This window comes from Heterodontus francisci, unplaced genomic scaffold, assembly GCF_036365525.1.
Source record: "Heterodontus francisci isolate sHetFra1 unplaced genomic scaffold, sHetFra1.hap1 HAP1_SCAFFOLD_410, whole genome shotgun sequence".
NCBI lineage: Eukaryota > Metazoa > Chordata > Chondrichthyes > Heterodontiformes > Heterodontidae > Heterodontus > Heterodontus francisci.
The window spans coordinates 1,256,442-1,328,192 of NW_027140485.1; the positions used below are offsets into that span (position 1 = coordinate 1,256,442).

The window sequence follows — 71,751 nt, forward strand, 5'->3', positions numbered from 1 at the left end:
GACCCCGAACTCGACAGAACCTCATCCGACCCCGAATCCGACAGAACCACATCCGACCCCGAACTCGACAGAACCACATCCGACCCCGAGTCCGACAGAACCACATCCGACCCCGAGTCCCGACAGAAACACATCCGACCCAGAGTCCGACAGAACCACATCCGACCCCGAGTCCGACAGAATCACATCCGACCCCGGGTCCGACAGAACCACATCCGACCCCGAGTCCGACAGAACCACATCCGACCCCGAGTCCGACAGAACCACATCCGACCCCGAGTCCCGACAGAACCACATCCGACCCCGAGTCCGACAGAACCACATCCGACCCCGAGTCCGACAGAACCACATCCGACCCCGAGTCCGACAGAACCACATCCGACCCCGGGTCCGACAGAACCACATCCGACCCCGAACTCGACAGAACCTCATCCGACCCCGAGTCCGACAGAATCACATCCGACCCCGAGTCCGACAGAACCACATCCGACCCCGGGTCCGACAGAACCACATCCGACCCCGAACTCGACAGAACCACATCCGACCCCGAGTCCGACAGAACCACATCCGACTCCGAGTCCGACAGAAACACATCCGACCCCGAGTCCGACAGAACCACATCCGACTCCGAGTCCGACAGAAACACATCCGACCCCGAGTCCGACCGAACAACATCCGACCCCGAGTTCGACAGAATCACATCCGACCCCGAACTCGACAGAACCACATCCGACCCCGGGTCCGACAGAACCACATCCGACCCCGAGTCCGACAGAACCACATCCGACCCCGGGTCCGACAGAACCACATCCGACCCCGAACTCGACAGAACCACAACCGACTGGCTATCCCCTGGATCCCTCCCCTGGATCCTCTCTCCTGGATCCTCTCACCTGCATCCTCTCCCCTGGAACATCTCCCCTGGATCCTCTCTCCTGGATCCCTCCTCTGGATCCACTCACCTGCATCCACTCCCCTGGATCCTCTCCCCTGGATCCTATCACCTGGACCCACTCCACTGGATCCTCTCATCTGGATTCCTCCCCTGGATCCTCTCCCCTGGATCCCTCCACTGGATCCTCTCATCTGGATTCCTCCCCTGGATCCTCTCCCCTGGATCCCTCCACTGGATCCTCTCATCTGGATTCCTCCCCTGGATCCTCTCCCCTAGTTCGTCTCACCTGGATCCACTCCCCTGGAACCTCTCTCCTGGATCCTCTCCCCTGCATCCTATCATCTGGATCCTTTTGCCTGGATCCTCTCTCCTGGTGCGTCTCCCCTGGCTTCTCTCCCCTGGATCCTCTCCCATGGATCCTCTCCCCTGGATCCTTTCCCCTGGATCCTCTCCCCTGGATACTTTCCCCTGGATCCTCTCCCCTGGATACTTTCACCTGGATTCTCTCCCCTGGATCCTCTCAGCTGAACGCTCACACTGGATACCTCCCCTGCATCCTCTCCCCTGGATCCTTTCCCCTGGATCCTCTCCCCTGGATTCTCTCACCTGGATCCACACCACTGGATCCTCTCACCTGGATTCTTTCCCCTGGATCCTCTCCCCTGGATACCTCCCCTGCATCCTCTCCCCTGGATCCTTTCCCCTGGATCCTCTCCCCTGGATCATCTCCCCTGGATCATCTCCCCTGGATCCTCTCCCCTGGATCCTCTCAGCTGGATCCTCTCACCTGCATCCTCTCCGCTGGATCCCTCCCCTGGATCCTCTCACCATGATCCTTTCCCCTGCATCCTCTCCCCTGGATACTCTCACCTGGATCCTCTCCCCTGGATCCCTCCCCTGGATCCTCTCACCATGATCCTTTCCCCTGCATCCTCTCCCCTGGATACTCTCACCTGCCTCCTCTCCCCTGGATCCTCTCCCCTGGATCCTTTCCCCTGGATCGTCTCACCTGGATACTTTCCCTTGCATCCTCTCCCCTGGATCCTCTCCCCTGGATCCCTCCCCTGGATCATCTCACCTGGTTCCCTCCCCTGGATCCTCTCCCCTGCATCCGCTCCCCTGTATCCTCTCCCCTGGATCGTCTCACCTGGATCCTCTCACCTGGATCCCTCCCCTGGATCCTCTCCCCTGCATCCTCTCCCCTGGATCCTCTCGCCTGGATCCTCTCACCTGGATCCCTCCCATGCATCCTCTCCCCTGGATCCTCTCCCCTGGATCCTTTCCCCTGGATCGTCTCACCTGGATACTTTCCCTTGCATCCTCTCCCCTGGATCCCTCCCCTGGATCATCTCACCTGGTTCCCTCCCCTGGATCCTCTTCCCTGCATCTGCTCCCCTGTATCCTCTCCCCTGGATCGTCTCACCTGGATCCTCTCACCTGGATCCCTCCCATGGATCCTCTCCCCTGCATCCTCTACCCTGGATCTTCTCCCCTGATGCTCTCACCTGGATCCTTTCCCCTGGATCCTCTCCCCTGGATCCCCTCCCCTGGATTCTCTCCCCTGCCTCATCTCCCCTGGATCCTCTCACCTTCAGCCCTCCCCTGGATCCTCTCCCCTGGATCCCCTCCCCTGCATCCTCTTCCCTGCATCCTCTCCCCTAAATCCTCTCCCCTGGATCCCTCCCCTGGATCCTCTCCCCTGGATCCCTCCCCTAGATCCTCTCCCCTGCATCCCCTCCCCTGGATCCTCTCCCCTGGATCCTCTTCCCTGGATCCCCTCACCTGGATCCTCTCACCTGGATCCGCTCCCCTGGATCCCCTCCTCTGGATCCTCTCCCCTGGATTCCTCCCCTGGATCCTCTCACCTGGATCCCTCCCCTGGATCCCCTCCCCTGCATCCTCTTCCCTGCATCCTCTCCCCTAAATCCTCTCCCCTGGATTCCTCCCCTGGATCCTCTCACCTGGATCCCTCCCCTGGATCCTCTCCCCTGGATCCCCTCCCCTGCATCCTCTTCCCTGCATCCTCTCCCCTAAATCCTCTCCTTTGGATCCTCTCCCCTAAATCCTCTCCCCTGGATCCTCTCCCCTGGATCCTCTCCTTTGGATCCTCTCCCCTATATCCTCTCCCTTGGATCCTCTCCCCTAAATCCCCTCCCCTGGATCCTCTCCCCTGGATCCTCTCCCCTGGATTCCTCCCCTGTATCCTCTCACCTTGAGCCCTCCCCTGGATCCTCTCCCCTGCATCCTCTCCCCTAAATCCTCTCCCCTGGATCCCTCCCCTGGATCCTCTCCCCTGGATCCCTCCCCTAGATCCTCTCCCCTGGATCCTCTCCCCTGGATCCCCTCCCCTGGATCCTCTCACCTGGATCCTCTCCCCTGGATCCCCTCCCCTGGATCCTCTCCCCTGGATTCCTCCCCTGGATCCTTTCACCTGGATCCCTCCCCTGGATCCTCTCCCCTGGATCCCCTCCCCTGCATCCTCTTCCCTGCATCCTCTCCCCTAAATCCTCTCCCCTGGATCCTCTCCCCTAAATCCTCTCCCCTGGATCCCTCCCCTGGATCCCCTCCCCTGCATCCTCTTCCCTGCATCCTCTCCCCTAAATCCTCTCCCCTGGATTCCTCCCCTGGATCCTCTCACCTGGATCCCTCCCCTGGATCCTCTCCCCTGGATCCCCTCCCCTGCATCCTCTTCCCTGCATCCTCTCCCCTAAATCCTCTCCCCTGGATCCTCTCCCCTAAATCCTCTCCCCTGGATCCCCTCACCTGGATCCCCTCCCCTGCATCCTCTTCCCTGCATCCTCTCCCCTAAATCCTCTCCTTTGGATCCTCTCCCCTAAATCCTCTCCCCTGGATCCTCTCCCCTAAATCCTCTCCTTTGGATCCTCTCCCCTAAATCCTCTCCCCTGGATCCCTCCCCTGGATCCTCTCCCCTGGATCCCTCCCCTAGATCCTCTCCCCTGGATCCTCTCCCCTGGATCCCCTCCCCTGGATCCTCTCCCCTGGATCCCCTCCCCTGCATCCTCTTCCCTGCATCCTCTCCCCTAAATCCTCTCCCCTGGATTCCTCCCCTGGATCCTCTCACCTGGATCCCTCCCCTGGATCCTCTCCCCTGGATCCCCTCCCCTGCATCCTCTTCCCTGCATCCTCTCCCCTAAATCCTCTCCCCTGGATCCTCTCCCCTAAATCCTCTCCCCTGGATCCCCTCACCTGGATCCCCTCCCCTGCATCCTCTTCCCTGCATCCTCTCCCCTAAATCCTCTCCTTTGGATCCTCTCCCCTAAATCCTCTCCCTGGATCCTCTCCCCTAAATCCTCTCCTTTGGATCCTCTCCCCTAAATCCTCTCCCCTGGATCCTCTCCCCTAAATCCCCTCCCCTGGATCCTCTCCCCTGTATCCTCTCACCTTGAGCCCTCCCCTGGATCCTCTCCCCTGCATCCTCTCCCCTAAATCCTCTCCCCTGGATCCCTCCCCTGGATCCTCTCCCCTGGATCCCTCCCCTAGATCCTCTCCCCTGGATCCTCTCCCCTGGATCCCCTCCCCTGGATCCTCTCACCTGGATCCTCTCCCCTGATCCCCTCCCCTGGATCCTCTCCCCTGGATTCCTCCCCTGGATCCTCTCACCTGGATCCCTCCCCTGGATCCTCTCCCCTGGATCCCCTCCCCTGCATCCTCTTCCCTGCATCCTCTCCCCTAAATCCTCTCCCCTGGATTCCTCCCCTGGATCCTCTCACCTGGATCCCTCCCCTGGATCCTCTCCCCTGGATCCCCTCCCCTGCATCCTCTTCCCTGCATCCTCTCCCCTAAATCCTCTCCCCTGGATCCTCTCCCCTAAATCCTCTCCCCTGGATCCCCTCACCTGGATCCCTGCATCCTCTTCCCTGCATCCTCTCCCCTAAATCCTCTCCCCTGGATTCCTCCCCTGGATCCTCTCACCTGGATCCCTCCCTGGATCCTCTCCCCTGGATCCCCTCCCCTGCATCCTCTTCCCTGCATCCTCTCCCCTAAATCCTCTCCTTTGGATCCTCTCCCCTAAATCTCCCCTGGATCCTCTCCCCTAAATCCCCTCCCCTGGATCCTCTCCCCTGGATCCTCCACCCTGGATTCCTCCCCTGTATCCTCTCACCTTGAGCCCTCCCCTGGATCCTCTCCCCTGCATCCTCTCCCCTAAATCCTCTCCCCTGGATCCCTCCCCTGGATCCTCTCCCCTGGATCCCTCCCTAGATCCTCTCCCCTGGATCCCCTCCCCTGGATCCTCTCACCTGGATCCTCTCCCCTAATTCCTCTCCTTTGGATCCTCTCCCCTAAATCCTCTCCCCTGGATTCCTCCCCTGGATCCCCTCACCTGGATCCCTCCCCTGGATCCCCTCCCCTGCATCCTCTTCCCTGCATCCTCTCCCCTGGATCCTCACCTGGATCCCTCCCCTGGATCCCTCCCCTGGATCCCTCCCCTGGATCCTCTCCCCTGGATCCCCTCCCCCTGCATCCTCTTCCCTGCATCCTCTCCCCTAAATCCTCTCCTTTGGATCCTCTCCCCTAAATCTCCCCTGGATCCTCTCCCCTAAATCCCCTCCCCTGGATCCTCTCCCCTGGATCCTCCACCCTGGATTCCTCCCTGTATCCTCTCACCTTGAGCCCTCCCCTGGATCCTCTCCCCTGCATCCTCTCCCCTAAATCCTCTCCCCTGGATCCCTCCCCTGGATCCTCTCCCCTGGATCCCTCCCCTAGATCCTCTCCCCTGGATCCCCTCCCCTGGATCCTCTCACCTGGATCCTCTCCCCTAATTCCTCTCCTTTGGATCCTCTCCCCTAAATCCTCTCCCCTGGATTCCTCCCCTGGATCCCTCACCTGGATCCCTCCCCTGGATCCCCTCCCCTGCATCCTCTTCCCTGCATCCTCTCCCCTGGATCCTCACCTGGATCCCTCCCCTGGATCCCTCCCCTGGATCCCTCCCCTGGATCCCCTCCCCTGCATCCTCTTCCCTGCATCCTCTCCCCTGGATCCTCTCACCTGGTTTTCAGTACTCATTCCAGACTGAATTTAAATCCCAGTTTAGCCCCCACCCGCTCTTCAAGAGTCCGACCAATCACCATAGACATCTGCTAACACTCGATTGGTTCCGTCGATTAACCCGGAAGCAATGGTCCAATTAAATCGGCGCTAACAGTGTCAGTGGAGACAGGGAGAGCTACCATTGGATGTCGGTGGGTTTCTGCTGCGGAGCGGGGCGTGTCCTGCCACTTGTTTGCGAAAAACCAATCGCGGATCCTGGAGCGGCCCGAGGCCCGAAGCCGGCAACAGGAGAACGGGCTCAGCACGGTAAGAGAGGGGAGCGTGGAGCGGGCACCGGGGAGGGAAGGACGTGATGGAGCGGAGCCGCTTCTGTCCATCAGGACCCAGAACAACATTGTAACAAAACCAGTTGTAGCGAGTGTAACAAAGCGCAATATTGTAACACCGGACAGTGCAGTAACAGAGCGGCTGGAATCGGCACTGGATACACCGGACAGTGCAGTAACAGAGCGGATGGAATCGGCACTGGATACACCGGACAGTGCTGTAACAGAGCGGATGGAATCGGCACTGGATACACCGGACAGTGCTGTAACAGAGCGGATGGAATCGGCACTGGATACACCGGACAGTGCAGTAACAGAGCGGATGGAATCGGCACTGGATACACCGGACAGTGCTGTAACAGAGCGGATGGAATCGGCACTGGATACACCGGACAGTGCAGTAACAGAGCGGATGGAATCGGCACTGGATACACCGGACAGTGCAGTAAGAGCGGATGGAATCGGCACTGGATACACCGGACAGTGCTGTAACAGAGCGGATGGAATCGGCACTGGATACACCGGACAGTGCTGTAACAGAGCGGATGGAATCGGCACTGGATACACCGGACAGTGCTGTAACAGAGCGGATGGAATCGGCACTGGATACACCGGACAGTGCAGTAACAGAGCGGCTGGAATCGGCACTGGATACACCGGACAGTGCAGTAACAGAGCGGATGGAATCGGCACTGGATACACCGGACAGTGCTGTAACAGAGCGGATGGAATCGGCACTGGATACACCGGACAGTGCTGTAACAGAGCGGATGGAATCGGCACTGGATACACCGGACAGTGCAGTAACAGAGCGGATGGAATCGGCACTGGATACACCGGACAGTGCAGTAACAGAGCGGATGGAATCGGCACTGGATACACCGGACAGTGCAGTAACAGAGCGGATGGAATCGGCACTGGATACACCGGACAGTGCAGTAAGAGCGGATGGAATCGGCACTGGATACACCGGACAGTGCTGTAACAGAGCGGATGGAATCGGCACTGGATACACCGGACAGTGCTGTAACAGAGCGGATGGAATCGGCACTGGATACACCGGACAGTGCAGTAACAGAGCGGCTGGAATCGGCACTGGATACACCGGACAGTGCAGTAACAGAGCGGATGGAATCGGCACTGGATACACCGGACAGTGCTGTAACAGAGCGGATGGAATCGGCACTGGATACACCGGACAGTGCTGTAACAGAGCGGATGGAATCGGCACTGGATACACCGGACAGTGCAGTAACAGAGCGGATGGAATCGGCACTGGATACACCGGACAGTGCAGTAACAGAGCGGCTGGAATCGGCACTGGATACACCGGACAGTGCAGTAACAGAGCAGCTGGAATCGGCACTGGATACACCGGACAGTGCAGTAACAGAGCGGCTGGAATCGGCACTGGATACACCGGACAGTGCTGTAAAAGAACGGCTGGAATCGGCACTGGATACACCGGACAGTGCAGTAACAGAGCGGCTGGAATTGGCACTGGATACACCGGACAGTGCTGTAACAGAGCGGCTGGAATTGGCACTGGATACACCGGACAGTGCTGTAAAAGAGCGGCTGGAATCGGCACTGGATACACCGGACAGTGCTGTAACAGAGCGGCTGGAATCGGCACTGGATACACCGGACAGTGCAGTAACAGAGCGGCTGGAATCGGCACTGGATACACCGGACAGTGCTGTAACAGAGCGGCTGGAATCGGCACTGGATACACCGGACAGTGCTGTAACAGAGCGGATGGAATTGGCACTGGATACACCGGACAGTGCTGTAACAGAGCGGCTGGAATTGGCACTGGATACACCGGACAGTGCTGTAACAGAGCGGCTGGAATCGGCACTGGATACACCGGACAGTGCTGTAACAGAGCGGCTGGAATTGGCACTGGGACACCGGACAGTGCTGTAACAGAGCGGATGGAATTGGCACTGGATACACCGGACAGTGCTGAAACAGAGCGGATGGAATCGGCACTGGATACACCGGACAGTGCAGTAACAGAGCGGCTGGAATCGGCACTGGATACACCGGACAGTGCAGTAACAGAGCGGCTGGAATTGGCACTGGATACACCGGACAGTGCAGTAACAGAGCGGCTGGAATTGGCACTGGATACACCGGACAGTGCTGTAACATAGCGGCTGGAATTGGCACTGGATACACCGGACAGTGCTGTAAAATAGCGGCTGGAATCGGCACTGGATACACCGGACAGTGCTGTAACAGAGCGGCTGGAATCGGCACTGGATACACCGGACAGTGCAGTAACAGAGCGGCTGGAATCGGCACTGGATACACCGGACAGTGCTGTAACAGAGCGGCTGGAATCGGCACTGGATACACCGGACAGTGCTGTAACAGAGCGGATGGAATTGGCACTGGATACACCGGACAGTGCTGTAACAGAGCGGCTGGAATTGGCACTGGATACACCGGACAGTGCTGTAACAGAGCGGCTGGAATCGGCACTGGATACACCGGACAGTGCTGTAACAGAGCGGCTGGAATTGGCACTGGGACACCGGACAGTGCTGTAACAGAGCGGATGGAATTGGCACTGGATACACCGGACAGTGCTGTGACAGAGCGGATGGACTCGGCACTGGATACAACAGACAGTGCAGTAACAGAGCGGCTGGAATTGGCACTGGATACACCGGACAGTGCAGTAACAGAGCGGCTGGAATTGGCACTGGATACACCGGACAGTGCAGTAACAGAGCGGCTGGAATTGGCACTGGATACACCGGACAGTGCAGTAACAGAGCGGCTGGAATTGGCACTGGATACACCGGACAGTGCTGTAACAGAGCGGCTGGAATCGGCACTGGATACACCGGACAGTGCTGTAACAGAGCGGCTGGAATCGGCACTGGATACACCGGACAGTGCTGTAACAGAGCGGCTGGAATCGGCACTGGATACACCGGACAGTGCTGAAACAGAGCGGCTGGAATTGGCACTGGATACACCGGACAGTGCTGTAACAGAGCGGCTGGAATCGGCACTGGATACACCGGACAGTGCAGTAACAGAGCGGCTGGAATCGGCACTGGATACACCGGACAGTGCTGTAACAGAGCGGCTGGAATCGGCACTGGATACACCGGACAGTGCAGTAACAGAGCGGCTGGAAAATGCACTGGGACACCGGACAGTGCTGTAACAGAGCGGCTGGAATCGGCACTGGGACACCGGACAGCGCTGTAACAGAGCGGCTGGAATCGGCACTGGGACACCGGACAGTGCTGTAACAGAGCGGCTGGAATCGGCACTGGATACACCGGACAGTGCAGTAACAGAGCGGCTGGAATCGGCACTGGGACACCGGACAGTGCTGTAACAGAGCGGCTGGAATCGGCACTGGGACACCGGACAGTGCAGTAACAGAGCGGCTGGAATCGGCACTGGATACACCGGACAGTGCAGTAACAGAGCGGCTGGAATCGGCACTGGGACACCGGGCAGTGCAGTAACAGAGCGGCTGGTTTCGGCACTGGATACACCGGGCAGTGCAGTAACAGAGCGGCTGGAATTGGCACTGGATACACCGGGCAGTGCAGTAACAGAGCGGCTGGAATCGGCAGTGGATACACCGGGCAGTGCAGTAACAGAGCGGCTGGAATCGGCACTGGATACACCGGGCAGTGCAGTAACAGAGCGGCTGGAATCGGCACTGGGACACCGGACAGTGCAGTAACAGAGCGGCTGGAATCGGCACTGGGACACCGGACAGTGCAGTAACAGAGCGGCTGGAATCGGCACTGGGACACCGGACAGTGCAGTAACAGAGCGGCTGGAATCGGCACTGGGACACCGGACAGTGCAGTAACAGAGCGGCTGGAATCGGCACTGGGACACCGGACAGTGCAGTAACAGAGCGGCTGGAATCGGCATTGGGACACCGGACAGTGCAGTAACAGAGCGGCTGGAATCGGCATTGGGACACCGGACAGTGCAGTAACAGAGCGGCTGGAATCGGCACTGGGATAAGAATGTTAGGAAGGCATATGGGATACTTGCCTTTATTAGCCGAGGCATAGAATATAAGAGCAGGGAGGTTATGATGGAGCTGTATAAAACGCTAGTTAGGCCACAGCTGGAGTACTGTGTACAGTTCTGGGCACCAGACTATAGGAAGGATGTGATTGCACTGGAGAGGGTGCAGAGGAGATTCGCCAGGATGTTGCCTGGGCTGGAGCATTTCAGCTATGAAGAGAGACTAGATAGACTGGGGTTGTTTTCCTTAGGGCAGAAAAGGCTGAGGGGGGACCTGATTGAGGTATACAAAATTATGAGGGGCATTGATAGGATAGATAGGAAGAAACTTTTTCTCTTAGTGGAGGGGTCAAGAACCAGGCGCATAGATTTAAGGTAGGGGTAGGAGGTTTAGAGGGGATTTGAGGAAATATCTTTTTCACTCAGAGGGTGGTTGGAATCTGGAACACACTGCTTGAAGGGGTGGTAGAGGCAGGAACCCTCACAACATTTAAGAAGTATTTAGATGAGCACTTGAAATGCCATAACATACAAGGCTACGGGCCAAGTGCTGGAAAATGGGATCAGAATAGTTGGTTGCTGGATGGCCGGCACAGACATGATGGGCCGAAGGGCCTGTTACTGTGCTGTATAACTCTATGACTATGACGCTGGACAGTGCTGTAACTGGCTGGCTGGAATCGGCACTGGAGCACCGACTCTCATACTGGCACTGTAACTGACAGTTCACCATGATGTTACCATACTCCATAAGTTCCTTAGTGTTATTCTTAGAAAACAGTTATATTATTGGACCAGTAATCCAGAGGCCTGGACTATTGATCCAGAGGCATGAGTTCAAATCCCATCAGAGCAGCTGGAGAATTTAAATTCGGTTGGATTCAGTTAAATCGAAATTAAAAAGCTAGTCTCAGAAGTGGGGATGTTTGCTGATGATTGCACAATGTTCAGCACCATTCGTGACTCCTCAGATATGGAAGCAGTCTGTGTAGAAATGCAACAAGACCTGGACAATATCCAGGCTTGGGCTGATAAGTGGCAAGTAACATTCGTGCCACACAAGTGCCAGGCAATGACCATCTCCAACAAGAGACAATCTAACCATCTCTCCTTGACATTCAATGGCATTACCATCGCTGAATCCCCCACGATCAATATCCTGGGGCTTACCATTGACCAGAAACTGAACTGGAGTAGCCATATAAATACTGTGGCTACAAGAGCTGGTCTGAGGCTAGGAATCCTGCAGCAAGTAACTCACCTCCTGACTCCCCAAAGTCTGTCCACCATCTACAAGGCACAAGTCAGGAGTGTGATGGAATACTCTCCACTTGCCTGGATGGGTGCAGCTCCAACAACACTCAAGAAGCTCGACACCATCCAGGACAAAGCAGCCCGCTTGATTGGCACCCCATCTGCAAACATTCACTCCCTCCACCACCGACACACAGTGGCAGCAGTGTGTACCATCTACAAGATGCACTGCAGCAACGCACCAAGGTTCCTTCGACAGCACCTTTCAAACCTGTGACCTCTACCAACTAGAAGGACAAAGTCAGCTGATGCATGGGAACACCACCACCTGCAAGATCCCCTCCAAGTCACACACCATCCTGACTTGGAACTATATCACTGTTCCTTCACTGTCGCTGGGTCAAAATCCTGGAACTCCCTTCCTAACAGCACTGTGGGTGTACCTACCGCACATGGACTGCAGCGGTTCAAGAAGGCAGCTCACCACCACCTTCTCAAGGGCAATAAGGGTTGGGCAATAAATGCTGGCATAGCCAGTGACGCCCACATCCCATGAATGAATAAAAAAAATGATGACCATGAAACTACTGATTGTTGTAAAAACCCATCTGTTCACTATAGGGAAGGAAGTCTTCTATCCTTACACAATCTGCCCTAAGAAAGGACTCCAGACCCACAGCAATGTGATTGATACTTAAATACCCTCTGAAATGCCAAGCAAGCCACTCAGTTACATTCAAGAAGTCGGCTCACCACCACCTTCTCAAGGACAATTAGGCTGTTGCCAACGACACTGATATCCCATGAATGAAGAAATAACTCCAATGATAAGACTGATTAAGTTGCTTGCATTTACTGTTTTCAGATCCTATTTGTGTGATTTTAACACTTTGTAAGTTTCATGTGGGAAATGAGTTTACTGCTCTGTCTGATGAGGGAGATTCCCAGTTCATTGAGAGCTTGCTGCAGTCAGAGGGAATCTGATACCAGTGTGCCCCCATCCAGGAGTTGCTGCTTGTGAGATCTTACTGTGCACAAAGTGGTTTTTGTATTTCCTACAGTCGAAAGTATTTGTATGAGGTGCCTCTCAATGTGAGCAGGTGGTATGTAAATACAAGTGATATAATTTTTTATTTTATTTTTTTTTATTTAGAGATACAGCACTGAAACAGGCCCTTCGGCCCACCGAGTCTGTGCCGACCAACAACCACCCATTTATACTAATCCTACATTAATCCCATATTCCCTACCACATCCCCACCATTCTCCTACCACCTACCTACACTAGGGGCGATTTACAATGGCCAATTTACCTATCAACCTGCAAGTCTTTGGCTGTGGGAGGAAACCCACGCAGTCACAGGGAGAACTTGCAAACTCCGCACAGTGAGCAGGTGGTATGTAAATACAAGTGATATAATTGTGTAACATTTCACTCTCTTTCCCCAGAGGAATAACAGAGCTCACTATGGCAAGCAAAGATGAGAACCTTTTGGCAAGCATTAACAGTGCTTTCTTGAAACACACCAAGGTTGAGGAAGTGAGGAGGGACAACATGCTCATGATGCAACCCTATGCCAACTGGGAGGAGTTTCTGATGCCAGCCCCCATGTCTATTGCGATCCTAGGTGAACTGATCATCATCTCTTCTACCGGTGACTTCCCCGTAAACAAGCACACCCCAGAAAGACAATACAAACACATCAAATATCCCGAATCCTTTCGGGCCTGCCTGATGCAGGTCAGTAACTATGGCTGGAAAACGTTTAATTTGGCCCATAAGAACATGGACCAGATTCGGCTTCACTCCCAGAGTGTCCCCACACACCTGAAGAATACAGTGAAGACTTTGATGCAAGGTGACCAGCAGATTCTGGAGAAGATCCTCCCTCTTCAGCTGGGCAGCATCAAGGCTGTTGCTGATGATTGTCTGGGACTAGCCCAGGAGGTGGAGAAGGACTTCTCTGCTCTCACTGACTTAATCCATGAGCTGCTGGAGGCCTGCAGCAGTGCCAAGGGTGCGTATCAGGATGAGTCCAAGAAGGTCCATCAAGCCCTGGAGGAGGCCAAATGTCGAAAGGCCACCGCAGAGAAGGCAAAGAGGCAGGTGGACGAATATTTTACCAGGATGAACAAAGAAATGGAGGAGGCCCACAATGCCTATAAGAACACGTTGGAGTCTGCACCAAGTGAGTGGGGGGTCATGGGCATGTTTGCAGTGGAGAACTCAATCAATCTGGTCAGCAACCTTGTGACGGGCTTCATGTCAATGGTCACAGCTGACCCAGTGAGTCTCTCCACCACTGTGGTGGAGACCCTGGCCAATGTTGGCAATGTTATCGCAGAAAAGGTGAAGAAAAAGGACCAAGCTGACGCTTCACCACAGCAATTTGAGCTGGACCCAGTGGCTGCTAACAATGTCCTATCAAAGTCCAGTGACCTACTGATAGCCACAGTGAAGCTTCAGGACCTGCTATCTGAGGATGCCAAGCTAAATCTGAATAAACTCCTGGACCATGTGACTGGCAGTGTGAACTCTGACATCTCCAGGCACATGTTCCAGAGGATTAAAACCGAGATCAATCTGGAGGAGGACTGTAGCCCGAAGCAAGCAGCCCTGACTCTGTGCAAAAGGGGGATCGCTATCTGTGAGAAGCTGGAGGACATTGGCCGGTATGAAGAGCCCAGTGAGGAGCAGATGGAGATTGTGGCCGTGAAGATTGGCGAGCTGTATGGGAAAGTCCTGAAGTTCAGTGCAGGGTGCATAGCTTCCAACAGCTCATCAGTGCTCCCCCAGACCGCCCCAAACCTCTCCAGGGCGGCTGGGGTCCAGGATCCTGAGGACAAGAGCATGGTACAAACCGTGGTTGCACAGGCCAGGTTCAAGATCGAGAACGCCAAAGCGCATCTGGATAGCACCCGGGCAGAATATGAGAAGAGTTTCCAAAACATGAAGCAGAGTAACAAGGAGTTGGATGACATATTGATCATGATGAGGAAATGCCAGGTGGTGAAGATTGACTTTGATACCACACTGAAGATGTTGGCACAGGGCCTGGACGCATTGGGTAGGGTGAGAGAGCAGTGGACCAAGATGATCCACTTCTTTCAGATGGTTTCCAACTTGATCCACATTTGCCTCACCAAGTCCCTGAAAAAGTTCACTGCTCACAGTGAGGAAATCCGTGGAATTGAGGGCTACAACCAGCAAAAACTCATCAGAGACTTAATTTACACCCAAGCTTTTCAGGCAACCAACATCTCCTACCTGATCCACATGATCTCAAAAACCTATGTGGAAATTTCCAGCAAGTACCTGATGGACCGAGTGACTAGCCTGGGCCGACTCCTCACCCTAGACCCAGAGGATGCAGACTTTCACACCGAGCGCCAACTGCTGCAACGAGGCTGCGACGATGCCCGCAAGATGATCATGGAACGTGTGTTGAGCAGCAAGGAGGAGTTTGAGAGTCGGGTACAGCAGCGGATCGAGGCCATTGACTCTGGTTTGAAGGCCGCGCTGCCTCCTCCTTCTGAATGTGAAGTACGGGCAATGGAGTGCTCGCTGAAACAGCAGCCACAATCCATCTTCCAGGAAATTTCAGAGGGCGAGGAGGATCAATGGGCCTGAGAGACAGAGTAAAACTCCAGTCACTGTGGTGAGTGGGCAAGAGAAACTGACCATTGAGAAATCGAGCCAAGTCTGTTCTCTCTTTTGTTTCTTCAGTTAGGTGGAGCTGAGGGACGTTGGGAGAGGGGTGGGATTGGGGAGAGGGTGAGACTGGGCACGTGGACAGAGGGTGGGATTGGGGAGAGGATGGGATTGGGCACGTGGGGAGAGGGTGGGATTGGGGAGAGGGTGAGATTGGGCACATGGACAGAGGGTGGGATTGGGCACGTGGACAGAGGATGGGATTGGGCACGTGGGGAGAGGGTGGGATTGAGGAGAGGGTGGGATTCGGCACGTGGACAGTGGATGGGATTGGGGATCGGGTGGAATTGGGCACGTGGGGAGAGGGTGGGATTGGGCACGTGGAGAGAGGGTGGGATTGGGGAGAGGGTGGGATTGGGTATGTGGAGAGACGGTGGGATTGGGCACGTGGAGAGAGGGTGGGATTGGGCACGTGGACAGAGGGTGGGATTGGGGATCGGGTGGAATTGGGCACGTGGGGAGAGGGTGGGATTGGGCACGTGGACAGAGGGTGGGATTGGGGATCGGGTGGGATTGGGTATGTGGAGAGACGGTGGGATTGGGCACGTGGAGAGAGGGTGGGATTGGGGATCGGGTGGGATTGGGCATGTGGGGAGAGGGTGGGATTGGGCACGTGGACAGAGGGTGGGATTGGGCACGTGGACAGAGGGTGGGATTGGGGATCGGGTGGGATTGGGCATGTGGGGAGAGGGTGGGATTGGGCACGTGGACAGAGGGTGGGATTGGGGATCGGGTGGGATTGGGTATGTGGAGAGACGGTGGGATTGGGCACGTGGAGAGACGGTGGGATTGGGCACGCAGAGAGAGGGTGGGATTGGGCACGTGGACAGAGGGTGGGACTGGCGTGAGGGTGGGATTGGGCACGTGGAGAGAATGTGGGATTGGGCACGTGGGGAGAGGGTGGGATTGGGCACGTGGGGAGAGGGTGGGATTGGGCACGTGGACAGAGGGTGGGACTGGCGTGAGGGTGGGATTGGGCACGTGGAGAGATGGTGGGATTGGGCACGCAGAGAGAGGGTGGGATTGGGCACGTGGACAGAGGGTGGGACTGGCGTGAGGGTGGGATTGGGCACGTGGAGAGAATGTGGGATTGGGCACGTGGGGAGAGGGTGGGATTGGGCACGTGGGGAGAGGGTGGGATTGGGCACGTGGGGAGAGGGTGGGATTGGGCACGTGGGGAGAGGGTGGGATTGGGCACGTGGGGAGTGGGTGGGATTGGGCACGTGGGGAGAGGGTGGGATTGGGCACGTGGGGTGAGGGTGGGATTGGGATTCTGCTTCAATTTGTGATCAGGGAATAATAAAAGTGGCTCTTTTCCTATTCTCATCAATTCTAAAATAATGTAACTGTTTTTCAGGAGATTTGGAAGAAGTTGTTTGAACCAAAGATGAAGGATTTGAATGTGGAGCAGCATCTCCTGACTGTGCTTTTACACTTGAGTTATTTATTTCTATGTTGCAATATTGGGCCCTCCCTGTGATTTGGGGCCTTATTGTTGAGCTGTAATACTCATGAGGCAGAGAGCAGGTTGCAACTTGATGGAACGCCCCTCCACTTGTCTCCCCCAACAGAGGAGCTGCCTGAAGCCCCTGGGTCTTGCAGTAGGTGGGGTTGCCCTGTTCTCAGCTTCCTCCTCTTCCCCTCACACAGCTGCTGTGTCTTGACCATCTGGCACGGTCAGTGAGTCTAACCTGCTTAGGGGATTGCAGTGACTAGTCTGGTGTGGAGATGAAAGTTTTAAGAGGCCCGGTGGAGAGCGATCTCAGTGGGTTAGTGGAGTGGGTTATCTAGTGATTGGGGAAGAGGTCTCCATTCAACAAGGCAGGAAATGATGGTTGGAATTCTTCGAAACAGCCACAAGGAAGGCAGTTTAGATAAAACTTTCATCAAGAAAATCCCTGTTGTGTTTCGGGAAGCCAGGATTTCAGTGGGATCAGACTGCCAGAGAGCCCTGTGTCGTAGGTGACCATTGCAGATCAGCACTGTTTCCCTCTACAATCCCCCTCCCACCCTACTTAATCCCTTCTTCTCATTTATTTTTCAACTGTCTGTAATCCCACGGATTCTCTCTCAGACCCACCTGTGACATCCCCGTATCTCTGAGACTCACCTGTGACATCCCCGTATCTCTGAGACTCACCTGTGACATCCCCGTATCTCTGAGACCCACCTGTGACATCCCCGTATCTCTGAGACTCACCTGTGACATCCCCGTATCTCTGAGACTCACCTGTGACATCCCCGTATCTGAGACCCACCTGTGACATCCCCGTATCTCTGAGACCCACCTGTGACATCCCCGTATCTCTGAGACCCACCTGTGACATCCCCGTATCTCTGAGACTCACCTGTGACATCCCCGTATCTCTGAGACCCACCTGTGACATCCCCGTATCTCTGAGACTCACCTGTGACATCCCCGTATCTCTGAGACTCACCTGTGACATCCCCGTATCTCTGAGACTCACCTGTGACATCCCCGTATCTCTGAGACCCACCTGTGACATCCCCGTATCTCTGAGACTCACCTGTGACATCCCCGTATCTCTGAGACCCACCTGTGACATCCCCGTATCTCTGAGACTCACCTGTGACATCCCGTATCTCTGAGACTCACCTGTGACATCCCCGTATCTCTGAGACCCACCTGTGACATCCCCGTATCTCTGAGACTCACCTGTGACATCCCCGTATCTCTGAGACCCACCTGTGACATCCCCGTATCTCTGAGACCCACCTGTGACTTCCCCGTATCTCTGAGACTCACCTGTGACATCCCCGTATCTCTGAGACTCACCTGTGACATCCCCGTATCTCTGAGACTCACCTGTGACATCCCCGTATCTCTGAGACCCACCTGTGACATCCCCGTATCTCTGAGACTCACCTGTGACATCCCCGTATCTCTGAGACTCACCTGTGACATCCCCGTATCTCTGAGACCCACCTGTGACATCCCCGTATCTCTGAGACCCACCTGTGACATCCCCGTATCTCTGAGACTCACCTGTGACATCCCCGTATCTCTGAGACTCACCTGTGACATCCCCGTATCTCTGAGACCCACCTGTGACATCCCCGTATCTCTGAGACCCACCTGTGACATCCCCGTATCTCTGAGACTCACCTGTGACATCCCCGTATCTGAGACCCACCTGTGACATCCCCGTATCTCTGAGACTCACCTGTGACATCCCCGTATCTCTGAGACCCACCTGTGACATCCCCGTATCTCTGAGACCAACCTGTGACATCCCCGTATCTCTGAGACTCACCTGTGACATCCCCGTATCTCTGAGACCCACCTGTGACATCCCCGTATCTCTGAGACTCACCTGTGACATCCCCGTATCTCTGAGACCCACCTGTGACATCCCCGTATCTCTGAGACCCACCTGTGACATCCCCGTATCTCTGAGACTCACCTGTGACATCCCCGTATCTCTGAGACCCACCTGTGACATCCCCGTATCTCTGAGACTCACCTGTGACATCCCCGTATCTCTGAGACCCACCTGTGACATCCCCGTATCTCTGAGACCCACCTGTGACATCCCCGTATCTCTGAGACCCACCTGTGACATCCCCGTATCTCTGAGACTCACCTGTGACATCCCCGTATCTCTGAGACCCACCTGTGACATCCCCGTATCTCTGAGACCCACCTGTGACATCCCCGTATCTCTGAGACTCACCTGTGACATCCCCGTATCTCTGAGACCCACCTGTGACATCCCCGTATCTCTGAGACTCACCTGTGACATCCCCGTATCTCTGAGACTCACCTGTGACATCCCCGTATCTCTGAGACCCACCTGTGACATCCCCGTATCTCTGAGACTCACCTGTGACATCCCCGTATCTCTGAGACCCACCTGTGACATCCCCGTATCTCTGAGACCCACCTGTGACATCCCCGTATCTCTGAGACTCACCTGTGACATCCCCGTATCTCTGAGACCCACCTGTGACATCCCCATATCTTTGAGCTCTGCTTCATCCTGTCATGTCATCTTCTCACACCTGATGATTTTTTGTGAAACATTTTCTGCATTAAACTGATCTGATCAAATCTTCAGTCTCTGCTGCCTTTGTACATGCTGGTTTTTGAAGTCTGATGCTGGTTTGTTGAGGGAGCACAGGACTAGTGAAACACCACCTGTCCCTCTTCAAGGACCTTCATCATTCTCAGGATCTGCTCTGAAGGACCATCTCTGAGGTGGTGATGATTGTGTTGCTTTGTTGAGTTATTGGGAACGGTTTAATACAGCTGCTCCAGAGGGCAGTACAGAGGCAATCGTGTTGGATGGGGTGGGGGGGGGGGGGGTGGATTGCAGTCACAGATAGAGTCAAAGTGGATGAGGATTTTGGGGGAGATTTAATAGAACTGTTCAAAATCAGGAAGCATTTTAACAGTAAATAAGGAGAAACTGAAGATAATTGGCAAAACCTTCTTCTAAATGACGGCAGGTTTCCTTTCCCAAAGAAGATTAGTAAACACAGCACGCACATTGTGCTGGGCTAGATCATCATCATACTGATCAATAGCAACCCCATAATTGTTACAGGGAAGAGCAGCCCCAGTATTATAGCAGCACTGGTCTGTTGCAATATTGGTTTGTGGTTCAGTTTGTGGATGTGACCTGCTCCACACACTCTCTGTGGTTTACTGGAGTTCTGCTTTTGTTTACTTTCCTGCAGACTCAGAGTAGACACTGCTGGTCTCTGCAGTTAACCTGTCCGACAAGCTACCCACCCCAGCTTTATAACCCAGGAAGCTGCAGGAATAGAAGATGGCCCCCCTCCCCCCACACACCTCCCCCCCCCTCTCACCAGCCCCACCCCCACCCCCCCCTCACCAACCCTCCCCCCACCCCCTCACCAACCCTCCCCCACACATTCCACCCAGCCCCACACCTCATCCTCCTCTATCATTACCTGGGCTTAGTGAGAGGCCATATTTAACAAACTAATCCCCCTAATAACACTTAAGGAAGGCAGATGGACAGAGTGTGGAACAGGAAGACAGGACGAGGCGGGTGGACAGAGTGTGGAACAGGAAGACAGGACGAGGCGGATGGACAGAGTGTGGAACAGGAAGACAGGACGAGATGGATGGACAGAGTGTGGAACAGGAAGACAGGACGAGGCGGGTGGACAGAGTGTGGAACAGGAAGACAGGACGAGGCGGATGGACAGAGTGTGGAACAGGAAGACAGGACGAGGCGGGTGGACAGAGTGTGGAACAGGAAGACAGGACGAGGCGGGTGGACAGAGTGTGGAACAGGAAGACAGGACGAGGCGGATGGACAGAGTGTGGAACAGGAAGACAGGACGAGGCGGATGGACAGAGTGTGCAACAGGAAGACAGGACGAGGCAGGTGGACAGAGTGTGGAACAGGAAGACAGGACGAGGCGGATGGACAGAGTGTGGAACAGGAAGACAGGACGAGGCGGGTGGACAGAGTGTGGAACAGGAAGACAGGACGAGGCGGATGGACAGAGTGTGGAACAGGAAGACAGGACGAGGCGGATGGACAGAGTGTGGAACAGGAAGACAGGACGAGGCGGATGGACAGAGTGTGCAACAGGAAGACAGGACGAGGCAGGTGGACAGAGTGTGCAACAGGAAGACAGGACGAGGCGGGTGGACAGAGTGTGGAACAGGAAGACAGGATGAGGCGGGTGGACAGAGTGTGGAACAGGAAGACAGGACGAGGCAGTGTCTGGCCACTCCTTTAATATTCAGCCCACCAATGGTTCCAGTCTCACCACAATCTCATTTACATCACTGTAACTCACATTTCATCACATGACCTCCTGCTCCAATCACACTGCCCCACCATCCATATTCTTACCGGACAAAAATATGCAGAGAAAATGAACAAAACCAACATTTATATTTAATGCCTGTGAGATTTCCCAGGTTTCTCACAGTGTCCAAGAGATTAATCTTTAATTCCCCGAGACTCCAGAGCACTCTACAGGTCCGTGACCCCACCAATCAGAGTGAAGAATCATGTCCATGCAGAACCTGACTCCCTGAACCTTGTCCCTTCCAGTCTCGGGGGTTCAGGCTCTGTGTCCCAATCCAGGTCTCAGGGGTCAGGATCTCATTCCCAATCCGGATCTCGGGGTTCAGGATCTCATTCCCAATCCAGGTCTCAGGGGTCAGGATCTCATTCCCAATCCAGGTCTCAGGGTTCAGGATCTCATTCCCAATCCAGGTCTCAGGGGTCAGGATCTCATTCCCAATCCGGATCTCGGGGTTCAGGATCTCATTCCCAATCCAGGTCTCAGGGGTCAGGATCTCATTCCCAATCCGGATCTCGGGGTTCAGGATCTCATTCCCACTCTGGGTCTCGGGGTTCAGGATCTCATTCCCACTCCGGGTCTCAGGGGTCAGGATCTCATTCCCACTCCGGGTCTCGGGGTTCAGGATCTCATTCCCACTCCGGGTCTTGGGGTTCAGGATCTAGTTCCCAATCTGGATGCTGGCCCCCCTGTTGATTTGGAAGGCAGGGAGCAGGGGCTGGGTGAAGGTGGCCTGGAACTGGTGGAGGAGGACAGCCCTGTCAGTAATGCCATAGAAAGACAAGGTATGACTGGGGAAGTTCAGGTAGATGCCGAGACGTTGGTAAGGGGCAGGCACTGGATCACCTGGCTGGTTATGGTGCCAGGGCCTCCCGGTGCCCTCAGCCAGTTCCAGGCACCACGAGACATGGTTACGTCCCAGAAAGCAGGCGATGCCGCGGCCTTTTCGGTGGATTTGGCGGTAAGTCAGGCCCACCAGCACTGGGCCTCCAGTGATCCACATCTCCCAGTAATGGTGGCCACCTGAGAACTCCTGTACGGCCAGCACCTGGCACAGCCGATTGAATCTGTCCACGTGCTCTGGGTAATCCTGGACCCTGGGGTGCGAGCTGAGCGCGTGCTGTCCATTCCCCCTCAGTTCCAGCTGGTCAGAGGCCGTGTTTGGGTCAAATGTCACCACCGTCAAATCTGCATCAAGAGAGAGCGCGAGATAAGGACACATCGCAGAGTGACTTCACCCAGACTGACAATATCCCCCGCACCCCCAGACACCATTCATCTCCAAAACCCCCACTCCCATCACTAATGACCATTATTTGGGTGATTCAACCATGGAGGGCAGTGTCAGGGCAGGTCACAACGACCACTATTGGATAGTAATTCAAAGGAAATACTGAAGTGAATCCAGATTGAAACCCACTCAGAATCTAGAACAAATCTCCCTCTACATTGTGCCATCAAACACTCCCTGGACAGGTACAGTACGGGGATTAGATACAGAGTAAAGCTCCCTCTACACTGTCCCCATCAAACACTCCCAGGACAGGTACAGTACAGGGGTTAGATACAGAGTAAAGCTAAAAAAAAAAAAACGGGGTTAGATACAAAGGGGCTGCTCCTCAAGTTCTGGCTGCACTTCAGCCCCACGCTCCTGATGTTTGGGCACCCGGTGCGGAGGGGCTTGGGCCGGGAGGAGGATCTCCTCGTCGGTCTGCTCCTGGGCCTGGCCAAGGTGGCAATTCACAGGTCCAGGTTGCGGGCCGTCGGGGGGTCCGTCCTCCCCGATTGCCTGCCCCTCTTCCGCGGTTACATTCGCACCCGGGTGTCCCTGGAAAAGGAGCATGCGGTGTCCGCCGGTACGCTTGAGGCCTTCCGCGACCGGTGGGCACCGCAGGGACTGGAGTGCATCGTCGACGCCGAGAATGGCATTTTAATTTGAGTTTTTGTTTATTTATCTGGTTTTAATAAAGTTATTTTAAAATATAAGTGTGTATATAAAGGGGGCCTGAGGAATAAAGGCCCCCTCGACATAAAAAGAAAAAAAAAACGGGGTTAGATACAGGTATAAAGAAAAAAAATAGGTTTGATACAGAGTAAAGCTCCCTCTACACTGTCCCATCAAACACTCCCAGGACAGGTACAGCACGGGGATTGGCTGCCCACTGATTTGGGAGCCTGAGTGCATCAACGAGGTGCAGCTGACAGTGCTGGTGGCAGTTGGAGGTTGCAGAGGTGGAGAGAGGAGCTACACTGAGCAAGGGAGAGCTTCTACAAACAAGCAGAGGAAAACTCCAACAACAATCACCTTTAAAAGAGAAGAAAGTGACATTCTTTTTTTGTTGGAAACAAGGCTTTGTCTGGAGGCGGGTGCTGAACACCAGTAATTTACTTTGGACTGTTGGGGGAGGAACAAGTGGCTGGAACAACAAGGGGTGGGGCTGCCAATTCAACAGGAATCTGTGCTGCTGCAAAAGCACACAGGAAAGCTCCCTCCCCACCCCAATTGCCAAGCCTGGGTCAGCTGAAGCTGCCCAGCTAAACAGACGGAAGGGGATAGATAGTGCCTGGGCAGCTTCAGCTGACCCAGGTGAAGACGACTCCCCCAACCAGAAGACCGGAAGACCAACTTCAAAGACTGTTTGTTTTAAGTGTACTGTGAGCACCACCTCCAGAAAGCAAGTCATCCCTTCCAGCCTGCCTTTGCCTCTCCTCTCTTACCTCAGCCTCTCCACTAACCTGTTGTTTGTTTGTTTGTCTTTTCAAATTTTTCTGTGAATCTGTTATTTAGTGTGCAAGTCCACAATTTGGGGTGGGTTTAGCTCTTGGACCCATGGCAAGCCCTTCATCACCGGTGGCGGGGCCCTCTACTACCTACGCAGCTGCAGCTTCTGTGGCTGCCCACGTGGCCCCGTCACCCTTTAAATTATTGACATGCAGCCATGGGGTGAAGAGCTATCCCCACCCCAACATGTCTATTGAGGCCTGCGTTAAGGCAATGGCCGTGGTTGTCGGCCCCTCGGCCATTGTTGCGGCCTCAAAGATGTATGGGAAGGCTGTGTTCTTTTTGAAGACCGAGCGGGCGGTGTCCCTGGCCCTGAGTAAAGGGCTCACTGTGGGGGGGACCTTCCTGCCAGTGGACCCTCTGGGGGCCACTGCGCATCGGATAATGTTGTCCAACGTCCCACCCTTCATTCCCAGTGAGCTCCTCCTCCCCCACCTGCACCATCTGGGGGAGGTGAGGTCGGGGATCACCCCAGTCCGGCTTGGTCTTCGGGAGCACAGCCTCCAACATGTCTACTCCTTCCGCCGCCAGTTATTTATGCAGCTGGCGCGGGAGGAGGACACGGAGGGCCAATTTAATGTGGAGTTCCAGGGGACGGCCTACCGCGTCTTTTGGACCTCGGACGGGGCGCGGTGCCACGTCTGCAAGGGGGTGGGGCATGTTCGGAAGGACTGCCCCAACCTCCCGGCCGCCAGCTCCACCTCGGCGGCCCAGAGTGGTTCCACAGCACCTCCTCCCACTCCCCCCGCACATCCAACAGACACCGCTCAGTCGGTTCCGGAGGCTGTGGTTTTCACAGCCTCTGGCGGGGAGGGGAGCGTCCGTCCGAGCGGAAGGAAGACGCGGGGAAAAAAGAAACATCGTGAGGCGCGTCCCCTGGACACTTTGACTCAACCCGAGCCTGAGCTCAGCCCAAAGCCCATTCCCATGGAATCCACCTGTCCCAGGGCTGGGCTCAGGCCCAGGGTGACTAAAAAAGGAAAAAAGGGTGCGGAGGCGGAGGCCTCTGATGACATGGAGGTCTCTGAGTCTCCGCGCCCAAGTGCGAAAAAGAGGAGAAGGCACCCCTCCACAGAAATAACACAGGGCCCTGAGGTGCAGGGCCCATCTGTTGGAGGGGAGCTGCCTCCTGTTTCTGGTCCTCAGGTGCCCCCTACCGCCACCACCAAGGCTGCAAAGTCCGGGCAGGTGCTCCCTATTCCTCAGGATGGAGGGGAGGGGATGGCCCCGGTACGTGAGGCCCCTCCTGAAGGAGTAAGTGGGGCCCTGCTTGTGGTGGGGGAGCCTGGGGAAACCGCCCATTCCGCCACTGCTACTGGGTCGGGTGTCCTGAATGAAGGGGAGGGCGAGGCCCCAGAGGGTCGGGCCTCCCAGCCGGAGTCCACCACCAACCAGGAGACACCCGACCCAGTTATAACTGAGAATGCTGCCCCATCTGCTGGGCCTGTGGGTGCTGGCGGAGCGGGAGATGGCCTCCTCTCGCCGCCTCCAGTCTCGGCTCCGGCTGGTTTCCCGGAGTCCGGAACTTCTGTCTCCCCTGGACCAGTCATTGGCCTGGGGATGGAGGTGGAGGGGGGTCCTGAACCGCTGGTGCCTACAGGCTCCAGTTTCACAATAGAACCCAGAGAGGACTCCTCCGCCATCGATCCTGGGGGTGGGATCGTGACGGAGGCGGGACCAGCTGGCGCGGCCGGGACGTCCGCCCCACAGTGTGTGGTGGATGTGTCGGCCGCTGGCGGTGACGACCCGGAGGAGGATGGGGATTCGGTGCGGGGCACGGAGGATGATCTTGATTCCATCGCCAGTGAGGTGGTGGAGTCCCTCGTGCCTCCCACCGAATCTCCTCTCATCCCCACGGCGGAACTCCGGGATTTCCTCGCGGCTTGCAGAGGTTGCCGCAATAAAGTTCAGCTGGCCCTCGACCGTTGGTCGAATCTGGCGCTGATCATCCAGTCCGTCCGTGCCGCCCTTAAGATAGCGGGCAAGCGCGCGGACGTGAAACTGGTTGAGAGGCGCCGTTTTAATGTGTTCCTCAATGGGTTGCTGGGGGAGTGGAGGGCCAGGTGCACTTCCACTCCCTCCTCACAGTGAGCTGTTGGTGACGGGTTTTACGTACCTTTGACATGAAGATAACCATAGCCAGCCTCAACATCAACGGCAGCAGAGGGGCTCACCGCAGATTTCACAATCTCTCAGTCCTTAGGGAAGGGAGATACGCGGTGAGCTTTCTGCAGGAAACACACACCGTTCCGGGAGACGAAGCCACCTGGCTCCTGGAGTGGCAGGGTGGGGTCTACATGAGTCACCTCACCCCTATTTCTAGTGGGGTGGCTATCTTGTTGGCCCCGACTTTTCAGCCGGAGATCTTGGGGGTCAAGGAGCTAGTGCCGGGCCGCTTGCTCCACCTCGCCGTTCGCCTGGGTAGCGTGCCGCTCCACTTTGTGAACGTGTACGCGCCCAGGCCCGGCGATTTGCAAGCGCGCTTCTTTGAAGAAGTGTCCGCTCTCTTGAGCTCCATCGATAGCGGCGAGTGCATGATCCTCGGGGGGGATTTTAACTGCACCCTCGAGGTGGGGGATCGCTCCGGTCCCCAGCGCGGCCAAGCGTCGGTGGAGAAGTTGAGGGGACTGATCAGCTCCCTTAACTTGGTGGACGTCTGGCGGAATCTCCATCCCGACTCCAGCGCCTTCACGTGGAGGTCTGGAGGAGGGGGGTCGCGAATCGACCGCCTCTACTTTTCGCAGGCGTACGTCTCCCGTGTCTCGGCAGCCTCCATGCGGCTGGTGCCGTGCTCGGACCACTGCCTGGTGTGGGCGGAGTTCACTCCGCTCCGCACGCGGGCGGGGTCCGCGTACTGGCACTTTAACAACCGGCTGCTGGAGGACGTGCGATTTCGGGACTCGTTCTGTCGATTCTGGGCCGACTGGAGAAGGAAGCAGGGGGGCTTCCCCTCCTTGAGGCTATGGTGGGATGTGGGCAAGACTCACATCCGCGTCTTCTGTCAGGAGTACGCGAAGGGGTCGACCAAGAGGCGGGAGGCCGAGGTCGGGCGCCTTGAGAGGGAGGTGCTCGACTTGGAATCCCGCCTCGGTCATGCCGTCGCGGACCCGGCCCTGTGGCAGGCGTACAAAGAGAAGAAGGGCGCGCTGAGGAACCTGCAGCTCATAGGGTCCCGAGGCGCGTACGTGAGGTCGCGGATCCAGATCCTGGAAGATTTGGACCGCGCCTCACCCTTCTTCTACTCGCTGGAAAAATGGCGGGGGGTCCGTAAGCAGCTCGTCGAGCTGCTGGCCGACGACGGATCCTCCATCACGGATCCGGAGGGAATGGGCCTCCTGGTCCGGACGTATTACAGTGCGTTGTTCTCTCCGGATCCGTCCAGCGAGGACGCGCGCAGAGTTTTGTGGGAGGACCTGCAGCAGGTCAGCCTGGAGGGCGCCGAAGGATTGGAGGCTCCGCTCACGTTGGCGGAGCTGACTGGCGCCCTCCACCAGCTCTCGAGGGGCAAATCCCCAGGGCTGGATGGGTTGACCGTGGAGTTCCTCAGGGCGTTCTGGGACGTCCTGGGGGACGATTACGCGCGGGTCCTGGGGGAAAGCCTGGCGACCGGGGAGATGCCCCTCTCGTGGCGCAGGGCGGTCATCGTCCTGCTGCCGAAGAGGGGCGATCTCCGCCTGCTTAAAAACTGGCGTCCGGTCTCCCTCCTCAGCACGGATTATAAGATCTTTGCCCGGGCTATGTCTACCCGCCTGGGCTCCGTGCTGGCCCACATGATCCACCCCGACCAGTCCTACACGGTCCCGGGCCGGTCCATCCAGGACAACATCCACCTGGTCCGGGACCTGATCCATCTTTCCCAGAGGACTGGTCAGTCGGTCGCCTTTCTCTCCCTCGATCAGGAGAAGGCGTTCGACAGGGTGGATCACGATTACCTTTTCGGGACTCTGCGCGCTTTCGGACTCGGGCCGCATTTCGTGGCCCGGGTCCGACTTTTATACGCCGCCGCAGAGTGTCTAGTCAAAGTTAACGGGTCCTTGACGGCGCCCCTTCGATTTGGGAGAGGAGTGCGTCAGGGGTGCCCCATGTCCGGCCAATTGTATACCATCTGCGTGGAGCCCTTCCTGTGCCTGCTTCGCAGGAGGTTGACGGGATTGGCTCTGCGCGAGCCGGCCATGCGGGTCGTCCTCTCGGCTTACGCCGACGACGTGCTCCTCGCAATCACAGATCCCGTTGACTCGCGGAGGATGCGCGACTGCCAGCAGACCTTTTCTGCCGCGTCCTCCGCGAGGATCAATTGGGAGAAATGTTCCGGACTCCTGGTTGGTCAGTGGCGGGTGGACTCCCTGCCGGAGGAGATGACACCTTTTGCGTGGAGCACCACGCACCTCCTCTATCTGGGAGTCCACCTTAGTCCCGCTGAGGAAGCCTGGCCGGCAAACTGGCAGGAGTTGGAGGCGAAAGTCACTGCTCGGCTGGGGCGCTGGACAGGACTGCTCCGAGTGCTTTCCTACAGGGGCCGAGCGTTGGTCATAAACCAACTGGTGGCCTCCATGCTGTGGTACCGGTTGGTCACTTTGGCCCCGCCCCCTGTATTTGCCACCAAGATCCAGAAGAAACTCGTCGATTTCTTCTGGGGCAAGAGGAAACACTGGGTCTCTGCCGCGGTCCTGAGTCTCCCGATCGAGGAGGGCGGTCAGTCGCTGGTGTGCGTCCGCACCCAGGCTGCGACTCTCCGCCTTCGGACCCTGCAGAGATACCTGTACGTCGAGCGTCCTCCCAGATGGTGTGCGCTGGCGACGTATTTTTTCCGCCAGTGTCACTGCCTTCAAGACGACACGCAGCTCCCGGTGGAGTCCGTTAGCCGCGCCTCTCTGAGGGAGTTGCCTGTCTTTTACCGGGATCTTTTCCGAGTCTGGAACATGGTCGCCTCCAGTCAGGGCGCTCCCCCGCCGGCGGAGGAGAGCGCCTCGGCTGTCCGGGCGGCTGACTCCGGGGACGGTCCGGCGGGCGGAGGAGTAGCCGAAACCCCCGGGACGCCCCTCACTGCGGGTGGCGAGGGGGCTCGGGAGTGCGGAGCGATCCCGGCCGAGCTGACCCCCGCTGGGCCGGAACTGCTCATCGGACCCAGGCCCCGAAACCCTCCTCGGGAGCCGGTCCCGCACAACCCGAGCCGCTTCTCGGGAATGCCCTCCGTGCCATTCCAATCGGCGCGGAGGGGTTTCCTGTACGGGCTGCTCCTGCACACTCTCCACTTCCTCGCCCTCGTCAGCCGGCCGGACACGCCCTGGCGGTCCGCGTTGCCATCTGGCGGCGAGGGGAAACCCCGATGGAGGTCTCTCTACGCGGGAGTCTTCCCCCTTTACATCGGGGACCTGGGGTGGAGGGTGCTGCACAGAGCAGTCCCGTGCAATAGGCTTTTAAGTAGGTTCATGGACTCCCAGGCCAGCTGTACTTTCTGCGGCCTGGACGAGTCCGTGTTCCACATTTATACGGAGTGTGCGAGGTTGCAGCCCCTATTTGAGTATCTGAAGGGGCTGCTCCTCAAATTCTGGCTGCACTTCAGTCCCACGCTCCTGATCTTTGGGCACCCGGTGCGGAGGGGCTTGGGCCGGGAGGAGGATCTCCTCGTCGGTCTGCTCCTGGGCCTGGCCAAGGTGGCAATTCACAGGTCCAGGTTGCGGGCCGTCGGGGGGTCCGTCCTCCCCGATTGCCTGCCCCTCTTCCGCGGTTACGTTCGCGCCCGGGTGTCCCTGGAAAAGGAGCATGCGGTGTCCGCCGGTACGCTTGAGGCCTTCCGCGACCGGTGGGCACCGCAGGGACTGGAGTGCATCGTCGACGCCGAGAATGGCATTTTAATTTGAGTTTTTTGTTTATTTATCTGTTTTTAATAAAGTTATATTAAAATTATGTAAAGAAAGGGGGCCTGAGGAATAAAGGCCCCCTCGTCATGAAAAATATAAAAAGGGCCTGGGGTATAAAGGCCACCTAGAAAAGATTTTAAAAATGGGGTTAGATTCGGTCCCAGGCCGTTCCACCCAGGACAATATCCACCTGGTCCGGGTCCTGATCCATCTTTTCCAGAGGACTGGTCTGTTGGTCGCCTTTCTCTCCCTCGATCAGGAGAAGGCGTTCAACAGGGTGGATCACGAATACCTTTTCAGGACTCTGCGCGTGTTTGTACTCGGGCCGCATTCCGTGGCCTGGGTCCGACTTTTATACGCCGCCGCAGAGTGTCTAGTCAAAGTTAACGGGTCCTTCACAGCGCCCCATCGCTTTGGGATTGCCCATGTCCAGCCAATTATATACCATCGCTGGAGTTCAGAAGAGTGAGGGGGGCTCGCATAGAAACCTATAAAATTCTAACAGGACTTGACAGGGTAGATGCAGGAAGGATGTTCCTGATGGTGGGGGAGTCCAGAACCAGGGGTCACAGTCTAAGGATACGGGGTAAACCTTTCAGGACTGAGATGAGGAGAAATTACTTCACCCAGAGAGTGGTGAGCCTGTGGATTTCGCTACCACAGAAAGCAGTTGAGGCCAAAACATTGTATGTTTTCAAGAAGGAGTTAGATATAGCTCTTGGGTTTAAAGGGATCAAAGGATATGGGGAGAAAGTGGGAACAGGTTACTGAGTTGGATGATCAGCCATGATCATAATGAATGGCGGAGCAGGCTCGAAGCGCCGAATGGCCTACTCCTGCTCCTATTTTCTATGTTTCTATCTGTGTGGATCCATTCCTGTGCCTGCTTCGCAGGAGGTTGACAGGTTTGCCTCTGCACAGGCCAGGCACGTGGGTCATCCACTCGGCTTACGCCGACGCCGTGCTCCTCGCGGTCACAGATCCCGTTGACTTGCGAAAGATGCGCGACTGCCAGCAGTCCTTTTCTGCCGCGTCCTCCGCGAGGATCAATTGGGAGAAATGGTGGGTCAGTGGCGGGTGGACTCCCTACCGGAGGAGTGGACACCTTTTGCATGGAGCACCACGAACCTCCTCTATCTAGGAGTTCACCTTAGCCTCGCTGAGGAAGCCTGGCCGGCAAACTGGCAGGATTTGGAGGCAAAAGTCACCACTCGGCTGGGGCGCTGGACAGGACTGCTCCGAGTGCTTTCCTACAGGGGCTGAGTGCTGGTCATAAACCAACTGGTGGCCTCGATGCTGTGGTACCGGTTGGTCACTTTGGCCCCACCCCCTGCATTCGACACCAAGATCCAGAAGAAATTTGTCGATTTCTTCTGGGGCAAGAGGAAACACTGGGTCTCTGCCGTGGTCCTGAGTCTCCTGATCGAGGTGGGCGGCCAGTCGCTGGTGTGTGTCTGCACCCAGGCTGCGACTCTCCGGCTTGGGACCCTGCAGAGATACCTGTACGTCGAGCGTCCTCCCAGATGGTGTGCGCTGGCGACGTATTTTTTCCGCCAGTGTCACTGCCTTCAAGACAACACGCAGCTCCCGCCGGAGAACGTTAGCCGCACCTCTCTGAGGGAGTTGCCTGTCTTTTACCGGGATCTATTCCGAGTCTGGAACATGGTCATCCCCAGTCAGGGCGCTCCCCCGCCGGAGGAAGAGAGCAGAGGAGACAAGGTTAGGTGGGAGAAGCTGGGGTTGTTCTCCCTGGAACAAAGGAGATTGAGGGGAGATTTAATAAGAGGTGTATAAGATTATGACAGAATCACAGAATAATACAGTGCAGAAGAGGCCCTTCAGCCCATCGAGTCTGCACCGATGCATTAGGTTTAGATAAGTTACACAAGGAAAACTGTTCCCATTAACTGATGGTGCAAGGTCGAGGGGATACAGATTGAAGGTTTTGGGCAAGAGATGCTGGGGGGGATGTGAGGAAGAACTGTTGTACGCAGCGAGTGGGAATGACCTGGAACTTGACGCCCATGAGGAGGGTGGAAGCGAAGACTATGAATGACTTCAAAAGGAAATTGGATGGGCACGTGATGGAAATAAATTTGTAGGGCGGGGGGAATGGGACTGACTAGAGTGTTCTGCGGAGAGCTGGCACGGACTCAGTGGGCTGAATGGCCTCCTTCTCTGCCGTATATTACTCTATGACTCGACACTGTCCCCATCAAACACTCCCAGGGTAGTTACAGCATGGGGTTAGATGCAAAATAAATCTTCCCTCCCTGATACTCACATTGCAGGAGTTCCAGCCTGGACTGGGTTTCATTTTGACTTTCCTGGAGGGATCTGGACACAGAGAGAGTTACTGTCTCAGTATCTGGATAGGAAGAAGCAGAGAGGAAGATGGATATTATTTGAGCTCCAATGTTTCCATGTTAAACTGGAGAGAGCCACTGACTGTGCTTCTCTCCCTCCGATTATTAAACATACCTGAATCATGGGGAAATATAGGTACTGTAGTTCAGAGATGAAAAGTGTCTCAGCTCCAGGGAATGGCGAGATTCATCATGAGCTCTTTCTGCCCGAGTCCAAAATGACTAACTCCTGCTTGTTGGAAAATTTACCAGTTGGCAGCGGTTTAAGTGTCAGTGTTGCACCATGGGTAGCACTCTCATCTTGATGTCAGAAAGTCATGAGTTCAAGTTCTACACCAGGGACCTGAGCCATAATCTAGATTGACACTCCCAGCGCTGTACTGACAGAGGGTCAGTACTGAGGGAGTGCTGCACTGAAAGAGGGTCAGTACTGAGGGAGTGCTGCACTGAAAGAGGGTCAGTACTGAGGGAGTGCTGCACTGTCAGAGGGTCAGTACTGAGGGAGTACTGCACTGTTGGAGGGTCAGTACTGAGGGAATGCTGCACTGTTGGAGGGTCAATACTGAGGGAGTGCTGCACTGTCGGAGGGTCAGTACTGAGGGAGTGCTGCACTGTCGGAGGGTCAGTACTGAGGGAGCGCTGCACTGTCGGAGGGTCAGTACTGAGGGAGTGCTGCACTGTCGGAGGGTCAGTACTGAGGGAGCGCTGCACTGTTGGAGGGTCAATACCGAGGGAGTGCTGCACTGTTGGAGGGTCAGTACCGAGGGAGTGCTGCATTGTCGGAGGGTCAGTACTGAGGGAGTGCTGCACTGTCGGAGGGTCAGTACTGAGGAAGTGCTGCACTGTCGGAGGGTCAGTACTGAGGGAGTGCTGCACTGTTGGAGGGTCAGTACTAAGGGAGTGCTGCACTGTCGGAGGGTCAGTACTGAGGGAGTGCTGCACTGTCGGAGGGTCAGTACTGAGGAAGTGCTGCACTGTCGGAGGGTCAGTACTGAGGGAGTGCTGCACTGTTGGAGGGTCAGTACTAAGGGAGTGCTGCACTGTCGGAGGGTCAGTACTGGGGGAGTGCTGCACTGTCGGAGGGTCAGTACTGAGGGAGTGTTGCACTGTCGGAAGGGCAGTACTGAGGGAGCGCCGTACTGTCGGAGGGTCAGTATTGAGGGAGCACAGCATTGTCAGAGGGTCAGGACTGAGGAAGTGCTGCAGTGTCGGAGGGTCAGCACTGAGGGAGTGCTGCACTGTTAGAGGGTCAGTACTGAGGGAGTGCTGCACTGTCGGAGGGTCAGTACTGGGCGAGGGCTGTACTGTCAGAGGGTCAGCACTGAGGGAGTGCTGCACTGTCGGAGGGTCAGTACTGGGTGAGGGCTGTACTGTCAGAGGGTCAGCACTGAGGGAGTGCTGCACTGTCGGAGGGTCAGTACTGGGCGAGGGCTGTACTGTCGGAGGGTCAGTACAGAGCGAGTCCTGCACTGTTGTAGGGTCAGTACTGAGGGAGTGCTGCACTGTTGTAGGGTCAGTACTGAGGGAGTGCTGCAGTGTTGGAGGGTCAGTACTGAGGGAGTGCTGCACTGTTGTAGGGTCAGTACTGAGGGAGTGCTGCACTGTTGGAGGGTCAGTACTGAGGGAGTGCTACACTGTTGGAGGGTCAGTACTGAGGGAGTGCTGCACTGTTGTAGGGTCAGTACTGAGGGAGTGCTGCACTGTCGGAGGATCAATACCGAGGGAGTGCTGCACTGTTGGAGGGTCAGTACCGAGGGAGTGCTGCACTGTCGGAGGATCAATACCGAGGGAGTGCTGCACTGTCGGAGGGTCAGTACTGAGGGAGTGCTGCACTGTTGGAGGGTCAGCGGGTCTTTTTCAGGTTGGAAAGCCATAACTAGTGGGGTGCCACAAGGATCGGTCCTAGGGCCTCAGCTATTTACTATCTATATTAATGACTTAGAGGAAGGGACAGAGTGTAGAGTATCTAAATTTGCTGACAATACAAAAATAGGTGGGAAGGCATGTAGTGATGAGGACACAAAGAATCTGCAAAGGGTTATAGATAGGTTAAGTGAGTGGGCAAAAACTTGGCAGATGGTGTTCAATGTGGGAAAGTGTGAGGTAATCTACTTTGGTAGGAAGAGTAAAAAGGCCGATTATTATTTAGATGGAGAAAGACTACAAAATACTGCAGTACAGAGGGATCTGCGTGTTCTTGTACATGAAACACAAAAAGATAGCATGCAGGTGCAACAGGTAATTAGGAAGGCAAATGGAATTTTGGCCTTTATTGCTAGGGGGTTAGAGTTTAAAAATAGGGAAGTCTTGTTACAACTGCACAGGGTGTTGGTGAGGCTGCACCTGGAGTACTGTGTACAGTTTTGGTCCCCGTATTTAAGGAAGGATATACTAGCATTGGAGGCAGTTCAGAAAAGGTTCACTCAGCTGATTCCTGGGATGAAGGGGTTGTCTTATCAAGAACGGCTAAACAGGTTAGGTCTTTATTTAATGGAGTTTAGAAGAATGTGAGGTGATCTTATCGAAACATAAAAGATTCTAAGGGGGCTTGACAGGGTAGATGTTGAGAAGATGTTTTCACTAGTGGGAAAATCTCGAACTAGGGGACATAGTTACAGAATAAGGGGGCACACTTAAAACTGAGATGCGAAGGAATTTCCTCTCTCAGAGGGTGCTGAATCTCTGGAATTCTCTGCCTCAGAGAGTTGTGGAGGCTAGGTCACTAAATGTATTTAAGGAGGATGTAGATAGATTTTTGAAATCTCAGGGAGCCGAGGGTTAGACAGAGCAGGCCCGAAAGAGGAGTTGAGGCCTGGGACAGATCAGCCATGATCTTATTGAATGGCAGGGCAGGCTCGAGGGGCTGAATGGCCTACTCCTGCTCCTATTTCTTATGTTCTTATGGCCGGCACTGACACGATGGGCTGAAGGGCCTGTTTCTGTGCTGTATAACTCTATGATTCTGTGACTCATTCCAGGGCCCCGTGTGATTGTGGGTGATTTGCTGAGGATTTCAACTGGTGAATACTGAGGCTTTTTATGACCTCTTGGCACATTCAGGACATGAAATTGGTTCCCTGATCAACTGTATTTCTTCGGTGAGTCCGTATCTGGTGAAAAACTGGGTTAACCCCTTGAATACAGCTTTGCCAGTAATTTTCCTCAAGGGTATGGCTCCTGGGAATCGGGAGGCCATATACAAAGTGGTTAAAAGGTATTGATAACCTGTCCTGATTTTGGGTAGAGGTCCCGCTGTCGATTAGAACTATACTGAAAGGTGCCCAGAAAGCAGGAATGGGGATCAGTGGAGCAGGTTTGATTGCAGGTTGTGGTTTCCCAACAACCTGGCAGGTATGGCAGATCTGACAAAATTTAACCACATCTTTGCGGATTCGTAGCCAGTAAAAGATACCCATGTGCCCAGCCATAGGGATTTCATGGGCCATTCGCAGAATCTCTCTGCAACATTTAGGAGGAACTACAATTTGGTGAACTAATGTCTACTCCTCCTCTGCAAGTCACTGTGGGGTCTCCATTTCCTCAATAGGATTTCATTTTTAAAACTGAACAGTGAGGCAGTTTCTCTGCCTCAGAAACTATCCTTTTTGAATCAGTATCTGCCTGCTCAGCTTCAATTGTATAGCTTCTGATTTTAGCCCATTTTGATAAAATGAGAGATGTTCACTCTTTATTGTAGCGATTGTAGCTGGAGACACGGCATCTGTGAGTGCCTTTGTTTTTGCTCACATTGTGGATAGCTTACATCCATGTGTGATGAGTTGTTTAATTTTAATTCTAGCAGACATGAATGTGTATTTCAGTGTAGGCAAAGGTATATATCAATTTCTCTTCCATCTTTCAGAAGGCAAGTGTACCAGTCTTTTTAATTTGTTTTGTATATACCTCTTTGTTTTGATTTTGTTTTTCCATCACTGCACTTCCCATGAACATGACACAATTATAAGGACACCTTCGATAGGCAGGTCCATCTGTGACTGATCAAAATCTGCACTGAACGGGCTAGTTTCTGAGTAGTAACACATATCCTTGTCTCCAGTTGTACATTTGAACAATGCTGCCTTCTCTGAATCATTCTAATGGGCAGAAACTTACCACACTAACAGACCATCTACTTCAGGCTAAGTCACATAATAGGAATTAATTAAAAAACACAAGTTTATAATCAGATGAGGTATAATTCAGCACAGGGTGGGGATGGGGCCAGAGCCCTCCCTGATCTGTGGGTGGCTCAGTACCTCACTGGGTGATGTACTCAACAACCAAACCAGTTAACCAACAGAGTGACATCTACCAATTGGTTTAGTACAGTTGCAGCACTCAGCTCCATCTTCCATCTCCCAGGGGAGGGAGACAAGAACTCCAGACGGTCCTAGGCAGGGGAGACAGGAACTCCAGATGGTCCCGGGGAGGGGAGACAGGAACTCTAGATGGTCCCAGGGAAGGGAGACAGGAACTCCAGATGGTCCCAGGGAGACTGTAGCTCCAGACAGTCTCGGGGAGGAGAGACTGTAGATACAGCTCTGAGTTCCAGGCTAACATCTAGCAAGATCTTTGCATTTGGTGGGTGTGGGTGTGAGCATAAGAAATTGGAGAAACAATAGGCCATTTGGCCCCAACAGCCTGCTGCATTATCCAACCATCGCTTGGACTGTGGCAGTCCATACAATCCTCCCCCTGCATCAGACTAACCTCCTAATGGGTTAGTACAAGGATGGATACAGCCATTGGAGCAGGGTTCATGTTAAGGCCTGTCCAATAGTGTGGATATGAATACAGCCTCCCCAATAGGCAGTGCCAGAGGGAAGGGGCAGTGCTCTGCAGAGACACTCTGCCCTGCTTACTCTTCCTCCTCATCTTCCTCGCCCTTCCTTTCCCTTTGCTGTGTCCTGCTCAATGTATCCCTTAGTGATACAGTCTTATATTAAAACCAGCCACCAGTGACTGGACACAAAATGCAGCCCTTTAGGGTTGAGGCCTGATTGGTTGGTGAGGGCACTGACCTGCGAGGGCACTGACCGGTGAGGGCACTGACCGGTGAGGGCACTGACCGGCGAGGGCACTGACCGGCATGTTCAGCTGGGTGAAGACATCCAACTGCTCTCTCAGCAGCTCTGACAATTCTTTTGTTGCTGTACTCAGTTTGCTCAGGTGCTCTGGGACCTCTGATTGGGGTGCTGGACACAAAGGACAGTCTGGGGTCATCCTCGATATCTGTGGTCCCTGCGGAGATGTGAGGAGAGAAAACACAGGGTTTGTGTGACTAGGCTGAGTGGAGAGATGGGGAGGTTAGACACTGTCCTTCCTTCAAATTGAACTCAGTCTCCTCATGTTGGCTCTGAGCAGGTTTTTTGCTGCACAGTCAGCGATTGGAGGGCTTCTATCACTGGAGTAGTGATCTAGGAGAATACGTGTTCAAATTCCAACATACTTTGGGAAATAAAAAAGCTGGTCTCAGTTAAAGTGACTGTGAAGTTGTTGGATTGTCATTAAAAACCCATCTAGTTCACAAATGTCTTTTAAGGAAGGAAACCTGCCGTCCTCACCCAGTCTGGACCTGGATGTGACACCAGATCCTTAACTGTGTCTGTTGTAGCCCAGAAAGACATTCCATTGTATCAAACAGAAGGCCCATCACCACCTTCTCAGGACAGGTAAGAATGGGCAATAAGTGCCTGCCTTGCCAATGTCGCCCATGGCCTCGGCAATGAACAGGCATTGCTGCTATTGGATCTTGCTCTGTATAAGTTGGCTGCCATTACCAGAGGAGGAAACGCGGGGTGGGAAAGGGTGTTGGGTAGTGGGGGGGGGGGGGTGCGGGAAGGGGGAACGGGAGTGGGCGACGGTGGCGGGGGGGTGCTGTGGAAAGAGGGGGTAGGAAGTGGGGGTGGAGAGGGGGTGGGAAGGGGAGGGGGTGGTACTGCCTGTGTTACCTGCAACAGGATATGGTCGTGACATTCCAGCAATGTTTGCAGCTCCAGATGCTCCTGCCTGAGCTCAGACACTCTCTGCTCGAGATGCTGCAGTATTGCTCCAGAGTGATGGAGATGCACTCGCTCTGCATCCTGCACTGAAGCCACGACCTGGCCTCTGGCTCTCTCCACTGTCACCAGCAGCTTACAAAATTCCTCCTCCACCTCCCCTCTGATTCGCTCGAAAGACGCCTGTAGGCAAAAGAAGGAATCTCCTAGAAAGGGGACGTCTGATCATGGGGCAGGGCTTAAATCAGTTGGGGAGTGGAGGGGCCGCAGGGAGAAGAGCTTCTCCTCACCCCCCTGCCCCCCACAAACACCCCCCCCGCCCCCCACAAACCCCCACCCCCCCCCACAAACCCCCCGCCCCCCACAAACCCCCACGCCCCCGCCCCCCCCCCCCCCACACTCCCACTCTCCCCCAGCCACACAAGCCTGCAATCAGGTACTGGGAGTCACCCATCTCACAAGGGTGAGGTTATATATTGATGGTGCAGGAGCAGAGTCAGGGCTTGTAGACCAAGAGATCTTCCTCTTCGGCTGTCCCTCGGGAACGAGGATGACTTTCTTCCACTCCGGGTTGTGGGTCCTTAGATGACCGAATAGTCCAATCCTGATATTCCAGATCCTGAAGTTTATTTTGAGGGGGTGGAAGATGCCTGTGTGTGGGTTCTTTTATCAGGGGGTGGACATTGCACACCGACTACCACATGGTCCGAGTGAAACAAGGTCTTTGTCCAATGGCAGGGATGGCCGAGACAATTAGAGACCAGGCTCTGCTACACGGACGGGGACTAATACAGTCAAACGGCCAGCAGGTCCAACCAGTGAGCCGGGGAGCAGGCCGTGTGGAACTGTGTCAGGGTGTTCTTGAAGTGGTGGCTGAAAGCCTGCTCCAAGGGCTCCTGTGACATGGGCTCCTCGGGACCCCTCACGGAGCTGGCAGGAATAGGATGAAGCAGAAAAAGCAGTATAACCAAGAGATACTGTGCATTTCACAGCCTCCTCGGAGGAAGGGTCTCATTATCATATCAGTGACTGGTCCCAAAAGACCCTGGCTTCCCACCTCCCCCCCTCCCCACACTACCACCCACCTCCCCCCCTCCATCTCTGCCCCCTCCCCACACTACCACCCACTCCCCCCCTCCCCACACCTCCTCCCCACACCATCCCTGCCCCCTCCTCACTGTCCCCCCACTCCCCTAATCCACCCCTGCCTCCCACCACAGTATTTTGAGGGTGAGCAGAGTCCACCATGGTGAAAGGGCTGAGGGATGGAACCCTCAAGCTTGCGGCTGATTGCCCAGTGAGTTGGGGCTTAGGGGAGGGCTGGGTGATTGGCGAATGACAGCCCTCACAAGGTCCGTTACAACACGCCATCACCACAGGCCATGAGGACAGTCCGGACACAAATATCATGAAGGATGGAGTGAAGACACATTCATCAAGATAACACTGGAGGGCAGAGTAATGTCTCACCTGTTGGGAGGCTGCTCTTTCCTTCCAGGCTGTAATCTCATCCAATGTCATTTGAAGCTGTGACTCCACTGACCTCTGACACTTCACAATTTGCTCCTGCCAAATTGCAAACAGAAAATGGTGTATTAATCTGAACCTGTCTTTGGTTATGGGGCTGAATTTTATGGGCCTTCTGAAGACGTGGGCAGGGTGGGGCAGGAGGTGCTAAGTGAATTGCAACGGGAGGCGAGTGGGTGTGGGGCTCGCCATGTTTAATCGAGATGGGATAGGTCGAAGAAGGTCTTCACACCCAGAGGCTACTTGAGGCCTAGTAAAAGGCACTAAGCCAGGAGGAGGTCTCTGGCATGCGGCCCCACCTCACTTACCTGAGGTCCGAGTCTCCACCGCTGGTCCTGGGTCCCAGGCCTGGTACAGTACCAGCAATGGCCACTGCTCCTGGTGGCATTGCCATGACCACTGAGCTGTCAGCTCTGTGATTGGCCAGCAGCTCTTGGAGGCATGACTCTGTCTTTAAAGGGACAGGGACCCCAACGCCAGGCTGTAAATTGCCTGGGAGTCATGGGATCGTGCTGCAAGGGCGAGCTCCAAATGATAGAGGCAGGATTCTTCCCACCGTTTTGGCCCAGTGCCTGCCAGTGCCACAATATTCAGCCCAGGGAGTGCACTGGGACAGTGAGTCACTCCAGTTATAGGAAGTGCACTGGGACAGTGAGCCACCCCCGTTATAGTGAATGCACTGGGACAGTGAGCCATCCCGGTTATAGGGAGTGCACTGGGACAGTGAGTCACTCTGGTTATAGGGAGTGCACTGGGACAGTGAGTCACTCTGGTTATAGGGAGTGCACTGGGATAGTGAGCCACTCCGGTTATAGTGAATGCACTGGGACAGTGAGCCACCCCAGTTATAGGGAGTGCACTGGGACAGTGAGTCACTCTGGTTATAGGGAGTGCACTGGGATAGTGAGCCACTCCGGTTATAGTGAACGCACTGGGACAGTGAGCCACAACGGTTATATTGAGTGCACTGGGACAGTGAGTCACTCCGGTTATCGTGAGTGCACTGGGACAGTGAGCCACTCTGGTTATAGGGAGTGCACTGGGACAGTGAGTCACTCCGGTTATAGTGAGTGCACTGGGACAGTGAGCCACTCTGGTTATAGTGAGTGCACTGGGACAGTGAGTCACTCCGGTTATATTGAGTGCACTGGGACAGTGAGCCACTCTGGTTATAGGGAGTGCACTGGGACAGTGAGTCACTCCGGTTATATTGAGTGCACTGGGACAGTGAGTCACTCCGGGTATAGTGAGTGCACTGGGACAGTGAGTCACTCCGGTTATAGGGAGTGCACTGGGACAGCGAGTCACATTGGTTGTAGGGAGTGCACTGGGACAGTGAGTTACTCTGGTTAAAGTGAGTGCACTGGGACAGCGAGTCACTCCGGTTATAGGGAGTGCACTGGGACAGTGAGCCACTCTGGTTATAGGGAGTGCACTGGGACAGTGAGCCACTCTGGTTATAGGGAGTGCACTGGGACAGTGAGTCACTCCGGTTATAGGGAGTGCACTGGGACAGTGAGCCACTCTGGTTATAGGGAGTGCACTGGGATAGTGAGTCGCTCTGGTTATAGGGAGTGCACTGGGATAGTGAGTCGCTCTGGTTATAGGGAGTGGTGCCCCTTTAAGAAGACACCATATTTACCTTGGGGAGTTAAGGCATTCACATGTATCTATCGGTAGTTAGTGAGGCTCCAGCGATGTGGTAATGATGGAGCTAGTTAATGATGTGGGATTTAGTTACTGATACATGTTGCAATTTGAGGGAGTTTGGTGCTGTTGTCACCAGCGAGCAATATTAACGGCAGTTACCTTTTCTGATTTAACTATTTAGTGATAATAGAGATTCTAGCTCTGGGGATTGTAGTTAGTGATGTTAGATCTTTTCTGCATTCGAACAGTGACTCCCCTTCAGAATTACTGAGACTGTGAAAAGCGCTATAGAAATGCATACAAAAGCAAAATACTGCAGATGCTGGAAATCTGCAATAAAAACAGAAGTGCTGGAAATACTCAGCAGGTTTGGCAGGGTCTGTGGAGAGAGAAGCAGAGTTAATGTTTCAATTCAGTGACCCTGAATACTGCCAGACCGGCTGAGTATTTCCAGCATGTTTGTGTTTTTATTATAGAAATGCAAGTTTTTGTTTACGCGCATTGATGCTGGTTACTAGTTCCAGCTGGTTACTAGTTCACAATGTTAGTAATAGTTACCCGGGCTTCTTCCAGCTGCTCCTGCACTCTCACAACCTGGTGGCTTTTGTGGTCCTCGTTATTGCAGAGGCTGCAGATGTTGAGTCGCTCCGTGCGGCAAAAGAATTGCAGCGGCTTGTGGTGTATCGGGCAGAGAGTCCGGGGATGGGGGTCAGCCCCGGGATGGGGGTCAGCCCCGGGATGGGGGTCAGCCCCGGGATGGGGGTCAGCCCCGGGATGGGGGTCAGCCCCGGGATGGGGGTCGAGGTCAGCCCTCTCTCGCTGCAGGGCCTCGCTCAGTTGACTCAGGCGGATGTTCTTGGCCAGCTGCGGTCTGCTGGGGAAGCTGTGCCGACACTCGGGGCAGCTACAGCCGCCGCTCTCCCGGTCCCAGTGCGCTGAGATACAGTCGCTGCAGAAACTGTGGCCGCACTCGGTGGTCACCGGGGAACGGAAACTCTCCAGGCAAATAGAGCAGCGCAGCAGCTCCTGAGTGCCCATCCTACCCTCAACCAGTCAAACACTCCCTCCCTCACCCTCTCACACTACCTCCCTGTCCCTCCCTCCCTCACTCCCTGTCCCTTCTTCACTCTCTCTCTCTCGCCTGCGATTTTCTTGTATTCAGTGTTTGAAACTCTCAGCTGTAACTCCAGGCCGATTAGCTCCTCTCTCCCCCCGTCTCCTCCTCCTCCTCTCTGTTTCCGGAGCCACTGTCGCCCGAGCGGAATCGAAACTAAAAATCGAAACTGAAACGTTCACACGCAATGGCATTCACCCGCAAACTGACACTGACACTGACCGGCAACCTGACACTGACCAGGAACCTGACACTGACACTGACCAGCAACCTGACACTGACCAGGAACCTGACACTGACCAGGAACCTGACACTGACCAGGAACCTGACACTGACACTGACCGGCAACCTGACACTGACCAGGAACCTGACACTGACCAGGAACCTGACACTGACACTGACCAGCAACCTGACACTGACCAGCAACCTGACACTGACCAGGAACCTGACACTGACCAGCAACCTGACACTGAAACTGACCGGCAACCTGACACTGACCAGGAACCTGACACTGACCAGGAACCTGACACTGACACTGACCAGCAACCTGACACTGACCAGGAACCTGACACTGACACTGACCAGCAACCTGACACTGACCAGGAACCTGACACTGACACTGACCAGCAACCTGACACTGACCAGGAACCTGACACTGACCAGGAACCTGACACTGACCAGGAACCTGACACTGACACTGACCAGCAACCTGACACTGACCAGGAACCTGACACTGACACTGACCAGCAACCTGACACTGACCAGGAACCTGACACTGACCAGGAACCTGACACTGACACTGACCAGCAACCTGACACTGACCAGCAACCTGACACTGACCAGGAACCTGACACTGACCAGGAACCTGACACTGACACTGACCAGCAACCTGACACTGACCAGGAACCTGACACTGACACTGACCAGCAACCTGACACTGACCAGCAACCTGACACTGACCAGGAACCTGACACTGACCAGGAACCTGACACTGACACTGACCAGCAACCTGACACTGACCAGGAACCTGACACTGACACTGACCAGCAACCTGACACTGACCAGGAACCTGACACTGACCAGGAACCTGACACTGACACTGACCAGCAACCTGACACTGACCAGCAACCTGACACTGACCAGGAACCTGACACTGACACTGACCAGCAACCTGACACTGACCAGGAACCTGACACTGACCAGGAACCTGACACTGACACTGACCAGCAACCTGACACTGACCAGGAACCTGACACTGACCAGGAACCTGACACTGACCAGGAACCTGACACTGACACTGACCAGCAACCTGACACTGACCAGGAACCTGACACTGACCAGGAACCTGACACTGACACTGACCAGCAACCTGACACTGACCAGCAACCTGACACTGACCAGGAACCTGACACTGACCAGCAACCTGACACTGAAACTGACCGGCAACCTGACACTGACCAGGAACCTGACACTGACCAGGAACCTGACACTGACACTGACCAGCAACCTGACACTGACCAGGAACCTGACACTGACACTGACCAGCAACCTGACACTGACCAGGAACCTGACACTGACCAGGAACCTGACACTGACACTGACCAGGAACCTGACACTGACCAGCAACCTGACACTGACCAGGAACCTGACACTGACCAGCAACCTGACACTGAAACTGACCGGCAACCTGACACTGACCAGGAACCTGACACTGACCAGCAACCTGACACTGAAACTGACCGGCAACCTGACACTGACACTGACCAGTAACCTGACACTGACCAGCAACCTGTCACTGACACTGACCAGCAACCTGACACTGACCGGCAACCTGACACTGACACTGACCGGGAACCTGTCACTGACACTGACCAGCAACCTGACACTGACCGGCAACCTGACACTGACACTGACCGGGAACCTGACACTGACCAGCAACCTGACACTGACACTGACCAGCAACCTGACACTGACCGGCAACCTGACACTGACACTGACCGGGAACCTGACACTGACACTGACCAGCAACCTGACACTGACCGGCAACCTGACACTGACACTGACCGGGAACCTGACACTGACCGGCAACCTGACTCTGACACTGACCGGCAACCTGACACTGACCAGGAACCTGACACTGACCAGCAACCTGACACTGAAACTGACCGGCAACCTGACACTGACCAGCAACCTGACACTGACACTGACCAGCAACCTGACACTGAAACTGACCAGCAACCTGACACTGACCAGCAACCTGACACTGAAACTGACCAGCAACCTGACACTGACCAGCAACCTGACACTGAAACTGACAAGCAACCTGACACTGACCAGGAACCTGACACTGACACTGACCGGCAACCTGACACTGACCGGCAACCTGACACTGACCGGCAACCTGACACTGACACTGACCAGCAACCTGACACTGACACTGACCAGCAACCTGACACTGAAACTGACAAGCAACCTGACACTGACCAGGAACCTGACACTGACACTGACCGGCAACCTGACACTGACACTGACCAGCAACCTGACACTGACCGGCAACCTGACACTGAAACTGACCAGCAACCTGACACTGACCGGCAACCTGACACTGACACTGACCGGCAACCTGACACTGACACTGACCGGCAACCTGACACTGACCAGCAACCTGACACTGACACTGACCAGCAACCTGACACTGACACTGACCGGCAACCTGACACTGACACTGACCAGCAACCTGACACTGACCAGGAACCTGACACTGACCGGCAACCTGACACTGACACTGACCGGCAACCTGACACTGACCAGGAACCTGACACTGACCAGCAACCTGACACTGAAACTGACCAGCAACCTGACACTGACCAGGAACCTGACACTGACACTGACCGGCAACCTGACACTGACACGGACCAGCAACCTGACACTGACCGGCAACCTGACACTGAAACTGACCAGCAACCTGACACTGACCAGGAACCTGACACTGACCGGCAACCTGACACTGACACTGACCGGCAACCTGACACTGACCAGCAACCTGACACTGAAACTGACCAGCAACCTGACACTGACCAGGAACCTGACACTGACCGGCAACCTGACACTGACACTGACCGGCAACCTGACACTGACCAGGAACCTGACACTGACCAGCAACCTGACACTGAAACTGACAAGCAACCTGACACTGACCGGCAACCTGACACTGACCGGCAACCTGACACTGACACTGACCAGCAACCTGACACTGACACTGACCAGCAACCTGACACTGAAACTGACCAGCAACCTGACACTGACCAGCAACCTGACACTGAAACTGACAAGCAACCTGACACTGACCAGGAACCTGACACTGAAACTGACAAGCAACCTGACACTGACACTGACCGACAACCTGACACTGACCGGCAACCTGACACTGACACTGACCAGCAACCTGACACTGACACTGACCAGCAACCTGACACTGAAACTGACAAGCAACCTGACACTGACCAGCAACCTGACACTGACCAGCAACCTGACACTGAAACTGACCAGCAACCTGACACTGACCAGCAACCTGACACTGAAACTGACAAGCAACCTGACACTGACCAGGAACCTGACACTGAAACTGACAAGCAACCTGACACTGACCAGCAACCTGACACTGACCAGCAACCTGACACTGAAACTGACAAGCAACCTGACACTGACCAGCAACCTGACACTGAAACTGACCAGCAACCTGACACTGACCAGCAACCTGACACTGAAACTGACAAGCAACCTGACACTGACCAGGAACCTGACACTGAAACTGACAAGCAACCTGACACTGACCAGCAACCTGACACTGACACTGACCAGCAACCTGACACTGACTGGCAACCTGACACTGACCAGCAACCTGACACTGAAACTGACAAGCAACCTGACACTGACCAGCAACCTGACACTGAAACTGACAAGCAACCTGACACTGACCAGGAACCTGACACTGAAACTGACAAGCAACCTGACACTGACCAGCAACCTGACACTGACACTGACCAGCAACCTGACACTGACTGGCAACCTGACACTGACCAGCAACCTGACACTGAAACTGACAAGCAACCTGACACTGAAACTGACCAGTAACCTGACACTGACCAGTAACCTGACACTGACCAGCAACCTGATAGTGACCAGCAACCTGACCAGCAACCTGACACTGACCAGTAACCTGACACTGACCAGCAACTGACACTGATCAGTAACCTGACACTGACCAGCAAACTGATAGTGACCAGTAACCTGACACTGAAACTGACCAGCAACCTGACACTGACCAGCAACCTGATAGTGACCAGTAACCTGACACTGACACTGACCAGCAACCTGATAGTGACCAGTAACCTGACACTGAAACTGACCAGCAACCTGACACTGACACTGACCAGTCACCTGACACTGACCAGCAACCTGACACTGACCAGTAACCTGACACTGACACTGACCAGTAACCTGACACTGACCAGCAACATGACACTGACCAGCTACCTGATAGTGACCAGTAACCTGACACTGACCAGCAACCTGACACTGACCAGTAACCTGACACTGACCAGCAACCTGATAGTGACCAGCAACCTGATAGTGACCAGTAACCTGACACTGAAACTGACCAGCAACCTGACACTGACCAGCAACCTGACACTGACACTGACCAGCAACCTGATAGTGACCAGTAACCTGACACTGACACTGACCAGTAACCTGACACTGACCGGCAACCTGACACTGAAACTGACCAGCAACCTGACACTGACCAGCAACCTGACACTGACACTGACCAGCAACCTGATAGTGACCAGTAACCTGACACTGACACTGACCAGTAACCTGACACTGACCGGCAACCTGACACTGAAACTGACCAGCAACCTGACACTGACAAGCAACCTGACACTGACCAGCAACCTGACACTGAAACTAACCAGCAACCTGACACTGACACTGACCAGCAACCTGACACTGACAGGCAACCTGACACTGAAACTGACCAGCAACCTGACACTGACCAGTAACCTGACACTGACCAGCAACCTGACACTGACCAGCAACCTGATAGTGACCAGTAACCTGAAACTGGCCAGTAACCTGACACTGACCAGCAACCTGATAGTGACCAGTAACCTGAAACTGACCAGCAACCTGACACTGACCAGCAACCTGACACTGACACTGACCAGTAACCTGACACTGACCAGAAACCTGACACTGACCAGTAACCTGACACTGACCAGAAACCTGACACTGACCAGTAACCTGACACTGACCAGAAACCTGACACTGACCAGTAACCTGACACTGACACTGATCAGCAACCTGACACTGACCAGTAACCTGACACTGATCAGTAACCTTTCACTGACCAGCAGGCACTCAGTTGCTCTCCTTGTGGCCACTCTGGCTATGGATCCTGTGCCCGGGGAGCTGAGGCTAGAATGTGATTAAATTCCAGTTGTCCTGTAGCTGCTCAATCAAGTGATGCGAGTGGAACAGATTTTGCAGCTTCCTTTAATGAGGGACTCTGGCTACAGCAATCTATAATATAGTGATGGTGCTAGATCAGGAGGCAGGTAGGCAGGGGGCTCCGCTCTCCTCCCCACACCCTCTCCTCCCTCCATCGTGGGAAGAGGCTCCATCCAGTGTCTCAGGCTCGCAGTATCTCAGCTGTCAGAAGTGAATCCTGCTCCTTGGGACCTGCCATGGAAAGAGAATATTTTTACCTCATGTCTGGGAATTCAAACCTGCTAAGCTCCAACTGAGCAGTCAGAGGAGTCTAACTCTGGCTCCATGTTGCCAAGACCATCCTAAAATATATCCCCCTACCCTCTCCCAACTGCTACAACACTCTCGCTCCTCTCCATCTCTCCTCAGCAAGGACAACCCTACTTTTTAAGCAGCAAAGGGAGAGATTGGGGAGTGCGGAGAGACGCCAGGTTAAAGTAGGGTATAATAGTATAAATCCCAAACACTGCCCTGGATCTATTGTGTGATTGATTTTTGAACACAAATGTACCAAACAATCTGAGGCTGAATAGTAAGTTGATTGAAGGGTTCTTTATTACAAAATAACAGACTTACATTTTTCGAAGCGGTGACTAGATGTGTAGATGAGGGTAAAGCAGTTGATGTAGTATACATGGACTTCAGTAAGGCTTTTGATAAGGTCCCGCATGGGAGATTGGTTAAGAAGGTAAGAGCCCATGGGATCCAGGGCAATTTGGCAAATTGGATCCAAAATTGGCTTAGTGGCAGGAGGCAGAGGGTCATTTTTGCGATTGGAAGCCTGTGACCAATGGTGTACCACAGGGATCAGTCCTGGGACCCTTACTGTTTGTAATGTAGAATAATGATTTAGACGTGAATATGGGAGGTATGATCAGTAAGTTCACAGATGACATGAAAATTGGTGGTGTCGAAAATTCTTTTTCTTTTGGGCCTCCTTATCTCGAGAGACAATGGATACGCGCCTGGAGGTGGTCAGGAGGTGTCGAAAATAGTGAGGAGGAAAGCCTTAGATTACAGGACAATATAGATGGGCTGGTAAGATGGACGGAGCAGTGGCAAATGGAATTTAATCCTGAGAAGTGTGAGGTGATGCATTTTGGGAGGACTAACAAGGCAAGGGACTGTACAATGGATGGTAGGACCCTAGGAAGTACAGAGGGTCAGAGGGACCTTGGTGTACTTGTCTATAGATCAGTGAAGGCAGCAGCACAGGTAGAGAAGGTGGTTAGGAAGGCATATGGGATACTTGCTTTTATTAGCCAAGGCATAGAATATAAGAGCAGGGAGGTTATGATGGAGCTATATAAAACACTAGTTAGGCCACAGCTGGAATACTGTGTATAGTTCTGGTCACCACACTATAGGAAGGATGTACTTGCACTGGAGAGGGTGCAGAGGAGATTCACCAGGATGTTGCCTGGGCTGGAGCATTTCAGCTATGAAGAGAGACTGGATAGGCTAGGGTTGTTTTCCTTAGAACAGAGAAGGCTGAGGGGGGACATGATTGAGGTTTACAAAATTATGAGGAGCATTGATAGATTAGATACGAAGAAACTTTTTCCCTTAACGGAGGGGTCAATAACCAGGGGGCATTGATTTAGGGTAAGGGGCAGGAGGTTTAGAGGGGATTTGAAGAAAAAAATTTGCACCCAGAGGGTGGTTGGAATCTGGAACACACTGCCTGAAGTTGTGGTAGAGGCAGAAACCCTCTCAACATTTAAGAAGTATTTAGATGAGCACTTGAAATGCCATAGCATACAAGGCTACAGGCCAAGTGCTGGAAAATGGGATTAGAATAGTTAGGTGCTTGATAGCCGGCACAGAGACGATGGGCCGAAGGGCCTGTTACTGTGCTGTGTAACTCTATGACTCTATGACAGGAGAGCTCTAAGATATATAACCTGACTGTAGACTAACACTGCTGCAACTGTGCTATATCACATGTTGGTTTACATCATTTCATGTGATGATGTATCCTAAACTATTTAAATATTCAACAGTATTTTAACTAATACTCAAACAGTTAAAGCAATATCAAAACGTCCCACTTTCCTTCAATGGAAATGTCATAAATCATAAGCTAATGAAACAGGATAGTTGTGAACAATATACTCTATGACATGTAATGATTCTCATGTCCATTCATGAATTGTCTCTGAAATGTACATTTGGTCTGCTGACTGGACCTGATCTTGTAACTGTGAAACTTGGCTGAGATCTAGAATTGGCAATTCATTTCTCTTGACTGACAATCGTCTTGTACTTGAGTCTTGTATGTGAAATTCTTCTTCGTTCCATTCTTAGGATTTGAATGTGAATGTGTTTTTGATGTTACAGGAGTGCCAGGCCTGATGTTAGATAACTTTCTCAGCTGACATCTGCTTTCTCAATGTTGCTCCATTCAGGGTTTGCTTATCAAGTGGACCTGGAAGAGTCGCTGTCTAAAACATACAAAAGGACTGGGAGTACCACTATCATCTTTGCTCGATCCCTACAATTAAAAAAAATGTCCTGGAAAGGAGTGACTTGTGATAGGATGTACGTTTTTTAAAAACAAAATATCTATAGTAGCAGGTTTTGGGACTTTTTGACAACATACCTTGTGGATCTAGGTGACACAGAAGCGACAACTAAACCCCAAGTTATTTGTAGGGCTTTTTAGTGCAACTGTTTTACACAACTGTACGCATGCATTTATTTATTTCGGGGATTAAAGTACAGGAGTTAGGTTCAAACTATGCTGTATGTTTACTTTGTATGATTGTCGCTCATTACAGATTTTTGACACTTCAGCAGGAAATCATGTCTTCTCTTGTGAAGAATAACTCTGACCTTTCGGCCGATCTGTAGAGGAGGTCATTCCATGCCTGCGTGCTTGTCATGTGCGATGTACATTTTTACAATTTGTCTTATATTGACAATGATCTCAGGAAATGATGACTCAGAAGAGTTGTCTTGATTTGCCTTCCAAACGTGCTCTCTACTGAGGATAGTAATCCTGTAGCTAGGGGTGTTGCCTGTAAATGCAACATTGCTATCTGAAGATCTTGGTTAGTTTCTCTGCATTTCGGAATTAATGATTTTACTGTACGCACCATCCTTTCTGCCAGGCCATTTGACCTAGGGTAATGTGGGGATAATGTAACATGATTTACAGCCCACTTCACACACATGTCTTGAAATGGCTTACTGGTGTACTGTGGACCATTATCTGATATTATCTCCTCCGGGGAACCAAAGAGACTAAAAATTGCGCTCATCATGTTTGCTAGTGATGCGTTTGATGTATCCCTCAATTGACGAATGATAGGGAACTTGGAGAAGTAGTCGGTAATGAGTAGAAAGTAGCCGCCTTTGATAGTAAAAAGTCAGGGGCTATTCTTGACCATGGATTGATGGAACATCATGAGGATGGAATGGCTCTTTGTACTGACTCGGTTGATGCTCTTAACATGCATCACACATCCTCACTGCTCACTCTTATGTTGCCATTGATCCCTGGCCAATAACTATCTCAAGTGCAAGTTGTCTGGACTTTTTAATGCCCATGTGACCTTGATACAATTGTGTAAGGATATCTTGACAAAGCGATTTTGGAATCGACACTTGTCTTCCTTTAAAAAAACTCATGGCATGGCCAAAAGGTTCTGAGATCTGTGGGAGCCTCCTGCACTGTGTCCGGCCATTACTGATAATAAACTGCCATAATGACTTTAGGACAGGATCTTTGGAGGTCTCTTCTTGGAGCTCTTTGCACTTCTTCTGTCCAAATCGCATTAGGTCAATATTGTACACATCTTCCAGCTCAACATCGATTTCATCTACTTGGGCATCTAGCGGTATGTCTTCTCATTTCCTGGGGTTGGGTAATCTGCTCAGTGGGTCAGATGTAACCATGAGCTTTGCAGGTTCATATTGAACCTCACAGTCGTACCACTGCACCTTAATCAATAGCCTTTGTAGTTGAGGTGGTGAGCTGGTGAGTGGTTCCTTACAAATCATTGCCAATGGCTTGTGATCTGTCTTGACAACACCAACAAAACATTTGTCAAAGAGATATGTATGAAACCTTGTAATACCAAATGATAGCTCTTCTCATTCTATGTCCAAATAGTTCACCTGGGTGGGTGACATGCTTTTGGAACCAAATGCAATTGGTCACTCTTCCTGTAACAGACGTGCTCCGAGACCATTTTGTGAAGCATCGACCCCAAGTGTTTTTTCTTTTCTTGGGTGGTAATATTGCAAACATGTTTCTGTAGAAAGAGACTGTTACAGCAAACCAAGTGAGTACCTGATGATTTCCGTGCCACAAGAATGGCGTAACTTTTCTTCAGGAGCTCATGTTGTGATGATGCTTTCTCAGAGAAATTTGAGATATATGGCGCTAAAGAATTAAACAAGCCCAAACTGACCTGAAACGTTAACTCTGTTTCTCTCTCCACAGATGCTGCCAGACCTGCTGAGTATTTCCAACATTTCTTGTTTTTATTTCAGATTTCCAGCATCTGCAGTATTTTGCTTTTATCTCTGTAAATCTTCCTTGTCTTGAGGAGTAGGCATTGATTGTATATCCTCAACCTTACTGGAATGCAGTCCTATACCTGTATTTGAATAGATTGAGCTGTTAAAGTTGATGTGGCTGACATTACTAGCACGAGGCCTTCTTTTCTGGCTGTTTCCATGAAGATATGAAGATTCCTGTCATGCTGTTCTTTAGTACTTCCCATGACTGCTGTGTCATTCTTCTTCTTTGGCCTCCTTGTCTCGAGAGACAATGGGTAAGCACCTGGAGGTGGTCAGTGGTTTGTGAAGCAGCGCCTGGAGTGGCTATAAAGGCCAATTCTAGAGTGACAGACTCTTCCACAGGTGCTATAGATAAAATTGGTTATCGGGGCTGTTACACAGTTGGCTCTCCCCTTGCGCTTCTGTCTTTTTTCCTGCCAACTGCTGAGTCTCTTCGACTCGCCACTCTGTAGCCCCGCCTTTATGGCTGCCCGCCAGCTCTGGCGATCGCTGACAACTGAGTCCCACGACTTGTGGTCAATGTCACAGGACTTCCTGTTGCGTTTGCAGACGCCTTTAAAGCGGAGACATGTACGGCCGGTGGGTGAACAGCTCGCTGTACAATGTGTCCTTGGGGATCCTGCCATCTTCCATGCGGCTCACATGGCCAAGCCATCTCAAGCACCGCTGACTCAGTAGTGTGTATATGCTGGGGATGTTGACCGCCTCGAGGTCTTCTGTGTTGGAGATACTGTCCTGCCACCTGATGCCTGATGCAGATGTGTCATCTGCAATGCAAATATATCCAGGAACATTTTCAGTGATGCGATCCATATGTTGTTGGAACAGGTCTTGACTTACTGACAGACCAAATGGTATGCGCAGAATGAAATATCTTCCAAATAGTGTTCTGAAATTTTCAGAGAAGTGGACCGACCAGTATCCATGGTTTGTGTCGTGCAACTTCGAGAAAAACTTAGCGCTCGCCAATCTTGGATTTAACTCTTGCAAAATAGGAATTTTGTGAGGCCATCTTTTCAGTGCTTGGTTTAACCTTCTAGGATCTAGGCATACTCTGATGGTATCGTCCTTCTTGATTTACAGCGGTTATAGGGCTACACCAATCAGTGTGTAGCTGAACACGGTGAATAATCCCTTGCAGTTCCATCATGTCAAGCTCAGCTTTCAGCTTGTCCTTGATGTGAACTCCGCACTTCCATGGTGAATCTATGGAGGGAACTGTGTCATCTTTCAAATGAAGAACAGCATCTCCTCTAAAACTGCCCACAGTATCAAATCTGTCCCAGTACTTCTGTCGTAAATCCCAAATGGACTCAATGGGGTCACATTTACCTTGATTATGTAAACACTGGCACTTTACTGATTGCTTGAATTGTCACAATCTGGAGTTCACTGCATGCTGGTAGACCTGCTACTGCTGGACCATTGATGTCAACAATGTAGAAGCCTTGTGGTGACCATGCAGAACTTCCATATCTGCACTCCAAAGTCAGTGTTCCCACACAGCAGATTGGTGAACCATTGTACGCAGTGAGTCTAGCTCTTGTTGACTGTAGCACAGAATCCCATTTTGCCAGGTACCTATCCTTTAGTATCTGCAGTGGTAAAATGTTGGCACTTGCCCCAGTATTAACCTTTAGCCATAGCTTGTGCTTGCCACTCTTGCTCAGGCATATGATTTTGATTGCAGTGAAGGCTTCCAGCTATGTAACTGCATCCATGTGATGTGCAACTGTCACCATATAGAAGGCTTGCTCACTTTCAATGCCTTCTTTGCTGTTCAGGTCCTTACCTACACATGGACACGCTTGTGTTTAAACTGGTATTTGGTGAACTCTTTTCTGTTTTTTTCCACAAGATGGCGTCTGTTCCTTATTGAGCTGTGGCTTCTGACCACTTCTTCATTGCCAGACCTTCTGCACAGTCTTGCCCAGTGTCCCTTTAGACCACACGCCTTGCAGGTGTCCTTGAATGCAGGACAATTTCCTGGCTGGTGCATTGCACCACATTTGCCACACAGCTTGTCCTGTTGAGTTGTCTTGGCTACCTCACCTATGGTTGTTGCTGCTCTGAGCGTTTGTATGCACAGCCTACCTGCAGCTATGGCTTTGTACTTCCTGCCTTCTCTACGGAGACTTTTGGTGTCGAATCCTTTTTCTTTATCCAACAGCTCCTTTTGGAATTCCTCTACTGGGGTAGACACAATTACTAGCTCCATTATCCTCTCGGACAATTCTGCATCTGAAAGATCACAGACTTTCCTTTCTCATGGGATCTGCTGACAAATTGATCAATGGTTTCTTTGGGCTGTTGTCTGTAGGCCATCAGTTCCAACTGATGGATCCTGAAATTAACCTTGACCTTCAGTTGGTCTTCTGACTTTGTCCAGAATTTCGCTGGATCCTTTTGGTCTGCTTCTGACAATCTAGAAGGGTTGATGCGATGCAGCCCTTCATTACTGATTGCAATTTTTATCTTAATTGCTTGTTTGTTGAGTTCTATGACAGCAAGATCCAAATAGCACAACTCCACACACTGTTTGAAGAGTTGGAACTCATGCTGGAGGTCTTGAACCTTCCAGTTCATCACTGAGTATTTTGTGGTCATGGTGCCAGACTTATTGTGTACAATGTTGGGCCTCTGCCTCACCCAGAGCTCCCAGAGCTCTGTGCCTGCAGTGTTGGGCTCTGCCTCACCCAGAGCTCCCAGAGCTCTGTGCCTGCAGTGTTGGGCTCTGCCTCACCCAGAGCTCCCAGAGCTCTGTGCCTGCAGTGTTGGGCTCTGCCTCACCCAGAGCTCCCAGAGCTCTGTGCCTGCAGTGTTGGGCTCTGCCTCACTCAGAGCTCTGTGGCTGCATTTTGGGCCTTCACTCATGAAGATCTTTGGTGGGAAAACAGGATGTGTAACGGCATTGCCATACTGCAGCCCTGACTCGAACCAACTCTCTCCCCATTTTGCTGGCCTGATTCTGCCTGATTACTGCTTTTCCTGCTGGTTACCACTCAAACAAACTACTCACACTCTCCTGGATTACCGATCTTTGAGGATGGTCTTTGAATTTGACCCTGTGTCACACTGCTGCTGCTTCCTCCAATGATCTGCAGTGTTGTCCTAAGCTTTATGACTTCCCAAGGGAGAAACTGTCATTCTAGATATTGTGTTGGTGATCTCTGCCCTGCATTAAACACCGTTACTGACACATTGAGCACCTCTGCAACGCCCCAACCCTGTTGTGCTCTGCTGCCATCATATTGAGTTATTTATTTCTCAATACAAATGGACCAAACAATCTGAAGCTGAATAGTAAGCTGACTGAAGGATTCTTTATTACAAAATACCAGACTTACAGGAGAGCTCTAAGATACAGGTGCTGACTGTAGACTAACACTGCTGCAACTGCTGTATCACTTGTTGGCTTACATCACTTCCTGTGATGATGTATACTGAATTATTTACATATTCAACAGTATGTTAACTAATGCGCAAACAGTTAAAGCAATATCACAACAGGTATCAAAAGGTAAATCCCAAACACTGCCCCATGGGGGTACCACAGGGTAAATCAGACCTGATTTGCACAAAGATTCAAACACAAATTCTCACTTACATTGATATAACAATCCTGTTGAGGGATTGACCAGTTTTGGCATGGATTGAACATTTGGTTGGTGCCTGCAATAAACAGAGAGATGACAATCAGAAGCTCATAGCCTGAACATTGTTTATCTGGGCTCATTGGCCAACTCACCCCCTAGACTCCCACTCCAACACAGTCTGAGGGCTGAAGAGCTGTATGATACATAGTCACAGTACATTCAGAGTAGACATAGTAACATCCTGTAATAGATACAGGAGAGTACCTCAGAGACCGTCACACTAAACAGTATGTGTACACAGTAATAACACCTGATTATCATTTAATACTAGCTGATGCTGTCCACAATGAGCTGTTGATATCCCGACTATTCCCAGTGATACGATCTGATCCCTATTGAGTTTAGTACTGGAATTATTGGCTAGAGATTCAATGACTGGCAGTCCTGGGATGGGATCCAGTTTTTGGGTGGAATGGGAGCTGATTATGGAGAAGAGGAGCACAGTGGAGAAGGTATCTTAGAGGAGTGGGCCAGATCTCAGGGGCTAGGATCAGTCATCCAGGGGTCCTGGGATTGGGGCAAGAGGCCCCGTAATCAGAGAGAACTGGGGATAATCCTGGGATTGGTCAGTACTGGTGATTCGGAAGTACAAAGCTCTGGGGACAGATCAACACTTAGGAGTGTTGTTCCAGGATCTCTTTGCTTCTCTTATTTGCTTTTTCACTTCCCCTCTGGACCATCTATATTCAGCCTGGTTCTCAATAGTATTTTCTACCTGGCATCTGTCATAAACATACTTTTTCTTCTTTATCTTAATCTCAAACTCTTTTGTCACCCAGGGAGCTCTGGATTTGTTTGCCCTACTTTTCCCCTTCGAATGAATATATCTTGACTGTGCCTGAACTATCTCTTTGAAGGTAGCCTATTGTTTAGCTACCATTTTTTCTGCCAATGTTTCACTTCAATTTATTTGTCTCTGATCTGTTCTTACCCCATTGAAGTTGGCCTTCCCCCAGTTAATTATTCTTACCCTGGATTGCTCTTTGTCCTTTTCCATAGTTAACCTAAACCTTATGATACAATGATCACTATCCCCTAAATGCTCTCCTACTGATACTTGATCCACTTGGCCCGCCTCATTCCCAAGAATCAGGTCTAGCAGTGCCTCCTTTCTCATTGGACTAGAAACATACTGCTGTAGAAAATTTTCCTGAACACACTCTAGGAACTCTTGCCCCTCACTGCCCTTTACACTTCTATTATCCCAGTCTATGTTTGCATAATTAAGTTCCTCCATTCTAACCACCCTATAATTTTTGTCCCTCTCTGTAATTTCCTTGCACATTTGTTCCTCCACGTCCTTCCCACTGGCTGGTGGCCTGTAGACAACACCGAGCAATGTAACTGCACCTTTTTTGTTCCTTAGCTCCAGCCAAATTGATTCTGTCCTCGACCCCTCTGGGACATCCTTTTTCTCCAGCACTGCAATGCTCTCCTTAATCAATGCTGACACTCCTCCCCCTTTTTTTCCCTTTCCTGTCTTTCCTCAACACCTTATATCCAGGAATATTTAACACCCAGTCCTGCCCTTCTTTGAGCCAGGTCTCTGTTATTGCCATAACATCATATTTCCACATGTCAATCTCTGCCTGTACCTCACCAATCTTATTAACCACATTCAGTGCATTCACATACATGCACATTAACCCTGATTGACACTTTATTACTTTTTCCCTTACTGTGACCCCATCTAATAACTTACTATTCTCTACTCTAGTGCTGCCTATCTCTCCCAGTATCTGTGCATCTTGGTATTCCTCTCTGATATTTCTTCCTGGTTCCCACACCCCCTGCCCAGTTATTTTAAACCCTCCTCAATAGCACTGGCAAATCGCCCTGCAAGGAAATTTGTTCCTGCTCTGTTCAGGTACAACCCATCCGGCCTGTACAGGCCCCACCTTCTCCAGAACTGGTCCCAATGTCCCAGGAATCTAAAGCCCTTCCCCCTGCACCATCTTTCCAGCCTCGCATTCATCTGCTCTACCCTCCTATTTCTATACTCAGTTGCGTGTGGTACTGGGAGTAATCCGAAGATTACTACTTTTGAGCTCCTGCTTGCTAATTTCGTACCTAGCTCACTAAATTCTTTCTGCAGGACCCCATCCCTCTTTCTACCTATGTCATTAGTACCAATGTGGACCACTACTATTGGCTGTTCACCCTCTCCCTTCAGGATGCTCTGCAGCCACAGTGACATCCTTGACCCTGGCACCAGGGAGGCAACACACTATCCTGGATTCATGTCTGTGGCCACAGAAATGCCTGTCTGTTCCCCTGACTATTGACCCTCCTATCACTATGGCTCCTCCAGTATTCTTTGTGCTTCCCTGTGCAGCTGAGCCACTTGTGGTGCCATGGACTTGGCTCTGGCTGCACTCCCCAGATGAACCATCACTTTCCTCCATATTCAGAACTGAATACCTGTTGGAGAGTGAGAAACATACAGGGGTCTCCTGCACAACCTGCCTGTTTCTTTCTTGGCTGCCTGGTTCACCCATTCACTCTCATCTTGCATACTCTTAAGCTTCGGGATGACCACATCTACAAGCGTGCTACCACGTAGCCCTCATCGTCGCAGATGCACTGCAGTAAATCCAGCTGCTGCTCAAGCTACAAAACCCGGAGCTCAAGCTGTTACAACTGACGACACTTCACCCACATATGGTTATCCAGGATGTGAGAAGCATCCTGGAGTTCCCACACAGCACAGGATGTGCACTCTAGAGGGTGGAGCAGCCCTGCCATTCCTTTATCTGTTAGTTAATGACCTAGCTACTGCTAATAAACCTTTACCAACACTAAGGACTCATTGAGGAGCATACAAGAGTCAGAAAGTATCATAGATTGGAGTTTCAGGGAGGTGGTCACACCACAGGTTCAGCCAGATAGATGGGTGACCACCAGAGGGGGCAGGCAGGTAGTGCAGGACTCCCCTGTGGCTATTCCCCTCAATAACAAGTATGCTGTTTTGGATACTGTTGAGGGGGATGGCCTCTCAGGGGAAAGCAGCAGCAGCAGACAGGTCAATGGCACCACGACTGGTTCTGTTGTACAGCAAGGAAGGTCAAAGTGTAGGCGAGTGGTAGTGATAGGGGACTCTATAGTCAGGGGCACAGATAGGCGTTTCTGTGGCCACGAGTGAAAATCCAGTATGGTGTGTTGTCTCCTTGGTGCCAGGGTCAAGGATGTCTCGGAGCGGGCACAGGGCATTCTGAAAGGGGTGGGTGAGCAGCCAGAGGTCATGGTCCATATTGGTACGAACGACATAGGCAGGAAGAGAGATGAAGTCCTGCAAAGTGAATATAGGGAGTTAGGCAGAAGGTTAAAAAGCAGGACCTCTAGGCTTGTAATCTCAGGATTACTCCCTGTGCCACGTGCTAGTGAGGGTAGGAATAGGAGGATAAGGCAAATGAATGCGTGGCGGCACAGTGGTTAGCACCGCAGCCTCACAGCTCCAGCGACCCGGGTTCAATTCTGGGTACTGCCTGTGCGGAGTTTGCAAGTTCTCCCTGTGACCACGTGGGTTTTCGCCGGGTGCTCCGGTTTCCTCCCACAGCCAAAGACTTGCAGGTTGATAGGTAAATTGGCCATTATAAATTGCCCCTTGTGTAAGTAGGTGGTAGGGAATATGAGATTAATGTAGGATTAGTATAAATGGGTGGTTGATGGTCGGCACAGACTCGGTGGGCCGAAGGGCCTGTTTCAGTGCTGTATCTCTCTTTGACTCTTTGAAGAGCTGGTGTAGGTGGGAGGGCTTCAGCTACTTGGATCATTGGGATCTCTTCTGGTGCAGAGGTGACCTGTACAAGAAGGACGGGTTGCATCTGAACTGGAAGGGGACCAATATCCTTGCAGGGAGGTTTGCTAGTACTACTCGGGAGGGTTTAAACTAGTCTGGCCGGGGGCTGGCACCCAAAGTAGTAGCCTCGCCGATGAGATAGTTGAGGCAAATGTAGAGGTTAAAGCAAGCAAGTCCAGTAGGCAGACCGGGCAGGGGCAGGACAGGGAGCGTGGAAGGTCTGGTAGGCTAAACTGCATTTACTTTAATACAAGAAGCCTTACAGGTAAGGCAGATGAACTCAGAGCATGGATCGGTACATGGGATTGTGATATTATAGCTATTACGGAAACGTGGTTGAGGGATGGGCAGGACTGGCAGCTCAATGTTCCGGGGTACCGATGCTTCCGACGTGACAGAGGTGGAGGTAAGAGAGGAGGGGGAGTTGCACTATTGATTAGGGAGGACATCACGGCAGTACTTAGAGAGGATATCCCGGGGGGAACGTCCAGCGAGGCCATATGGGTAGAACTTAGAAATAAGAAAGGGGTGATCAGTTTGATGGGATTATACTGTAGGCCCCCCAATAGTCAGAGGGAAGTGGAGGAGCATATATGTAGGGAAATCACAGATAGGTGTAGGAATTATAGGGTTGTAATAGTAGGTGATTTTAACTTCCCTAATATTGACTGGGACTGCCTTAGTGCTAAGGGATCAGATGGGGAAGAATTTGTTAAGTGTGTCCAGGATAGTTTTCTGAAGCAGTATGTGAATGGCCCTACTAGAGAAGGGGCTACACTCGACCTCCTCTTAGGAAATGAGGCTGGGCAGGTGGTTGATGTGTCAGTGGGGGAGCACTTTGGGACCAGTGACCATAACTCTATTAGCTTCAAGATAGTTATGGAAAAGGATAGGACTGGTCCTCAGGTTGAAGTCCTAAATCGGGGGAAGGCTAATTTCGATGGCATCAGACAGGAACTCTCAAAAGTTGAATGGGAGAGGCTGTTTACAGGTAAAGGGACGTCTTGCAAGTGGGAGGCTTTCAAAAGTGAGATAGGAAGAGTTCAAGGCCGGCATGTTCCGGTTAGATGGAAGGGCAAGGCTGGCAAGTTTAGAGAAGCTGATGAGGGATATTGAGGGTCTGGTCAGGACAAAGAAGGAGGCATATGTCAGGTATAGGCAGCTGGGATCAAGCGAGTCCCTCGAGGAGTATAGGGGATGTAGGACTACACTTAAGAAGGAAATTAGGAGGGCGAAAAGGGGCCATGAGATTTCCCTGGCAGATAAGATAAAGGAGAATCCTAAAATATTCTATATGTATATTAAGAGTAAAAGGGTAGCTAGGGAGAGAGTAGGTCCCCTTAAGGATCAGTGTGGTAATCTATGTGTGGAGCCACAGGAAATGGGCGAGGTCTTAAATGAATATTTCTCGTCCATATTTACCGTGGAGAAGGTCATGGAAGCTAATGAGTTCAAGGGAGGGAACAGCGATATCCTGGAGCATATCAACATTACAAAGGACGAGGTGCTGGAGGTTTTGAAGCGCATTAAGGTGGATAAATCCCCAGGGCCTGACCAGGTGTATCCCACGATGCTATGGGAAGCAAGGGAGGAGATTGCTGGGGCCCTGGCAGAGATTTTTGTATCATCGTTAGCCACGGGTGAGGTACCGGAAGACTGGAGGATAGCTAATGTTGTGTCTTTATTTAAGAAGGGCAGCAGGGATGAGCCAGGGAACTACAGGCCGGTGAGCCTTACATCAGTGGTGGGAAAGTTATTGGAAGGGATTCTGAGAGACAGGATTTATATGCATTTGGAAAGGCATGGTCTGATTAGGGATAGTCAGCATGGCTTTGTGCATGGGAAATCATGTCTCATGAATTTGATTGAGTTTTTTGAGGAGGTGACCAAGAGAATTGACGAGGGCAGGGTGATGGACGTTGTCTACATGGACTTTAGCAAGGCCTTTAACAAGGTCCCGCATAGTAGGCTGGTCCAGAAGGTTCGAACACATGGGATCCAGGGTGAGCTAGCAAATTGGATACAAAATTGGCTTGGTGATAGGAGGCAGAGGGTGGTAGTGGAGGGTTGTTTTTCAGATTGGAGGCCGGTGACCAGTGGTGTGCCGCAGGGATCAGTGCTGGGCCCTCTGTTGTTTGTCATATATATTAATGACTTGGATGTGAATGTAAGGGGCATGATTAGTAAGTTTGCAGATGACACCAAAATTGGTGGTATAGTGGACAGTGAAGAAGGTTGTCTAAGGTTACAACAGGATATAGATCAACTGGGAAAGTGGGCAAGGGAGTGGCAAATGGAATTTAACACAGACAAGTGCGAAGTGATGCATTTTGGGAAGTTAAACCAGGGCAGGACATATACAGTGAATAGCAGGGCCCTGGGGAGTGTTGTTGAGCAGAAAGACCTTGGGGTGCAAGTACATAGTTCCCTGAAAGTGGCAACACAGGTAGACAGGGTGGTGAAGAAGGCGTGTGGCATGCTTGCCTTCATTGGCCGAGGCATTGAGTACAAGAGTTGGGACGTCATGTTACAGTTGTACATAACGTTGGTTAGGCCGCATTTGGAGTACTGTGTGCAGTTCTGGTCGCCGCACTACAGGAAAGATGTGATTAAGCTAGAGAGGGTGCAGAAAAGATTCACAAGGATGTTGCCTGGTTTGGAAGGCTTGAGTTATAAAGAGAGATTGGATAGGCTGGGTCTGTTTTCCCTGGAGCGAAGGAGGCTGAGAGGGGACATGATAGAGGTATATAAAATTATGAGAGGCATAGATAGGGTAGATAGCCAGAGTCTGTTTCCCATGGTAGGGGTGACTAAAACTAGAGGGCACAGATTTAAGGTGAGAGGGAGGAGGTTTAAAGGGGATCAAAGGGGTAAAGTTTTCACGCAAAGAATAGTGGGTATCTGGAATGAGCTGCCTGAGGAGGTGGTGGAGGCAGGAACAGTAGCAACATTTAAGGCGACAGTGTGAGAGAGACAGTGAGAGAGAGGGACAGTGAGAGAGAGCGGGACATGAGAGAGAGAGAGAGAGTGAGATAGAGAGAGAGAGAGACAGTGTGAGAGAGGGGGACAGTGAGAGAGTGAGGGACAGTGAGATAGAGAGAGAGGGACTGTGAGATAGAGAGAGAGAGGGACAGTGTGAGAGAGAGAGAGAGGGACAGTGTGAGAGAGAGGGACAGTGAGAGAGAGGGACAGTGAGAGAGAGCGGGACATGAGAGAGAGGGGGACAGTGAGATAGAGAGAGAGAGAGACAGTGAGAGAGGGGGACAGTGAGAGAGAGAGGGACAGTGAGATAGAGAGAGAGGGACTGTGAGATAGAGAGAGAGAGGGACAGTGTGAGAGAGAGAGAGAGGGACAGTGTGAGAGAGAGGGACAGTGAGAGAGAGGGACAGTGAGAGAGAGGGGAACAGTGAGAGAGAGAGGGACAGTGAGACACAGAGAAAGAAGGACAGTCTGAGAGAGAGAGAGGGACAGTGAGAGAGAGAGAGAGGGGAACAGTGAGAGAGAGAGGGACAGTGAGACACAGAGAAAGAAGGACAGTCTGAGAGAGAGAGAGGGACAGTGAGAGAGAGAGAGAGAGGGGGACAGTGTGAGAGAGACAGTGAGAGAATTAGAATTAGAATTAGAACATTACAGCGCAGTACAGGCCCTTCGGCCCTCGATGTTGCGCCGACCTGTGAAACCATCTGACCTACACTATTCCATTTTCATCCATATGTCTATCCAATGACCACTTAAATGCCCTTAAAGTTGGCGAGTCTACTACTGTTGCAGGCAGGGCGTTCCACGCCCCTACTACTCTCTGAGTCCTTCTCTCCAACGAAAACAACCTCAAGTCCCTCAGCCTTTCCTCGTAAGACCTTCCCTCCATACCAGGCAACATCCTAATAAATCTCCTCTGCACCCTTTCCATAGCTTCCACATCCTTCCTATAATGCGGTGACCAGAACTGCACGCAATACTCCAGGTGCGGTCTCACCAGAGTTTTGTACAGCTGCAGCATGACCTCGTGGCTCCGAAACTCGATCCCCCTACTAATAAAAGCTAACACACCATATGCCTTCTTAACAGCCCTATTAACCTGGGTAGCAACCTTCAGGGATTTATGCACCTGGACACCAAGATCTCTCTGTTCATCTACACTACCAAGAATCTTCCCATTAGCCCAGTACTCTGCATTCCTGTTACTCCTTCCAAAGTGAATCACCTCACACTTTTCCGCATTAAACTCCATTTGCCATCTCTCAGCCCAGCTCTGCAGCCTATCTATGTCCCTCTGTACCCTACAACATCCTTCGGCACTATCCACAACTCCACTGACCCTAGTGTCATCCGCAAATTTACTAACCCACCCTTCTACACCCTCTTCCAGGTCATTTATAAAAATGACAAACAGCAGTGGCCCCAAAACAGATCCTTGCGGTACACCACTAGTAACTAAACTCCAGGATGAACATTTGCCATCAACCACCACCCTCTGTCTTCTTTCAGCTAGCCAATTTCTGATCCAAAGCTCTAAATCACCTTCAACCCCATACTTCCGTATTTTCTGCAATAGCCTACCATGGGGAACCTTATCAAACGCCTTACTGAAATCCATATACACCACATCCACTGCTTTACCCTCATCCACCTGTTTGGTCACCTTCTCGAAAAACTCAATAAGGTTTGTGAGGCACGACCAAACCGTCACAAAACCGTGCTGAGAGAGAGGGGGACAGTGAGAGAGAGAGGGACAGTGATAGAGAGTGAGGGACTGTGAAATAGAGAGAGAGGGGGACAGTGTGAGAGAGAGGGAGAGGGACAGTGTGAGAGAGAGGGACAGTGAGAGAGAGAGAGGGACAGTGTGAGAGAGAGAGAGGTACAGTGAGAGAGAGAGAGAGGTACAGTGAGATAGAGAGAGAGAGGGACAGTGAGAGAGAGGGGAACAGTGAGAGAGAGAGGGACAGTGAGACACAGAGAAAGAAGGACAGTCTGAGAGAGAGAGAGGGACAGTGAGAGAGAGCGAGATGGAAAGTGAGAGAGAGAGAGGGACAGTGAGAGAGAAAGGGACAGAGAGAGAGAGAGAGAGAGAGGGACAGTGAGAGAGAGGCAGGGACAGTGAGAGAGAGAGAGATGGACAGTGAGAGAGAGAGAGGGACAGTGGGAGAGAGAGGGATAGTGAGAGAGAGAGAGATGGACAGTGAGAGAGAGAGAGGGACAGTGGGAGAGAGGCAGGGACAGTGAGAGAGAGGGGGACAGTGAGAGAGAGAGGGATAGTGAGAAAGAGAGGGGGACAGTGAGAGAGAGAGAGGGACAGTGTGAGAGAGAGCGGTACAGTGGGAGATAGAGATAGGGACAGTGAGAGAGAGAGGGACAGTGAGAGAGAGAGAGAGAAGGACAGTGTGAGAGAGAGAGACAGTGAGAGACAGAGATGGACAGTGAGAGAGAGAGAGATGGACAGTGAGAGAGAGGGACAGTGAGAGAGAGAGAGGGACAGTGAGAGAGAGGGACAGTGTGAGAGAGAGAGAGGTACAGTGTGAGAGAGAGCGGTACAGTGGGAGATAGAGATAGGGACAGTGAGAGAGAGAGGGACAGTGAGAGAGAGAGAGGGACAGTGGGAGAGAGGGACAGTGTGAGAGAGAGAGAGGTACAGTGTGAGAGAGAGCGGTACAGTGGGAGATAGAGATAGGGACAGTGAGAGAGAGAGGGACAGTGAGAGAGAGAGAGGGACAGTGGGAGAGAGGCAGGGACAGTGAGAGAGAGAGGGATAGTGAGAAAGAGAGGGGGACAGTGAGAGACAGAGTGGGACAGTGTGAGAGAGAGCGGTACAGTGGGAGATAGAGATAGGGACAGTGAGAGAGAGAGGGACAGTGAGAGAGAGAGAGAGAAGGACAGTGTGAGAGAGAGAGACAGTGAGAGACAGAGATGGACAGTGAGAGAGAGAGAGAGGTACAGTGAGAGAGAGAGAGATGGACAGTGAGAGAGAGAGAGGGACAGTGAGAGAGAGGGACAGTGTGAGAGAGAGAGAGGTACAGTGTGAGAGAGAGATAGGGACAGTGAGAGAGAGAGGGACAGTGAGAGAGAGAGAGAGAAGGACAGTGTGAGAGAGAGAGAGAAGGACAGTGTGAGAGAGAGAGAGAAGGACAGTGTGAGAGAGAGAGACAGTGAGAGACAGAGATGGACAGTGAGAGAGAGAGAGAGGGACAGTGAGAGAGAGAGAGATGGACAGTGAGAGAGAGAGAGGGACCGTGAGAGAGAGAGAGAGGTACAGTGAGAGAGAGAGAGAGGTACAGTGAGAGAGAGAGAGATGGACAGTGAGAGAGAGAGAGGGACGGTGAGAGAGAGAGAGAGGTACAGTGAGAGAGAGAGAGATGGACAGTGAGAGAGAGAGATGGACAGTGAGAGAGAGGGACAGTGAGAGAGAGAGAGGTACAGCGAGAGAGAGAGAGAGGTACAGTGAGAGAGAGAGAGATGGACAGTGAGAGAGAGAGAGGGACGGAGAGAGAGAGAGAGAGGTACAGTGAGAGAGAGAGAGATGGACAGTGAGAGAGAGAGAGGGACAGTGAGAGAGAGAGAGAGGTACAGTGAGAGAGAGAGAGATGGACAGTGAGAGAGAGAGAGGGACAGTGAGAGAGAGAGAGAGGTACAGTGAGAGAGAGAGAGATGGACAGTGAGAGAGAGGGACAGTGAGAGAGAGAGAGGTACAGTGTGAGAGAGAGAGAGGTACAGCGAGAGAGAGAGAGAGGTACAGTGAGAGAGAGAGAGAGATGGACAGTGAGAGAGAGAGGGATAGTGAGAGAGAGAGAGGGACAGTAAGAGAGAGAGAGATGGACAGTGAGAGAGAGAGAGGGACGGTGAGAGAGAGAGAGATGGACAGTGAGAGAGAGAGAGGGACAGTGAGAGAGAGGGACAGTGAGAGAGAGGGACAGTGAGAGAGAGAGAGAGGGACAGTGAGAGAGAGAGAGAGGGACAGTGAGAGAGAGAGAGGGACGGTGAGAGAGAGAGAGAGGTACAGTGAGAGAGAGAGAGGGACAGTGAGAGAGAGGGACAGTGTGAGAGAGAGAGAGGGACAGTGAGAGAGAGGGACAGTGTGAGAGAGAGAGAGGTACAGCGAGAGAGAGAGAGAGGTACAGTGAGAGAGAGAGAGAGAGGGACAGTGAGAGAGAGGGGAACAGTGAGAGAGAGAGAGATGGACAGTGAGAGAGAGAGAGGGACAGTGAGAGAGAGAGAGGTACAGCGAGAGAGAGAGAGAGGTACAGTGAGAGAGAGAGAGATGGACAGTGAGAGAGAGAGAGGGACGGTGAGAGAGAGAGAGAGGTACAGTGAGAGAGAGAGAGATGGACAGTGAGAGAGAGAGGGACCGTGAGAGAGAGAGAGGTACAGCGAGAGAGAGAGAGAGGTACAGTGAGAGAGAGAGAGATGGACAGTGAGAGAGAGAGAGGGACGGTGAGAGAGAGAGAGAGGTACAGTGAGAGAGAGAGAGATGGACAGTGAGAGAGAGAGGGACCGTGAGAGAGAGAGAGATGGACAGTGAGAGAGAGAGAGGGACGGTGAGAGAGAGAGAGATGGACAGTGAGAGAGAGAGAGGGACGGTGAGAGAGAGAGAGATGGACAGTGAGAGAGAGAGAGAGGTACAGCGAGAGAGAGAGAGAGGTACAGTGAGAGAGAGAGAGAGAGGGACAGTGAGAGAGAGAGAGGGACAGTAAGAGAGAGAGAGATGGACAGTGAGAGAGAGAGAGGGACGGTGAGAGAGAGGGACAGTGAGAGAGAGAGAGGGACAGTGAGAGAGAGGGACAGTGTGAGAGAGAGAGAGGTACAGCGAGAGAGAGAGAGAGGTACAGTGAGAGAGAGAGAGAGAGGGACAGTGAGAGAGAGAGAGAGGGACAGTGAGAGAGAGGGACAGTGTGAGAGAGAGAGAGGTACAGCGAGAGAGAGAGAGAGGTACAGTGAGAGAGAGAGAGAGAGGGACAGTGAGAGAGAGGGGAACAGTGAGAGAGAGAGAGATGGACAGTGAGAGAGAGAGAGGGACAGTGAGAGAGAGAGAGGGACAGTAAGAGAGAGAGAGATGGACAGTGAGAGAGAGAGAGGGACGGTGAGAGAGAGAGAGATGGACAGTGAGAGAGAGAGAGGGACAGTGAGAGAGAGGGACAGTGAGAGAGAGGGACAGTGTGAGAGAGAGAGAGGGACAGTGAGAGAGAGAGAGGGACGGTGAGAGAGAGAGAGAGGTACAGTGAGAGAGAGAGAGGGACAGTGAGAGAGAGGGACAGTGTGAGAGAGAGAGAGGGACAGTGAGAGAGAGGGACAGTGTGAGAGAGAGAGAGGTACAGCGAGAGAGAGAGAGAGGTACAGTGAGAGAGAGAGAGAGAGGGACAGTGAGAGAGAGAGAGGGACAGTGAGAGAGAGAGAGGGACAGTGAGAGAGAGAGAGATGGACAGTGAGAGAGAGAGATGGACAGTGAGAGAGAGAGAGGGACAGTGAGAGAGAGAGAGATGGACAGTGAGAGAGAGAGATGGACAGTGAGAGAGAGAGAGGGACAGTGAGAGAGAGGGACAGTGTGAGAGAGAGAGAGGGACAGTGAGAAAGAGGGACAGTGTGAGAGAGAGAGAGGTACAGCGAGAGAGAGAGAGAGGTACAGTGAGAGAGAGAGAGATGGACAGTGAGAGAGAGAGAGGGACAGTGAGAGAGAGGGACAGTGTGAGAGAGAGAGAGATGGACAGTGTGAGAGAGAGAGAGATGGACAGTGTGAGAGAGAGAGACAGTGAGAGAGAGGGACAGTGAGAGAGAGAGAGGGACAGTGAGAGAGAGGGACAGTGAGAGAGAGAGAGAAGGACAGTGTGAGAGAGAGAGGGACCGTGAGAGAGAGAGAGGGACAGTAAGAGAGAGAGAGGGACAGTGAGAGAGAGGGACAGTGAGAGAGAGAGAGGGACAGTGAGAGAGAGAGAGAGGTACAGTGAGAGAGAGAGAGATGGACAGTGAGAGAGAGAGAGGGACAGTGAGAGAGAGGGACAGTGAGAGAGAGAGAGGGACCGTGAGAGAGAGAGAGAAGGACAGTGTGAGAGAGAGAGACAGTGAGAGACAGAGATGGACAGTGAGAGAGAGAGAGGGACAGTAAGAGAGAGAGAGATGGACAGTGAGAGAGAGAGAGGGACGGTGAGAGAGAGAGAGGGACAGTAAGAGAGAGAGAGATGGACAGTGAGAGAGAGAGAGGGACGGTGAGAGAGAGAGAGGGACAGTAAGAGAGAGAGAGATGGACAGTGAGAGAGAGAGAGGGACGGTGAGAGAGAGAGAGATGGACAGTGAGAGAGAGAGAGATGGACAGTGAGAGAGAGAGAGATGGACAGTGAGAGAGAGAGAGGGACAGTGAGAGAGAGAGAGATGGACAGTAAGAGAGAGAGAGATGGACAGTGAGAGAGAGAGAGGGACGGTGAGAGAGAGAGAGGGACAGTAAGAGAGAGAGAGATGGACAGTGAGAGAGAGAGAGGGACGGTGAGAGAGAGAGAGGGACAGTAAGAGAGAGAGAGATGGACAGTGAGAGAGAGAGAGGGACGGTGAGAGAGAGAGAGATGGACAGTGAGAGAGAGAGAGATGGACAGTGAGAGAGAGAGAGGGACGGTGAGAGAGAGGGACAGTGAGAGAGAGGGACAGTGAGAGAGAGAGAGATGGACAGTGAGAGAGAGAGAGATGGACAGTGAGAGAGAGAGAGGGACGGTGAGAGAGAGGGACAGTGAGAGAGAGAGAGATGGACAGTGAGAGAGAGAGAGGGACGGTGAGAGAGAGGGACAGTGAGAGAGAGGGACAGTGAGAGAGAGGGACAGTGAGAGAGAGGGACAGTGAGAGAGAGAGAGATGGACAGTGAGAGAGAGAGAGGGACAGTGAGAGAGAGAGAGAGGTACAGTGAGAGAGAGAGAGATGGACAGTGAGAGAGAGAGAGGGACAGTGAGAGAGAGGGACAGTGAGAGAGAGAGAGATGGACAGTGAGAGAGAGAGAGATGGACAGTGAGAGAGAGAGAGGGACGGTGAGAGAGAGGGACAGTGAGAGAGAGAGAGATGGACAGTGAGAGAGAGAGAGGGACGGTGAGAGAGAGGGACAGTGAGAGAGAGGGACAGTGAGAGAGAGGGACAGTGAGAGAGAGGGACAGTGAGAGAGAGAGAGATGGACAGTGAGAGAGAGAGAGGGACAGTGAGAGAGAGAGAGAGGTACAGTGAGAGAGAGAGAGATGGACAGTGAGAGAGAGAGAGGGACAGTGAGAGAGAGGGACAGTGAGAGAGAGAGAGGTTACAGCGAGAGAGAGAGAGAGGTACAGTGAGAGAGAGAGAGGGATAGTGAGAGAGAGGGACAGTGAGAGAGAGAGAGGTACAGCGAGAGAGAGAGAGGGACAGTGAGAGAGAGGGACAGTGAGAGAGAGGGACAGTGAGAGAGAGAGAGGTACAGCGAGAGAGAGAGAGAGGTACAGCGAGAGAGAGAGAGGGATAGTGAGAGAGAGGGACAGTGAGAGAGAGAGAGGTACAGCGAGAGAGAGAGAGGGACAGTGAGAGAGAGGGACAGTGAGAGAGAGGGAGATGGACAGTGAGAGAGAGAGAGGGACAGTGAGAGAGAGGGACAGTGAGAGAGAGGGACAGTGAGAGAGAGAGAGGTACAGCGAGAGAGAGAGAGAGGTACAGTGAGAGAGAGAGAGGGATAGTGAGAGAGAGAGGGATAGTGAGAAAGAGAGGGGGACAGTGAGAGACAGAGTGGGACAGTGTGAGAGAGAGCGGTACAGTGGGAGAGAGAGAGAGGTACAGTGAGAGAGAGAGAGATGGACAGTGAGAGAGAGAGAGGGACAGTGAGAGAGAGGGACAGTGAGAGAGAGGGACAGTGAGAGAGAGAGAGGTACAGCGAGAGAGAGAGAGAGGTACAGCGAGAGAGAGAGAGAGGGATAGTGAGAAAGAGAGAGGGACAGTGAGAGAGAGAGAGGGACAGTGAGAGAGAGGGACAGTGAGAGAGAGAGAGGGACAGTGTGAGAGAGAGGGATGGTGAGAGAAAGACAGGGGAAATCGGGGAGAGAGATGGACAGTGTGGGAGAGAGATCGGAACAGTGTGAGAGAGGGAGCGGGACAGTGAGAGAGAGAGAGGTACAGCGAGAGAGAGAGAGAGGTACAGTGAGAGAGAGAGAGATGGACAGTAAGAGAGAGAGAGATGGACAGTGAGAGAGAGAGAGGGACGGTGAGAGAGAGAGAGGTACAGTGAGAGAGAGAGAGATGGACAGTGAGAGAGAGAGAGATGGACAGTGAGAGAGAGAGAGGGACAGTGAGAGAGAGGGACAGTGAGAGAGAGAGAGATGGACAGTGAGAGAGAGAGAGATGGACAGTGAGAGAGAGAGAGGGACAGTGGGAGAGAGGCAGGGACAGTGAGAGAGAGGGGGACAGTGAGAGAGAGAGGGATAGTGAGAAAGAGAGGGGGACAGTGAGAGACAGAGTGGGACAGTGTGAGAGAGAGCGGTACAGTGGGAGAGAGAGAGATGGACAGTGAGAGAGAGAGAGATGGACAGTGAGAGAGAGAGAGGGACGGTGAGAGAGAGGGACAGTGAGAGAGAGGGACAGTGAGAGAGAGAGAGATGGACAGTGAGAGAGAGAGAGATGGACAGTGAGAGAGAGAGAGGGACAGTGGGAGAGAGGCAGGGACAGTGAGAGAGAGGGGGACAGTGAGAGAGAGAGGGATAGTGAGAAAGAGAGGGGGACAGTGAGAGACAGAGTGGGACAGTGTGAGAGAGAGCGGTACAGTGGGAGATAGAGATAGGGACAGTGAGAGAGAGAGGGACAGTGAGAGAGAGAGAGAGAAGGACAGTGTGAGAGAGAGAGATGGACAGTGAGAGAGAGAGAGGGACGGTGAGAGAGAGAGAGGGACGGTGAGAGAGAGAGAGAGGGACA

General features: G+C 52.7%; 2 protein-coding genes across 3 annotated transcripts; one reads left to right on the forward strand and one right to left on the reverse strand.

The window, feature by feature from the left end:
• Positions 1-6,166: 6,166 nt before the first annotated feature.
• LOC137359984 (uncharacterized) lies at positions 6,167-17,549 on the forward strand. The gene is made up of 3 exons (XM_068025578.1): positions 6,167-6,211; positions 12,955-15,164; positions 16,575-17,549. The coding sequence occupies exon 2, from the start codon at positions 12,974-12,976 to the stop codon at positions 15,134-15,136; it is 2,163 nt and encodes a 720-aa protein (XP_067881679.1). The 5' UTR covers positions 6,167-6,211; positions 12,955-12,973; the 3' UTR covers positions 15,137-15,164; positions 16,575-17,549.
• A 3,551-nt stretch (positions 17,550-21,100) lies between these two features.
• On the reverse strand, positions 21,101-42,302 carry LOC137359982 (E3 ubiquitin-protein ligase TRIM65-like). Of its 2 annotated transcripts, XM_068025576.1 has the most exons (6): positions 41,775-42,300; positions 39,510-39,605; positions 37,992-38,222; positions 37,062-37,281; positions 31,959-32,042; positions 21,101-22,219 (listed from the first exon to the last, which is right to left on the reverse strand). In XM_068025576.1, the coding sequence occupies exons 1-6, from the start codon at positions 42,252-42,254 to the stop codon at positions 21,693-21,695; spliced, it is 1,638 nt and encodes a 545-aa protein (XP_067881677.1). In that variant the 5' UTR covers positions 42,255-42,300; the 3' UTR covers positions 21,101-21,692. The 2 variants fall into 2 exon arrangements, with proteins under 2 accessions (XP_067881677.1, XP_067881678.1); XM_068025577.1 differs by lacking the exon at positions 39,510-39,605 and having other exon boundaries at positions 41,775-42,302.
• Between the last annotated feature and the right edge of the window lie 29,449 nt (positions 42,303-71,751).

Coding starts and splice junctions, on each gene's coding strand:
- LOC137359984 (XM_068025578.1), top strand. CDS start 12,974: ATGGCAAGCAAAGATGAGAACCTTTTGGCAAGCATTAACAGTGCTTTC.
- LOC137359982 (XM_068025576.1), bottom strand. CDS start 42,254: ATGGGCACTCAGGAGCTGCTGCGCTGCTCTATTTGCCTGGAGAGTTTC. Junction 38,223..39,509: donor AAAGAGCAGCCTCCCAACAG/GTGAGACATTAC, acceptor TTTTGCCTACAG/GCGTCTTTCGAGCGAATCAG. Junction 32,043..37,061: donor ACCGGTCAGTGCCCTCGCAG/GTCAGTGCCCTC, acceptor CTTCCTATCCAG/ATACTGAGACAGTAACTCTC.